The sequence below is a fragment of the Haemaphysalis longicornis genome, unplaced genomic scaffold, assembly GCF_048455015.1.
Source record: "Haemaphysalis longicornis isolate Haplotype H1 unplaced genomic scaffold, Haemaphysalis longicornis Haplotype H1 scaffold_2, whole genome shotgun sequence".
NCBI classification, from domain to species: domain Eukaryota; kingdom Metazoa; phylum Arthropoda; class Arachnida; order Ixodida; family Ixodidae; genus Haemaphysalis; species Haemaphysalis longicornis.
The window spans coordinates 197,772,706-197,844,794 of NW_027526295.1; the positions used below are offsets into that span (position 1 = coordinate 197,772,706).

Consider the following 72,089-nt stretch of genomic DNA (forward strand, 5'->3'; position numbering starts at 1 on the left):
GACAGGGCCAGCTTGAGGAGGTGATTCCCCTGTACCGTTTGCGCTTTTTGTTTAGTACAGTACATCTTATAATAGGCGAATAGTTACGGCGCAATCTGTTGCTTTCCTCCGTAGGTTTGGTACTGAGGAACAGTACGGTGAGCGCGAGCACCTGCTACAGAAGAATTCGGATCTCATGAAAAGCGCCGGCTACGTGCCGAGGACCCTGCCGAGGATAGCAAACGGCACTGCGTTGCGCCGGCACCATATCTACTGCTGCCGTCAGGAGTAATTGAAACAAGTATTTGTGAATATCACAAAATATTTGCCTTACTGGCTTTATGTCAGCCATTACCGGTTTACAGGAAGCTTCATCTATTAGGGAAAATTCCTTTAAATGCACACCATAGCCAGGCAGTTTTCGGAAGAAATTCCTGTAAATTTACGGCTCCTTTACCTGGAATGTGGCGATTTGCGGTATGGAGCATTTCAAGCTAGACACCGTGTTTACTCAGGCGGGAAGTTATAACAAGTATTACATTCCTCTGTAACATCCCTGCAATTCTGCGTATTCTTTTCATGCTGAACCCTGTTGTTTTCTTTCATACAAGCTGTGGTGTCTGACGAGTGATTCTGCTTGCAGGATGTGATTTAAAAGTTATCGAATTTTAAATACGCTGCATTTTGTACGCACCAAATAAATTCCTTCACATTGGAACTAGCTCAAAACAAAGCCTGTGCAACAAGTGGGGTATAGGAAATGATTTTGCACTGCTTAATTTCTTCTTCTGAGATTCTTTTATAGTACTTGCCACAATGTTATCCATATACCGTGTTCTTGTGTGTGCAGTTGAACCATCGCCGTCATAATTGCTGTTGTCCATGTACGACAGCGAGGTAACGCAGTCATCAGCAACTGAAGTGAATGAGCGTGTGAGAGAGCCCGACTGAAGATGGCAGCTTCACAAGCAGGCCTATTCAAGACGTGCCAGCCACTGCGTCACGCATGTACAAGGTAAACTGAAAGCGAAATATGGATACGGAGCAAATACACCTAAGAAGCAGGCACAATCTGGCGCTTATGTTTATGAATAAGGTAGTATTCGTGTTTATTATGCTTGCCCACAAAAATGTTCCAGGCTGCAACATAAAGAGAAGCACCACAGAACATATTCTAATAGAAAACCAAAGAGAAAACAATTATGAAATATAACCCTTGTGGGCGATCATTAACTGCGATGTATGATTTCTGCCCTCGTAGCACTGGGACCACCACAAGCAGAGCCTGCTGAAGAACGTGATGCAGACGGCAGGCACTAGGACCCCCAGTTTACGTGCGGAGAAGACAGAGCCCTGGTCAAGTCGCTGCTCCAACAGGTATTATGAATCAGTCCTGCACGATTTCTCAGTGTAATTAGGGGCTCTACATTCGCCATCTTTTTTTCTTCTTCTCGTTTTTTGTCCCTAACCGTTGCTCCTATTATTCTTCTTTGCATTGCCCCTTGCACGCTTTCTGTGTACAATTTTTTTCAGGGACATATGTAGCTTTATTTTTATTTACCTTGCCTTTATTTTCGTTATTCGCTTGCCTTGTGCGCCCCACCCCAACTAACTGTGGCAGATTTCTTTTTCGTGGCTGGGATCAGCACTGACAACCAGTCCCAGGTAGTTATATCCGGGTGCTTGTTCTAGCATTCGGTTATCTGCGCCGAAGAGGGTGCTTCCAGCATGTTTATTTGACATCTCTTTAGATTTACTCGCATGTATCTTTAACCATATGGCTATACGGTAATGAAGCATACTATTCAGGCTTTTTCCAGTCTCAGTAAACAAAACTATGTCATCCACAACAAGACTGTGTCTACAGCATTCATTAAAGACGAAATATATAAGGCATTTCTGTGCGGTGTGACAAAATGCTGATGTTGGAGTAAATTAGTTTCAAGTATTCCCTAAGTCCATTCAAAATAAACATTATTTATTTGTGTTTCTCACAGGAATCAGAGCCTTCCAGGCAATGGATCTGCAGTTGCTTACTCCTGGGGAAGAAAACGAGTTTATTCTGCCCCAGAAGGAGCTGGAACTACAGAAGGGGAAGCTCGAACATGATGAAAAGCGCCTGGCTTTACAGGGGCAAAAACTGGCACTGGAGGAAGCGAGGCTGAAGCTTCACGCACAGCAGAACAAGAAAAATGCACAAATGATGAGTAGTATAAAATCTATGCTGGAGGAGCAAGGGAAACAAATTTCCAGCCTTCTGAAATAAAGTGCTTCTCCAGGCTTGCAAAACAAAACTTACGAGTGCTCAAAAGACGCGGACGAAGTGTACAAGATTTAACGTGTTTAGCAGTGCGCTTTTTTTCAGTGATGAACCAGCCGCCATGGTGACGTGTTTTGACTTCACTGCGCTGAGGGCATTGCCTCAGTTTTGTGGTCGCAAATAATTCTTCAGCTGTGGGGGCTCAACTTCAAAATACTGCGACACCTGAGATCCATACATGCTCGTGTGGCAGTTGGGTAATATAGCCGCAACTTTGTACATGCGGGCAACCTTCTGTCGACGCAGCTTCTGATTTTTGCGGATGTCAAGGAAGGCAAACAAACCCGCAATCTTGCCGAAACCCCATTCCACAGCCTGCCTAACAGTGCTCATCCTCTTATTGAATGTATACTGTGAGGGGATTATGTTAGTCGTCCCGTATGGTTTCAGGAGGAGAGGTCGCAACGGTTAGGCAGGATCTCCGTACAGGCAGAAATTGTGCCCCTGAACAAGCTTTTTAAGCTTCTCGTAGGTCCTGCTCTTCCGGAGGATGCCTGAAAATAAAGGAACACATAACAATTTGATACATGTTATCACTCCTTTTGGCTGTCACAAAATTCTTTTACCTTGTTGCTAGTTTGTCAATAAATATGTATATACAATATGCATAATATTTGTAATAACCATAAATGGGCAATATAGTATACTAATTCAAGCTCTCTTTGTAATACAAATCCCCGTTCATCATAGTAAATGTTTTTTTCTGTAGAAGTTTCATCCCATTAGGTGTGCAGTTTAACATTATTAGACAATAATTGCTCCCTCAAGCAGCAGACAAATCTTGTTCCTTTTCTCGCATGCCCGTGACGGCACTAACCGTGTTGTACTGCCGAGGGAGTGGTTCTGCATAATTAAACACAACATGAACACACTTGAATCATGTCGACTACCGAAGCACGGGCCGTTCAGTTGGCAGATCATTCCATGAGGGCACGTGATGAACTGATACTTCAAGACATGGAACCGTTTGTGCCCAGAAAAAAAAACAGTTTCTGGTCTTCGGAGGGAAGGCAAATAGCCCTAGCAGTCCCGTCGATGAAGCCCCAGCAGTTGTGGAGCGGGGCCCCTTTGTAATGCACCGCCTGCAACTAAAAATTATACAGATGGGCATTAGCACACACTGGAATGTAAATTTATCAATTTACAATACTGTTAGTCTCTACTGACCCTTTAGCAGACGGGCAAAATGTGCAGATACAAAGAACGCTCGTACATCATCTAGCAATAAGAAAAATAAATGAGTGACAGCAATTTTGCGGTTTGCAGGAAATCAATTCAAACTACTTCATTTAACTACATTAAAATAAACCGATAATGTAATTCAATTATGAATTTTGTAAAAATAATTGAATTAAACTAACGAGAATTTAAATAATGTTATTTACGCGATTTACGCTATATTAAATTACGCGATTTAAAATTCATAGCACTCATACTAGTATATGCTAATTTTCGTGATACATTATTTTATTTATTTATTTATTTATTTATTTATTTATTTATTTATTTATTTATTTATTTATTTATTTATTTATTTATTTATTACAATACTCTCAGGGCCTCGAGGGCGTTGCAGAGAGGAGTGGGTCATACAAGCTTTTTTTAAAAAGAGTTTGATATGGCTGTCTTGAATAATAAGGTTCAGTGATGCTGGCGATTGAATCGGGGAGGTGGTTCCATTCCCTCGCAGTTTTCGGTACAAATGAATTGAAGCACAAGTTTGTATGGCAGGATGGCACTTCAACCTTAAATTCGTGGTCAATGCGTGAGGTAACATATGAAGGAACTGCAAAAAGGTCGCACTTGATGTCAGGGTTAGTACAATAAATTTCATGAAAAAGGCAGAGCCAGGCTATTTTTCTTCTTACTGGAAGGTCCGGAAGATGTAAATGCATTTTAACTGAAGATACACTGGACGTTCGATGGTAGTTGCATACAATAAATCGGGCAGGACGGTTCTGTATGTATTTGTGCGATCATAATGTTCGGTGGCAACGACCCACCTTTCCTCCTAATCCAAAATACATTTCTGCAGACAAAATCAGCCATCCCACACGAGAATCGCTGAGAAATTATTCATGCATATATACTTTCGCACACTGTGTATTCCTCAAGTATTTCAAGTACTCTAATAAATTACCTCTAATAAAACCTCTAATAAATTACCAGCAAAGGTTAAGCCTGCATTGTCTAAATATTTGTCGGCTTATAGCTGTAACTGCGTTTTTGTGAATATATCGATCTTGTACTTAAAGCTGAAACTCGATGCACGGATCTGAAGCGTAAATCATAAATTATAAGTGGTGGAATTATAGTTATGATTGTATTATATAAACATACACAGTAATTGCTTAGTTTGTATATTTATTGCTACAAATTCATTCTTCTATGTTCCGTTGATTCACGCGAAGAGAAAATGCAGAACACACAATTGAAACGCAATGAAATAATCTATGTAGTCACTATACGTAGTTAACATAGTGCTACCAACATAATATGAAACTACGGACCCACCCTTTGAGCCATAAGTGTGGGAAGATGCCTTCATCCAGCTGTAGACATAAATAGGCTGATAATAATAACGATAACAATAATACTGGTAATACTTATATTATTCACAATATTAATAATAATAATATAAAAATAACAACAACGAAGGTAATCAAAAGCTAATAAAAATTGCAGATAGGCTCACACTGTTCCAGTATTCATTGTATATGTTGCCTCATATACATTTTTCTGCATACCGTGCATTTACTTGTGCTAAAATGCAAAACACACGATCGAAACACATTAAATGAATAACGCACGTAAAAAAAACGTGTGTAGTTAATATAGACACTGGATTAATTGACAGATGCACTGCCACGCATTTCATGCGTAATTAAATGGTCAAAGAAGACAACCTGAATGTAATAAATAAATTGTGCATGTGTATGCTCTCTTAAATTATAAAGCTACTGCTGCAACCGCATCCTGCTATCTCGTGCAAGCGTAGAAAAGCAAAACGAGCAGCATGCAGATCGTACCTTTCGTCCACCGGTATCCAAAAGAATTTTATGCGGCCTGGCGTGAAGATATTTGACACCACTCAGTACAGCACGATCTGTGATGACGGCGCGAATCCATTCATGCGTCTGGTTCGATGAAACGAATTTTACGGTGGTAAAAACGGCCCTCGGAACACCTTGGATCGTAGCATACCTGTGGGCGCGACAAGAAACGCCCCTTTTCAGCGGTGCGAAGTAGAAAGGCGCGGTTCCCGTTTACCACTCCCGGTGCGCTCGTATTTTCGCAATCTCGAACTGCACCTTTTAAGTTCACTTGCATATTAAAAACTCCGTAATTAATAAGTAACCTGGCAATAAATACAAAATGCAACAACAACGTTCATTTATGCTCGTATGTAGTACAGCCCCCAAACGTTAGGATCGCGGCAGTCACGGGACAGAAAAACGGCGGAGTTTCATCCCCCTGATTTGGCCTCCAGGCGGTATATTCGCAGTTCGTTTATTCGATCCCACACCGTGGGACGTCGATTGATCTCTTGAACTCGGGTGACACCCCCCGCAAAGATCGTCGCTCCAAATCGGCGCTTACGCTTGCGCTCGAAGCCCTTGTTTCTTCTTCGCGTGTGTGGTCCAGCTTCTATAGAGCCTTAAATTTATTCAGATAGAAACAAACAACCTGCGAGGGATTGCGTCTTGTCTTAGCCTGTTTTAAGCCTTCCACAAGAACTGGGATGGCGAAGGATAGGGGCGGGGAGGTAACGTGGGAAGGAAAGCCAATCGAGGCGAGGACACCTGAGCGCTCCGGTTCTCTTTCTTTATCTTTGGCCAAAGCATGCGCACGCATACCGACCAGCGGGAGCACTGGCGAAAAATTGCGCCACAGTGGCGTGTGTAGGGGGGACGTGGCAAAGGAGCCTGACCTTTCCCCAAATTTTCTAGCTGGGGAAGTGGTTGAGGCAGCGAGGTTTGATGAGGCCTTTAACACAGCCTATATTGCTGCCAAATAAGCAAAACTGATTATTGATGATGATGGTTGGATGTTTATGGCGCAAGGCCGACCAGGGCAAAGAGCCCCAAAACGGTGGTTGGGTATGAAGGATGTAAACGTAACCTCTAAAATCGTTCAACAAAAACAAAAGTGATCATGATGTTTGGTGCTTAATGGCGCAAGGCCAACAAGGGCAAAGAGCGATAGAGAAGAAGTTACTAAATTTTTGACGGGACTGTAAATACTAAAATATGTGAGCAAAAGAAAAAGTGACGCAAAACAAAAGACAATGGAGGTGGCTGGTGCATAGGGCCAGGATGATAACACGTGATATGACAAGAGCTGCAGAAACTTTACCTCAGCTAAAAACTTGAGAACGCGTTGACTAAAAAACATTGGTTCGTCAGCTAAAAAGTGTGATGGGTGCAGTGGAATGTGTCGCGTGTATAATTCAGGGAAATGTTTTGTGCTGTGTTGTGTCAAGTGCTTTGAATGTGATTAGTATGTGGGCTACGGATAGGTGCCTTCCACACCTGCTACACACGGGTCGCGAAGATCCAGTGAGCAGGTGGGAGTGCGTTACATGTGTGTGGCATATCCGCAGCGTACCCAGGGCGACTTCAGTGTATCTGTTGTGCGAGTCAGTTGTGTAGCGTCCCAATTGTGCTTTCAGTTTGTTGTCTGTTTGTTGACTCCAATGTAGTTGTCCTGTGTTACGAAGATGTCGTCTGATGCGTGTCTCAAGGTCCGTGAAAGGTACTGTTGTTATGTCAACTGTGGTCATGAGAGCAGCAGCACCAGCCATTTGATCAGCGGTCTCAATGCCAGGTATCCCACAGTGACCTGGTACCCAGCATATAGTTATTTCTAAATTTGAAGCATATGCAGTCATTATGACCTTTAAAAGAACGTTGATCACATGGTTTTTAGACAAAATTCCAGATGACAGTGCTTGCACAACAGTTTGAGAATCTGTGTACACGATGGACTTGGGAATTTTATGTTTGATGATGTGATTTAAATGAGTAAGATATCACACTCTTCTGCCGTGTAAATACTGCTATGAAAATTTATTGTTTTATTAACGCTAAAATTTCGTCCATGCGCTGCACAAGATACAGTAGAAGTAGTTTTCGACGCGTCGCTGAAAAACTCTGCGCACTTGTACTTGAACAGGAAGTGCTTCACAATGGCACTCCTGGGTACCCTATTTTTTTCTAGATGCGTGAATGAAAGGTCGCATGATATAGGACGAAGATGCCATCGTGGAATAAAATTCTGGATGAGTGTCTTGTGCGTGTCTGAAAGGGGGCATTGAGTGTAGAAGCCTCCTCCCTCACTCTCCGTGACATATATTGTCAGAAAAATGGGAGTTTCGCAAAACGTTTTTGCCAGAAGGAGCGTATGACACTCAATCACACAAGTTGGTGGTGGTATGACTAATAGTATTAGTAGTAGTAGCCACTCAAATATATTTAACATTGTGTCCAGGGTAAGAGAGTGGCGGAGGCCCAAAGGGACCCATGACGTCCAGGGCTCTGGCCATGAAGGTTTCTTAGATCGACAGGCCAGAGCTCCCCAGAGCCTGCTCCCAGTTAGAAAAGGAGGGTAAATTGGGGAACAGGTTCGGCGTGCCCTCACATAGGGAGTGGAAGAGTGTGTCCAGTGCTCCACATGAGGGGCAGTGAGGGTAGGCAAGCTGTTTTAGAGAACTCTTGGGTCATGCAGAAGCAAAAAGCAAACCTAGAAACGGACGCCTTGAGGTCAAGCTGAAATTATTGTCGGGTCGCGCGCGAGAGAAAAACTTTTGCTACCTATTGCAAGGGTAAGGCTTGGGCGAGTTGGTACATGATTACAAATAGGGGAACAGGGTAACACAGACAAAAACAGAACTCGTGGTTTTCACTTTCTTCGTGTGTTTTTGTCTGCGTTGCGCTGTTCCCCTATTTGCTACCTATTTGAATTTTAAGATATTCAGAAAAGTCCGGCACTTTGAGCAGTTAAACTTTGCTGCGAATGGATTGACGCAGCAAACTCTTCTCGCGTGGTATTGCACGTTTCTATTACTAGCCTACCTGTAAAAAATGAGAGATCCGAAGAAACACGCACAAAAAGATTCGAGACGACATCTACACTTATGTTTTAATATGGGAGGCACGATAGGTTTACTTCGTGCTCTGTATTCCCCGTGCTCTTCAAGCGCTGAAGGTCAGCTGAGAGAGAAAGAATGGCCTCCCTTACATGACTGCGACAAAGCAGAATAAGCCCAATTGCTGCCTCTTTCGAACTCGGTCACCTGGGAAGGGGCGTCGGGTTGGCAGGCACATCGGACTTCACTTTTTAAATCAAAACTTTCTATGCCTCATTGATGGCAATCGATGGCGCTCGAAAGCGCACTGCAGGAAAGCCAACGTTACACAACGGGTTTCACTAAACGATTATGATGATAACCCAAGACATATCAAGCGCTTCAAGAAAACAAACAAGCTGATAGTGATTGGATCCTGCTTCCCTCACGTTATGAAACCGACGACTATCCAATTCCCACATCCTCCTTCAGCGGCCACTCAAAACAGTGACTCATCAGCGCGACCCCCGACTGTGGGAGAACAAACCTCACAGCATAGGTGCGGCGCTGAAGTCACGTATTCCTTTTAGGGCGGAGCCCTCTGGCAGCCGTTACATTGGCTTCGCTGCGTAGGCGTCTTCGCAACCGAGCGACCGAACACAGCAGCGACGGCTGAAAGAAAACGGAGAGAAGCGCCTGGCGAGGGGTGAGGAGGAGGGCGGAACGCTCGGTTAATGGCTCTCTCAGTATATCCCCCTCACTCTGGTTTGATACGGCGCCACACAAGGAGCGCCCTCCGCGCCCTCCTCCTTCCGAAACGCTGTTTCGTTCGCTGCTAATTCAAACCACGTGACATTTGCGTGGGAGGTTCTAACCCGATTTGCATTATCATGCTCTTTGCTTCCCTTGCGTGGCTCATAACAACCTAGGGACCTTTACGCCGGTGGTGCAAACATGATTTGCAACAACACGCTAGCCGGCGGCAGCGACGCGCTGCGGGATAACAGCAGAGTAGCGCGCCGTCCTGCGTTCGTGCATCACGCGACCACTTCGTGAGACGCAGCAGATATGCGCCGTGACCGAGACGACTGCAGCTCGCGCTGCTTTTTAGGAAAGAATTTTTTTGGTGCGAATGCACTTTATAAGCGACCCTGAATTCCGCTGACCGCCGTCCGTCCACATAGCAACAGCTGCGGGTGCGCGCGCTCCTCGTCTTCCTTGGCAACGGGGGGAGATGGGCGCGCGCTGCCTGGCCGCTGACATGGCACATACCCACGTGGGGGATTGGCCAGGAATCGGGCGTGAGAAGGGCTAATGCACCCGCTTAAAGGAGTACTGACACGAAATTTCAAAGCTGAGATCCGCTCTAGCAATCAAGTACAACGACAACACAAATAGGTGTCTGTGAATAAATGCATCTTTCTTTCTTTGTAGTTGTGTGTGTGTGTGTGTGTGATCTCTCTTTCGCGAACATTACCGAACCGCGCAAATTCAACTCCTGCATTCGCACTTTCACATTCTTCCCCTCGGGGAAATGCGGGGAAATTTTTTGGCAAAGCCTGAATTATTCGATAGTGTGGCATTACCGCCGCATACACAGCAGGAAAAGTAGGATATAGAGTCAGGCGGAGGTTCAGAACGCTTTCTTCTACAGCGGAGGTGTGGCAGGCTAACTACCCCGGGTTTTTTTTTGCGCGCGTAGGGCGGGAAAAGCCGCTTGTTTTCTCAGATCCCAACCGCTGTTTTCTGCAAGTGCCTTGGGTGAGCGCAGGTGTTCTCCTCTCAGGGTGTATGTACACCCTTACCTTTGGCCACCGGTTCGGCTCCGGAGCTTCATATTTTGACATAAGACGGCGTATCTAGCCTCTGAAAAAGTGTCTTCTCAGCAATGCATTTGTGAGTAGTAGTGCAGCTGCTTTAAGAAAATCCCTGCACGGGGCACCTTGATAAATCTTGGTGACGGTGTTGGCGACACCGCGGACCCCGAGCCCCCATACTCACGCTGTAACCGACCGTGGTAATGAGTTTTAAGGTGAAGGGTAGAAACCTCAAACGGTGGGTGTCAGAGCCCAGGTCAAGCTCCGGCGGATGAGCTCCCTGTCTGTTTACCAGGCAGGGAGCTCCGGGACCTCTTCAGCTATCAGGGAAAGGCTGACGAAAAAAGTACGCCCGTCCCCTGCTTTTATACTATGCTTTATGGTATTGTCTAACCCCCCCACCCCCCAAACGTGATCGGCCCCCTAAAAGGGGCCGCACCGAAGTATCGTTTCCCCCATTGCCATCTTTGACATTTCCTGAACCAGATCATTACTCTCGATTTCTTGTCATGGAGTCCCTCAATCCAACCCACCCTCTTGCATCTCAGTCAGTCTTCTTGATCGCCAAGAATCTTGAAGCCATAATAGGAAAATCGTATAAGTGCAAAAAACAAAGGTCTGGTGAACTCCCAATCGAAATAAATGACAAGCAGCACTCCACAACGCTTCTAGCTCAGACTAGACTGGCTGATCTAGCCATCAGGGTCACACTCCATCGGAGCCTCAACAGCTCGCAGGGTGTGATATCTGAGACGAAACGTATGCGGATCTCCTTGCCGGCTTGAAGGATCAGGGCATCACTGCTGTGAGACGCATCACTATCCGCAGAGACGACAAGGAGATTCCGACCAAACACATTATCTTGACTTTTGACCGCGCAGTTCTTCCACAACACATAAATGCAGGTTTTATCCGTTGTTCCATCCGTCCGTACGTCCCGAACCCGCGGCGCTGTTTTAAGTGCCAGCGGTTCGGGCACGGTACAAACTCTTGCCGTGGCCGAACGACTTGTGCAAAATGCGCGGAGCATGATCATCCGAGCGACAACTGTCCATCCGACACCCTCTCTTGTGTGAATGCGGAGGGCTGCATGCGGCCTACTCCCGCAAATGCGAAAAATTTCAAATGGAAAAAAAATATATTCAACATCAAGGTAACTGAGAACATCACCTTCGCAGAGGCGCGGAATAGGTTCGCCTCTTTACCCCTGGGGAGATACGCCGACGCAGCTCGCCGGGGGGCGGAGCGGCGTCTGGTTTCCACAGGAACCCAATTCAGCGAGTCTGACCTGGTCCCTCCCCCACACCCCGCTGGGTTGCCTCCGGCAGCTCAACCCGCCACCACGCCGCTTGCTGAGGCAGCAGCGGTTGTGGTGCTGACCGCTTCCGTCCAGACCGGTGTCGCTCCCGCCTCTGCCTCCCCGTCCTCCAGTGCGTTGGAGGGTGCCGAGGGGATGGACACCGGGGCCCCGCATCGGCTCCCACCGTCACCGCACCACCCGTGCCACTTATGGCGCCCCCGACACCCGCTGCAGTGGCGGCTCAAACGAAGGGCTCCCGAAGGGGTGCCAAGTCTGGGGGGCCAGGTTCGACGGGCACCCCTAGGACATCTGACGATAAGAAGGACGTCGCGCCGTTGTTGCCTGCAACGCACCGCAAGGAGCGGCCTCCGACGGCCAAGCCAACAGAAAGGCCCAAAAAGCCAAATCCTAGAGTAGCAGCCCCGAAAGACACATGAACACACATACACAAAGGCTTCAGTAGCTTTTGAAACTCCATAATGGGAAGAGAAAATATTATTCAATGGAACTGTAGAGGCCTCCTAAAAATTCTTGATAATGTCTATGAGATATTGCATTCGAACCAGCCAAGTGTGATGCGTCTTCAGGAGAAACATTTGAATTCCAATCACACAAATTTCTTAAATAGGTACATGGTATTCAGAAAGGTCAGGGTTGGCTTCATACACTCTTCTGGCGGTGTGGCCATTGTCGCCCGGAAATCCTTAGCATGCCATCCTGTCACTTTGAACAGTGTCATTGAAGCTGTAGCCATCCGCACAATAATATTTAATAGGTTGATACGAGTGTGCTCTATTTACATCCCTCCCGATCTCGCACTGTCGAGCTCTGACTTCGAGGCGCTGGTTGACCAGCTGCCCGAACCATGAATCATCACAGGCGACCTTAATGCACACAATGCTCTTTGGGGTTCTCGCCCGGATGCCCGAGGCCGCCTGATAGAGAAGTTTCTTACATCATATGAAGCATGCCTTTTCAAGATGAAACAGCCCACATACCATAACTTAGGATACAATACAGACTCACATCTTGACATGGCTATTGGTTCTGCAATTCTCTTTCCATGTCTTGAGTGGGGCGTGGGCACTGACCCGCATGGTAGTGACCACTTCCCCACTTCACTAAGATATTAGGTAGAGGTCCATGCAGTCGATCTTCCCATATCAGGTTTAATGAATAAAAAGCAAACTGGAGTACATTCACAGAAACATCTAAACTACACCACACATTCATAAAACACCTACACGTAGAGGAAGCCTCCCAACTCATCACAGCGCACATCCTCGACGCCGCCGAAAAGTCCATTCCCCACGCCTGCGGTGCTCCGCGCCACCAAAGGAGGCCGTGGTGGAATGAGGACTGCAGGCGGGCGCGAGAGGCCCAGAACAAGGCGTGGGGCGTCCTTCGCCGGTACCCCACGTCGGATAATCTCATATTAAATGCATAGCATTTTAGTAACTCACAATGTCACGCGGCGTTGGCGTGCCTTGTCGTAGTCCGCAGGCGCGCCTTGTCGTAGTCCGCAGCCAGGCCACTACACTATAAAAGAAAAAAACAGTTTCCGGCGCCCGGTTTCGAACCCATGACGCCGCGGGCGGAACGCAAGTTGCCCGGCGCACTACCGACTGAGCCACGAAACCGACACAGATTTCGATGCACCGAACGCGCCTTATAGCCTTCACTCATTTCTGGTTTGTTTCGAAAGCGCCACAAGTTGTCCCGCGCCTCCGAAAGATGGCGACACGGGTCCCGCGATCAAGAGATACGACTTGCCGGCGCACCCCCTCGGAAATGCTGTGCATTTGATCGTGCCCCTCGCGAGGGGGATGTCTTTTTTTATATGTTAGCACGGTACAAGCCGACAGGGAGTCAGAAATAATAGCAACATTTAAATATTGTGGAGGTAACCTCTTTAAAGCCATTACTATTGCAGAAAGCTCACCTTGGAATATAGGAGTAAAATCAGGTAAGAGATAAGAAAATGACCAATTAGGTTGTGGGCTGGAAATTTCCACTCCCGTCCTTTTTTTTCATTAAACCCGGCAAACACACGCACGCACTCTACTTTCCTCAGCCTTTCTCTTTCTTCTCGATATTCTAACCTTTGAACCTTGATTACCTGCTGCTCTTTTTTTAAACGGGCCAAGGCTTTTGGGACGCGAGTGCATCGTGAGGCGAAAAGGGACAGTTGGCGCACCTTCTTCACTTCCATCAATTCATACACAGGCACACACAAAGTCTGGACACGAATACGAAAACTAAACGGACAACAAACACACAGCCTGCCCCTGGTGAGTACAACAGGGGACACACTGCAAGACCAGGCTAACGCACTCGCACGACACTTCCAACACGTGTCCAGCTCAGCACACTACACCAACACTTTCATAAAACATCCTGTGAGAAGAAGTCCTCGCGAGATAGTAATAAGTCGAACTCATCTTATAACACCCCCTTCTCACTTCATGAGCTGAAGATCGCACTCAGTACTTGTAAACCTTGAGCTCCAGGCGCAGACAACATTACATACACCACGAGAGAACACTTATACTCAGAGACACTTGAAACCTTCCGTCCCCTCTGCAACAAAATATTTCTTTCGGGGCGCCTTCCAGGGTCTTGGAGGGAGGCCATCGTTGTGGCCTTTCTGAAAAAGGGGAAGGACCCTTCCTCTCCCTCAAGTTATTGTCCCATTGCCCTCACAAGCTGCCTCTGCAAGCTGCTTGAGAAGATGATCAATAGGAGACTCATGTACTTTTTAGAGTACAATGGTCTTCTCGACAGCTGCTAGGCTGGCTTCAGGGCTGGGAGATCCACCAACAATCAACTCGTTGCGTTGGCATCGTATGTAAAAATGCCTTCATTCATAAGCAGTTTTGCATAACCGTCTTCTTTGACATGGAAAAGGCCTGACACGGCCTGGCGGTATGGCATCTTGAGTGACCTAAAGTCGTTTGGTGTCCCCGGCAACATTCTGAACACCCTCGCTAGCTACATGTCGGAAAGAACCTTTCGAGTGAGGGTTAGCGGTGCACTTTCCAATGTATATGTGCAGGAAAATGGCGTTCCTCAAGGCGGTGTCTTGAGCTCCACACTATTCATTGTTAAGATGAACTCACTCCAGAAGGCATTGCCACCAACCATTTCCTGTTCTGTATATGTAGATGACGTTGAAATATTTTTTACGTCTTGTAACTTCTCAATTTATGAACGCCAAATCCAGCTTCGAGTGAACAAACTTGCTGGCTGGGCGGACACAAATGGTTTTAAACTGAACCCCGTGAAAAGCACTTGTGTTGTGTTCTCCCGGAAGCGCGGTATTCATGCGGACCCTGATATCTCTATTAATGGTGTAGTAATCCCTGTCAGAGGTCAACAGAAGTTTTGGGCTTAATATTTGATACTAAACTCACATTTATCCCTCACTTGAAACACCTCAAACAGGAATGCCTAAAAACAAGGAACATTCTTAAAGTCCTGTCACACCAATCCTATGGTGCTGACAAGCAGCTCCTCTTGCGCCTTTATACTGCAGTGGTAGGATGTCGCTTGGATTATGGCGGTGTTGTTCATGGGTCCGCGACGAAGACGGCGCTAAAAATGCTTGACCCGGTTCTACATTTGGGGCTTCGTCTTACCTGTGGCGCCTTTCGCACTAGCTACGTTGAAAGCCTCAATGCAGAGTATCACAAATGGTCCCTGTATTACCAGAGGACATACACTAACTTGTTGTATGCCTCTAAAATCATGTCTATGACAAATGATTTTTTAAATTAAACCGTTCATGATGCATCCTCAGAGCAGTTCTTTGCAAATCGTCCATCTATTTCGATGCCGTTCCCTCTCAGAGTGCGAGCAGAAGCTTGTGAGCTAGCGGTGTCATTTTCACACATCCACAAGACACCCATCACTGATTTTATTGCACCATGGCAACTCCGGGCTGTTTGTTGTGACTTGTCCTTCCTGCAATTCGATAAAACCATGGTACGAAGTGTAGCCATTATGCAGCATTTCCTCTTCCTGCAGGAGAAGCATCAGTGCGAAGAATATTACTGTGACGAATCAAAGACAGCTACGGCTGAGTCTTGTGCTGCACATGGGCCGAACTTCAATGTGTGCAAAAGAATGAACTCCCACAACAGCATTTTTACTGCTGAAGCACACGGCATTTTACTTGTTTTACATCACATCGTTAAACATCAAATTTCAAAGTCCATAGTGTTTACAGATTCTCTTAGTGTTGTACGTGCACTTTTGTCGAGAAAACACTCACAAATGATGTAATCAATCTTATTTTTAAGGCCCTTATGTCGGCATACGCCTCAAGTCTTGAAATAACAATATGTTGGGTTCCTGGCCACTGTGGAATAGCCGGAAATGAAACCGCAGATCAAATGGCCACTGCTGCTACACTCTTGAATACAGTGGACATAGCAACAGTGCCGTACACAGACACGAAGCCACACATTAGACACCAACTTCGCAACGCATGGCCAACACACTGGAGTGAACAGACAGATAACACATGACACGTAATAAAACTACACTTGGGACCATACACTATTGACTCGCACAACAGACACATTGAAGTTACCTTAGCTAGGTTGCTGATAGGCCATACACATGTAACACACTCACACCTGCTCACTGGCTCTCCAAAACCCATGTGTAGCACGTGTGGGGAGGGCCTATCCGTAGTCCACATCTTAATCACATGCAAGGCACTCGACACAGCAAGACAAAGACACTTCAAGGAACTATACAGACAACACATTCCGCTACACCCTTCCTTGTTTTTGGGTGACAATGCCATGGTTTCTGTGCAACGCGTTTTTAAATATTTGTCTGTTGTTAAATTTTTAAACCTCAAATCCTATCATGCGTAATCAACACTGGCCCTATACACCAGCCATCTCCATTGGTTTGATTTGATATTACTGTTATGCTGGCTTACACATTTTAGTAGCCACTGTTTTCTGTTGTATACTTGGGTTTGGCGCTCTTTGCGCCAGCTGGCCTTGCGCCAAAAAATCCAACCATCTTCATCATACTTTAAGAAAATCGGGGTAAGCTGGGTATCTGTGTGTTGGCTTTCCCACATGGTGCGTTGCACTGTGAAGCCTACTGATAAATCCAAAATAGAGCAAGCGGAGGAACAAGACTACCGCAGAAGCCAAGCGCCATCGTGATGCCCGCCGGTAGCCGAATACCACGAGGCGGATAACGCAAAACGTCAACGTGGCTGCAGTCTTGCTGTACGCTTCCCGGCGTGACGGCACCGTTGGAGAGGGAGTTTGTGGCCAGCCAATACGGCGTAGCTTGTGTGGTGTGAGATCGCTTGTGGCTTCCTGGGGACCTCAGTCGCGTTATTATGGGGACCCACAAACAGCTGCGCTGGTCATCCACATCCAGAGGGGAACGGCACTGATTTTTTTTTAGAATTTCCGACTCTTGTTGAACCCTTGTTTAGCCTAACAGTTATTGACAGGCGCATTGTTTTAAGAGTTCCTGCGCGAACCACTTTTGGTAGCCACGAAGACTCGTAAGCCACTGAAATATACATCCGTATGCAAGCGGAAGACAGAATAACAGGCAGTCAGCTTCTTTTTCCCGGGCTTTTCAGCAAGTATTTTTCCTCTGCTTTGTATACCCGGTTTTTGCTTTGTTTTCATTTCGTTTTTGTTTTTGTTTTTAGCGAGCACGAAGCTTCCATTATCGATCTTTTTTTTTCTCTACTACAATTTTCTATGTCTCTACTCTCAATACAGCTAGCTTTCTGAAGTGTGCGTGCGTTTTCTTTTCTTTTTTTGAAGTGGGCCGACTGCAGGTTGAGGCGGGTCCTGCATGAATCAATAAACCAAATCTAAATCGATTGGCATTTTGCATGTCTACCGATCGACCGTATACCTGCTCGCGCGCGCCCACTTGGTGCGTCTTCAAAGGAACACGGTTTGGAGCGTCCGCTGCGTTCTCGTTTTTGGAAGAGGGCGCATGCACATATATATTGTTTTCCCCTCATTCAGTCATGCTTCTACAGTGCGTGCCCCACTCCGCGGGTTAACCAAGCACGGACTAGAAAAGATGAGTGCATGCTTGCTCTTAATAAGTGCGGTTAGAAATAGCTCACATGCTTCTTTTTGTTTGCCGTTATATATTTTGTTCACCGTTGTAATGCTGTTTTCAGCGCCGCATCACTCTCTGGAAGCACTTACACAAAATAAGGCAGCTGTGGAGAAACGGAGAAGAATAGAAGTTACGCAAGTTTTATTAATCGCAAAACGGATTGTTTCGGAAATGGACTATTCGGATGAAGAAGCGATTGCCAGCACCCTTTGCAAGAATAGTTTAGCTGTGCTTCAACAGGGAACATGCCACCAGGGGGCTACGCTGAACGGGTGAGCTCCGTATGGGCTGTGCCTTTTCACACTTTCTGTGGCGTAAATTCAACGATTATCCTGCAAATAACCACCGTATCGGGCGTCCAAAGGCCCTAGCTGCCGACGGACATCGTTTCCTTGGATTACTGGACCACCGCCTAGCTCATATCAGCCGGTTTGTTCAGCGAAGCGGGGCCACCCTGCTAACCCTACTTTCGAACCACGGTGCACCGGGGAGGAACGGCGACGGCGGCCTGAGCCCAGCCGCCTCGCCCCCACTCGGCACCCACCCGGTCTACCGGCACCTCAACCCCCGAGAGCCGGAGAAGCGCTATGGAGAGAATCGAAGTGGACGGTGAGTCCATCTCGCCTGATGAAATCACCGAGGAAGCCGGGTGGCTCACGAGCCATCGCCGACGTGGAGCTCGTGCTCTCGCGCAGCTCGGCATAACCCCGGCACACTCCCCCGGGCAAAAAGGCGCTGGCTGCACGCCAACCAGCCGAAACTCACGTGCCAAGAAAGCAGCAAGCCGGCAACCACGCCTTCCGCGTCAGCCGGCCTTGCCGAAAGAAGACATCAAAGTCGTGCTGCGCCCGCGTGAGGGGCTCGACATCACGAAAGTTAGCCAGGCCTGTTTGCGCGATGGCGTGCTCCGTGCGACCGGCCTCAGCTGCAACGAGGCGGCGGAAGATCTCCTCAGGATCAACCCCGCAAAAAACATCATCGTGGCCAGCACCCCCAGCATGGAGCGTGCAAGTAAATACACCGCTGTCAAGGAGCTCCACTTCGGAGAAAATTCCTACAAAGTCACCGCTTACGCGGCGCCTCCCGAAGACACCGTCAAGGGGATCATACACAATATACCAGAGTACGACAGTGCTGACGACATCACAAGAAGTCTTGTCTACAAGAAGAATCCAACGATTCTGCAGGCCCGGAGAATGGGCTGTACTAATTGTGCCATTATCATCTTTGAAGGCACAACGGTGCCGCATTATATATACTACCGCGGCGCCGAATATCGCTGCTTCATCCACAAGAAGCGACACGAACTGTGTGACGGGTGCGGCAGGCTCGGTCATCGCGCGGACGTCTGCCCAGCACCCGACAAAAAGATCTGCAAGATCTGCGGCACCGACTCACCGCTTGAGGAACATCAATGCGAACCCAAGTGTACTCTCTGCGGACGGGATCATCCAACCGGCGACAAGAAGTGCCGACTGCGATTCCAGACTCCCTACATTCTCAAGAAGCGCAAGTGGGAAAAGCAACAGCAACAAAATAACAACCGTCGACGACAACAAAACGGCGGGCGCAACGGAACTTCGACGTCGTCCATACTCCATAAGGACGGGCCGAGCGAAGCGACAACCGGCCAGCGTGGTAGATCGGGGTCCTTTCCACGGCTTCCGCAGCATGAACGACCTAGCAGACGGGACGTGAGTCGCGGGCCAGGCACCAGGAACAACTCGGCAAGCAGTCAACACCTGCGACACCGGAGCCCCAGTATCGCTGGCCGCCAGAATCACAGACGCAAGTCGAGATCCCTGTCTCGAAACGGAAGACAGCCGAGCGGAGGCAACCAAGCAAACAAGGTGAGCTGGGCAAACACGGTCTCTCACGGCAAAGCCTCCCAAAAGCGCAGCGCCCCTACCACAGGCGTTCCTGGTTCTGAACATTCAGATCAACAGTCCGAGATTACAAAAATTAAGCAGATGTTAGAGCTCGTCATGTCGGAAAATACAGCCCTCAAGGCGGAAATAGCTCTACTCAAGGGAACCAGTGCGGAATCAACGACATCCTATTCCCCACGCAACCTAGGCCAGGCGGGTACTAATTCAGGACAACTCAACCAGGTCATTACGCCAGCTAAGCAGTCGCCTGAAATTATTTCAGAACACAGCTCTGCAGACGCGATGGACGACTCACCAACGGGCTCTCCACAGCCGAAACGCAAGGCCAAAGAATCGACCCCCACTAGTTCTAGCCAGCCCGCACACTCGGACTCTAAAACATACGTCGATGAGGACATGCTCGGCCAATTTGGAGAAGACCTCAGTAAGGCCATAACCGAGAATCTCAGCACAAAATTCAAGGCCATGCTGGCGGAATTGGCCGAAAATATCGGTTCCCAAATTTCTCCACTTAGAGCTAGGGTTACAGCCCTAGAAAGCACCACCACGTGGATGGGCAGGGATGGAGGAACGGGCCCCATGAAATCAACAAAACCCTACTCCCGTCCAACCTCAGCGGAAAGCTCCAAAAATCCTCACGACCATGTCTAATCGCTCACAGAAGAAAACCCGAAAGCCAAGTACGCTTGTCGTATGGCAATGGAACTGTCGAGGATTTAGGAGAAAACGCGCTCACCTTGAACAATTTATTAGGACCAAGGATTCAAGCGAAATGCCTGACGTCGTTTGTCTTCAAGAGACCGGTGTTTTTGCAAAGCTTAGCAATTACAAATCTTTCGCAGACGTAGAAGAAGACGCCGCTGGTGTTAACTCGAAGCAAAAACCCATGGTAGCCACTCTCGTGAGGCGAAACATTCCGGCGATCCGTCACGATGCCGGGGTGGGTGCGTCGTCTGCGGCTCACATCCTTGTTGAATTAATTCCAGACAGCAAACACAGAACACAGACCATATTTATACTTAATATATACAGCTCTCCTCGAAACGCCCACAAATTCGGTCAACTTTTTCGTAAAACCCTCGAACTGGCCAGGGGAAACACCCTAATAGTCGTCGGAGATTTCAACGCTCAAAATACGGGTCGCCGAACGTACCTCATCTGACGTTGCGGGCAGCCCTGCCATCGAGGAGATATCTGACATTCGGGAATGGACAGAACAACTCTGCAGGGATGCCAAACAGGCTACTAAAGAAATACCGGCAGATGCAGGTCTTTATCAAGCCGATGCGAAGCTCCTTCACATGTGGGAGGCCCAGCGCAGTTTGCACCAGAGACTTCGGAAACAAAAGCTAAATCGCAACCTGAGGCGGCGCCTCGCTACTCTCAATCGCGACATTGAAGATTACACAAGTCAACTAACACGTCAAAATTGGCACAGCACGTGTGATCGAATGGAATATGAAATTGGACTCTCAAAGACCTGGAATATTCTACGCTGTCTCATCGACCCTGACAATAGTAAAACCACGCAGAAAAACAACCTCAACATACTTCTACACAACTTTAAGGGTTCCGACACCGAGCTGATCAAGACAATTAAGGATAGATACTTCGGAGACTCCGCACGTGAGGTCCTCCCTCGCTACACGGGACAGGAAAATGACCTCCTTGATCGACCCATCACTGTCAGCGAAGTACGAGGGGCCATCGTAACCCTGCGAACCCGGTCGTCGCCAGGTCCAGATGGCATCACAAATAAAATGCTCCGAAATCTGGACGATGAATCAATTGAAGCCCTCACCCGCTATATGAACGTGTGCTGGGAGCGGGGCCAAATACCCGACATGTGGAAAACGGCAAAGGTGATTATGATTCCCAAACCAGGCAAGAAACTTCAGCTCGAAAACCTCAGACCGATTTCGCTCACATCTTGTGTAGGGAAATTAATGGAGCACGTCATACTCAACAGGCTCAACAGCTACATGGAGGACAACGGTCTTTTTCCGCACACGATGATCGGCTTTCGACCAAAACTCTCTGCGCAAGACGTGATGCTTCGCCTAAAATACGACGTCATAGACGGGACGCGCTGCTCACCACTTGACACTAGAGCAATTTTGGGTCTTGACCTCACAAAGGCCTTTGACAACGTCAAACACTCGGCTATACTCACGAACCTGAGCAAACTCGGTGTCGGGACAAGAGTCTACGAGTACATCAGCAACTTTCTTTCAGACCGCACAGCTACCCTCGCTGTAGGGAGAATGGAATCCGATGCGATAAAGCTAGGGAACAGGGGGACGCCCCAAGGCTCTGTCCTGTCCCCTTTTCTCTTCAACGTCGCCATGATTGGTCTTCCTGAAATTTTAAACCGAATTTACAGCCTTCAACATAGCCTTTACGCAGACGATGTTACGCTCTGGGTCTCCGGAGGCAGCGACGGCCACATTCAGGACACGCTACAACAGGCAATCGAAGCAGTCGAAGATTACGTCGGCCCTCGCGGTCTCAGCTGCTCTCCGCAAAAATCGGAGCTTTTACTATATCGACCAACCAGTCGAGGGCGGCGCACAGATAAGACCCCTCCGGAAGTCCATCTCTTCGCTGGTGGTGGAACCCAACGCATCCCCATAGTCACAAGCATACGGGTTCTTGGCCTTCGCATACAGGCGAACGGACACAATTCCGAAACCATCCTCTCTCTCAAAAAGAAGGTCTCTCAAATCACCCGACTCATCTCCCGCATTGCAAACCGCCATCACGGCATGAAGGAACTCAATCTAGTACGATTAGTTGAAACTTTTGTTGTAAGCAGGATAACGTATGTCACTCCGTTCTTAGACCTTAAAAAGGACGAAGAACACAAAATCGACGCTCTCATTAGGCGAGCTTACAAGCAAGCTATCGGGATACCGCTTACCGCATCGACCGAACGCTTCGAGGCACTTGGGCTACACAATACGCTAAGCGAACTCATCGAAGCTCAACGCTTAGCGCAACGAGAACGACTTACGTACAGCGCGACTGGACGGCACATCCTCGACTCTACTGGCATCACTTACCCGAGTACTGCCCCAACCAAGGTCCCACTTCAACCAGCCATAAGAGAAGGCATATCCATACCACCCATTCCAAAAAACATGGATCCCGTGCACAATCTGGAACGAAGACACGCGCGGGCCAAAGCCCTCCACAAACAGTACGAAAAATCAGAGAACGTGGCTTACGTGGACGCAGCCGATTACGAAGGCCGCGACGCCATGGCATTAGTGGTAGTCGATCGGCAGGGAAATTGCATAGCTTCCGGCTCGATTCGCACGAAGGAACCGGAAGTGGGAGAAGAGGCGGCCATAGCACTGGCAATGACGGCCTCCGCAAATATCAAATATGTCATCAGTGATTCTAAATCTGCCATTATAAATTTTTCGAGAGGGCGGATCTCCCCAGAAGCGTCTGCAATTCTCACATCTGGCTTCCGTCGCGATGCGCGGACCGGCAAAATCTACCTGATATGGGCCCCTGCCCACTCCGGCCTGGCCGGGAACGAGTGCGCGCACGATGCTGCTCGAGGATTCACCGACCGAGCTGACATCGACCCTAACACCCCATTCGCCCATTCGCTCCGATGGTCGGGCAGGGATCGGCTCGTGTCCTACAGGGACATAAAAAATCACTATCGTCTGGAACGGGCCCGTTTCCCCCCCGCTCACCCGTCACTCAACAAGAGGCAATCCGTCGTATGGCGGCTACTGCAAACAAACTCATATCCAAACCCGGTTATGTATAGCTACTGCTATCCAGGGCAACATTCGGATAAATGCCATAAATGTAAAGAAAGGGCAGATCTAGCACATATGCTATGGGCCTGCCCGCAGGCGGCTATACCCGCGCGCAGAATCACTCGGGCGGAGCAATGGGAGACCGTGTTGCTCAGCCACGACCCAGCGGATCAAGTCTGGGCCGTCCAGCTGGCCGAAGACGCTGCTAGAGCCCAAGGGCTCTTGGCCGACGCCTAGGATCACCAGCCTCTCCCAATAAAGTTATTTCTCTCTCTCTCTCTCTGTGCTTCAACAATTATTTCTCCCTCTTTCTCTCCCTCCCTCTTGCTCTCTGAATTTAATTATAGTAGGTAATAAGAAAAAAAATGAGAAAGGGGGTGACGTGAAAGGGGCTTTCTCGCTTTTACAAAAGATGTCGCTGGTGCAAGCCGGAGGGGCTGGCTAATACTGTTAGATACTGATATCTCGAAAGGGTGTTGGGCTGGTGGCTTCGGTTAATTCTGGCAGGATTCAAAATCGCCCTATTTCGCAACTAAGGGCTGAAAAGTAGTAAGTGAAATTATTAGATGCGAAATCCTAGCAGCGAGGGCGTGGTGACATCGTGGTTGGCTATTGTAACAGCGGGACGGCCGGAATAATCGCAGACACTTAGGAAGCACGCTTTCACAAAGAAGCATTCGAACTTCCTATGGCTATGAAGTTGTCGGATTCTTAAAATTCGCGGTCGGTAACCTTCCCCGCGTAAGCTTCATTGCGCAAAGCAAGGCCGAAAATTATAACCGCGCTACCCTCGGCTGCGCCACGATAGGGCAATTAGCGACGTGGCGGAGGATGTTTCACCCCAGATCCTTGTCTCTCTCGCTATCTCCACCCCTCCTGTCCCTTTGGGAGGGTGAAGGTGACTGCGATGGGCCATTACACATTTTTCAGGATTGACGGATATACCTCGTTACTACCATGTACGATACTGAAATGTTAAGTCAAAGCAGTGTACGTGTTGTGCGGTGCGACTTCAAGGAGTGCATGTATAAGGTATTACCACTAAAATTGTGGGCGGCACTTGGGCCCAGAACTTGAAAGTAAAACGAACGGCGCAAGTACGTAATAACAGAGTACAAGAATCGTAGCCTGTCTTGTGCTTCCAAGCCAAGTTCGCAGAAAAGTTAGGTATCCGTAGGATACAAATTTGAGCAAGTATGCGGGGTGTGAGGCTAGTGGGACGTGAAGTCAGAAACAACATCTCAGGGCACAAGCTCGCGTGGCTGCTTCGACAGTTCATGTCAGAGATCTGGTGCAGCTCGCACTTATGGCGGCGGTGCATAGGAGCCGACGCAAATCCTAGTTGCATACTGAGCTTGCAGGCTGCTTTCCACCTCCAACTGCATTTTTCGGAAAGCATATGAGTGCGCGTAGCTCCCAACCTTTTCTCTTTTTTGTCGCAAATATTACGTGTCAAAAGCATGAACGCTGAAATGATGACACTCAGCTTCTATGGGGTCGTCGGAGACGAATGCTTTTCCATTGCAGATACGTTGGTTTTCGTCTACTCACCGAGCTCCCTTTGAACTTTTCACGACATAAAAAAACACTGACTCGCCGATTTCGACCCTGAGTTGTCCATACACATTTGTCGTTTGCAATGTACTGCGCAACATCCGCACCTATGAGGGGTTTTATGATAGGATCTCGTCCTCTATGATGCGCTCAGTGAGCTACCCACCATCAAATGAAAGGCCAAAATGGGCAACGAGAAATAAAAATGAAAAAAACTAGCTTCAGTTGGCCGAAAACGATGATTGTTATTGGGGGTATTTTCTTCCCGTGGCTTACTTTGTCCTTTGTCAATTGTTTCAGCACTTGAAACGTCGTTTATTACTTTAGGAATTGCGTTGAAGTAATAGTTTAAAACCCCTATCATATTCACCATCATCCATCATTATAATGGTCATCCCCATTGCGGCTGTCATGTTTTTCGGTGTTCGTATTGTCATAACACACAGACGCAAGCGCACACGCACACCCTAACACGCGTGTGCCGGTCTGTCTGTGTGTACGTACATGCATCTTCTGGGTGTTTCGTGTTGTGTCCGTAGAAACAAAGAAAAGTCGGAAGGACTGCGTAAAATCGGATAAGTGAAAAGATGGACAAGCGATGAAACAACTCCCAGCTTTACTGGGCATCTGCTTGCGGGATCGCCTTCGTGAGTGTAAGGCTCAAACTGAAAGCGCGCTATTTGACATTGTGATTTCTGCTAATTTACAGCTAATTTACTTCAAGGCCGCCCATAGTCCCCGATTCTTCGGCTCCTCTAACATTTTTCATAACACCGCAAGAACATTTCACGCTTACGTTCCTCGCGGCGTTCTCAAAAAAGATGGCTACCAACTCGCCCAACTACCATTTTATTTTTTTTCAAATTTGTGTCTCCTTATAAGCAAGGAACGCAATCTACCTAAACAAAAAGTTGGCCACCCATACGTGGAGGAAGCCCCAGTTAGGTTTATGTTCTCTGGCTGGCGCGAGGCCCACGAAAACAGGCAACTTTCTTCCAATTAAGTTACCTTCGGCCGGCGTCCTTCGGTGATTGTGGTCTGGCCGCAGCGACCGCTTTCTGGCTAAGGCCATCGTGGCTCTTGGTGGCAACTTGAAGAACGGCCAGAGGAAATTATTTCGAGAATTCCTGGTGAGGTTCCCTGTTTGGCGTACCCGGCGATTCATGCAGTGTATATGCCGGCGGTGTGTTTGTGCTACCCGAGTTCTCTTTTTCCGCCTTTCCCCAGCTGACCACGGTGCTTCCCCCTTCTCTCTCTCTCTCCCTCTCTCTCTCTCCCTACCGCGCCGGGCGACAGACCCGGGTCATTTTTATTGTCCGTGCCGGCCGGGCGAACCCCGTTTATTCGAGAGCAAGCCTAGCCCCTGGCACCAGTTTTTCTCATCACGTATCTGCCATCTCCTGTCCTACTTTAGTTGCGTATTTTTCTTCCATACCTTATCTTGCCTGTAGAAAATAAGTGCGGGGAATTCGTCAGCGCTTACCTGAGGTGAAACGGTAAAGAAAGCGGCTTCTTTGTCTGGAGGGTGTTGGTCGTGCCAGATACCGTCTTTTGCGCTGTTTTTCTATACATCCCCGAAACATCGATATCTTGCAAGGAGGATTCCTGCGGGGCGTACACCTTTTGTACGCGAAGACCGCAGAGGGAGCTTCGCTTTGAGACTTTTTATTCGCTCCTCGCATTCCATGGCCGCTCCCGCAGAGCGATGTGTGCCGGACGCCTTATGCGCCGCAAGGGGATGATTTTTCTTTACAAGTGACGCCTCGTCCACCTCAATCGAGGCCTCCTTTTATCTTCCCCAGTCGCCTACCTTTAGGACGTCTTCTCCTACTTTGGTTTTCTTCTGTCTCTGTTAGATGCAACGCATCTCTTTAACTCACCTTGTCGCGCGTCGTTGTCGGGGCGTAGTCCGCATCCCTCCCCCATTCTCCTCGCCGCGGCAGCTGCGTGCTCCGCCGCTCTCACCGCAGCGCCATCTGTGCGTCAGCGCGCTCAGCGCGCAGCTTGCGCTCGGCTGCGCTAGCTCCCGTCAGCGTGCCAGCTGTACGTTAGCGCGCAGCTTGCGCTCGGTTAAAAATTTACACCATCTTCCCGCGAGGGGAACCATGGGGTAGATGCAACGCATCGGGGCTGAACATGCTGCGTAAAGAGGATACACAACAACAGCAATCCACACGCTGACATCGCTAACATAATGGCAACGCAACGGCAACCCCCGATGCGTTGCATCTACCCCATGGTTCCCCTCGCGGGAAGATGGTGTAAATTTTTGTTCTTGTGTCTGCACACTGGCGAAGGCAGCCTCGTACGGAGGGGCGCCTCGCTTGTTCGGTTGCTCTGTCGCATTTGTGGGTTTTCTTCTGCATCCTGTTTGGCCATCGTGTATACAGCCGCGTTAACTCCGATCCGGGAAGCTCTTCCCTGTGCCTTGCAGTTTATTTGGGACAATCGTATATGCGAGCGGTGTGCTCCAAATTTACAGTGGCCTACTTCTATTTGGGGCGCACCTAGCACTGATACGTTTTTTTCAGGCGGATACGTACAGATGTGGTGCGGTGATGATGGAGAAATCCGGGAGAAGACGGACGCCGTGCGTTTTAGAGTGTGCAAGGTCCACTCATGTGAGATGGCATGGGACTGTTCGGTGCCCCAAAAGATTGAATTCGTGAGGGGGCAATGAAGGAGGTGGAGCAGGATGGAGGATGAGGGGGAAGAGAGTGAGAAGAAGGAGGAGAAGAAGAAGGAGAAACGCGAGGCCGAGAGGTTAGCCTGGAGCAGATCTCAGTTAGCAACCCGGCACAGGAGGAGTGGTGTTCAGTGTATAAAATGCAGTCCAGATGAAAAGAAGGAGGGAGGGGCGAACTCTAGTCCCTTTTTCGGCACAGGTACCGTGGAGGTACACTTTTGCTGGCACGCCGGGCTTTTCAATGGGGAGCCTGGCTACCCCTGAGACTCGTCTCCATGCTCCAGGCATTAGAAAGAAAGTCAACTTGTCACCACTGGCCCTGTAACAGCTTGCCTTGCTGTTACTGCACGAGCATCACAGTGACCGGAAACACATATCTACAGATGGTTCTGTAACGTCCTCAAATTCACTAACAAGCATAAATCGAATATATGAGGATATTCCCTTACTTTGCACGTTTCTAACAGTCAGGAGAGGTCAACCAAAGCGAGAGCAAAATCAGATATGTTTCTTATGGCCCACATCCCAACTCGGCGTCATTATGCTAAGGAATGAAAACAGCGTGACGGGTGGGACGAAAGAAAGAAGAGGCAAACACTTGTGCTGACTAACAACCATGTGTTTTTATCGCATCAGGGCACCGGCTTTATACAAGCCAGGCAACCTACTAAACATGAGAGAAGAAAAGAGAAGGCGGCTTAATGTTAAAGTAACGTTCATAGGCTGCAGCGTAAAGCCGGGGACCTGAAGTTATAAAAAATTATCGTTGTTACTCCGCGCAAGTGTTTATCCTTTCTCTTTTGAGTGCCGTCTATCGCGCTGTTTCCATCCATTTGATCATGTACCAACCAGCCCAGGTTTTAACACCATTGAGGTCAATATTCGTTGTTCGTGAGGTTTGTGAAACTTGCGCAAGGTTTCACAACAGAACTTCATTGGGCCTATTTGTAGCCAAACTGTACATCTGCCATGCAACAGAAGTGAATTTTCAGTCAGATCCGAAATCTGCGTTCTGAATTCCTTGCTGAATCCTCTAGATCCTTTGGTTGGCGAAGGCCACCGGGCGCGTCTTCGAACGTAAACTCCAGTGAAGTAGACGTCACGTGATGCGCCATGCACCAATGAAACTTCCGCGGAAATTGCGCTCGTGCACATCCGTTGGGTCCTCGGACGGAGGTATGGTTAGCAGACTCTCCGAAGAAGGTCGTTAGTGAGACGTTAAGGCCGCACGGCCGAGGGATGCACGATGCGGGGCACTGCGATAGAAGCAACTGGCGAAGATGCAGTGCGGAGCAACTATAGGGCAGGACGCACACAGCGTAAAATCCCAGAGGTAAGACTTTAAAAACGGTCACTTTCAAAGGCTCATGTGCTGACAGTGAGTCATCACAGTGTAGGATACGGCGCCCTCGACTAAGTTTCGGAAACATAAGAAGGGGGGGGGGGGGGGGGCTGTGTGGTTAGGAAGCGCGTTATAGCCGTGTTAGGGAGAGAGTAAGGGAAAGAAATTATCTGGTGCCTGGAGACTTTAACATATTGGCCCGAGTCATCTGTAACGTGCATGGTCTTGACGTCGGGTTCAAGAACCACAGATTATCGTTTTTATTGTTGTAATTTATTTGCGTTCCAGGATTGTCTACCGGGAGGATACTTACCAAAGTTGCCGTTTTAGAAATGTAGAAAGCAGTAACCGCGCCATCCCATCTTCTTTCGTTTGTCATGTCTGTGCCGAGCGTAGCCCTATTTATATTTCGCAATGTGGATTTTTCCAACCCTCCTACAAGCGCTTCTCATCAATGCGGATCGAGTTAATAGGAGCGGCGCTGAAATATAGCTAAACACCGTGATATCTCTAGTTGCTCTTGCCGTTTGTCAATGTGGCGAGTATTCCCCATCACAATTGCTGCTGCAATGTGTGCGTCAGTTGTATTTTATCGTGACGGCTAATCTGATGCGTGGGCGAAAATCCGTGACAACGTAGCCACGACCGTTGTGGCCACGACATGTGAGGACTACGCGATTCGCATCCACTCGAGCGCAGCTGTCAGTCGACAGAGGCGATAAGCCGCCCGGCAAACACGCGTCCGCTTGCTCTTTCGTTATCTGCGGTTTATTCACCAATGACAAGGCTGACAGCGAGACATCCTTGTCGTGCGGTTCTCTGCCTCTTCGATCACTGCCCATGGGTCATCACGCAGGGAATCGGGTCTGCCCGGGTCGCCGGTGGTGGCGGGGATTTCCACAGCAAAAAGGGGCTGATGGCGCACCTAGAAGCATTCGGTTATATTTGTTGACCTCTTTTCCCGAGCAGGAATTGCGAAGAATAAAGAGTGCTCTCCTTCAGCCGCCATCGCGTGCATTTGCATAGTTGAGCCAAGACGTTGTGTCGCTTGTGCTAAGCGCTCACTTGGGGCCCATTTCTTTTGCATCTAGGTCTCGTCCGCAATCGCACCTTCCTGTAGCGAATCGATCTCGCGACTCACCGACCATCAGTGGAGACGCCTGAGCCCCTCTCTACCGTGAGCAAATGACCTACATTGAGACATATACAGCCGCGGCCTTCGAAGGTCCTGGGAGTGTATAGCTCCGGCGTTGCTCGGCCGGGAAACTCCTCTATATGGAATGGGTGGACGGCGTGCCTTTCGGCGTCCACGCAGCGAATCGCAATCACGAACTTCATTGAGAGTCGTCGAGCGTTCACCAGGGGGAGATGAAGGGATGGGAGATATCGGTCCGAGAAACTGGCGTAGCAGTCGCGCTGCATCGATTTAGGCTCTCTCGGTTCCGCAGCTGCGCTGTTGGAGGCATGCATCCCAGTCGTCGTTGAGTTTCCCTTTCTCTTCACATTGGCTCTCCTCCTCGTGGCGGCAGGGACGGCGCAGCTAAATGCCAATTCGAGGCCCAAGGCTGTGTCTGATCAATCAGGTCGTGGTACGACAAGCCTCTTGGTCCTGGCGAAGAAAATTGCTCCCATAAATAGATCGAGTGCCGGTAGAAAGAGTAACAGGGAGTACATATAAATGCTCGTATCGACGGAAACGCTAACGAGCGTGCTAGTGGTGGTCCTGTTAAGCGGCAGAAATGACCTTTCCAGACCTATGTGTTTAACACAGAGGCGATACTTGGTGCCATTCTTTTTACTGCATCCTAAATTAGATTTAGTTTAACACAAATGTAAGGCCTCGTCCACAAGTTTCTAGGGAGTGTTTTCCGTAGCACCTACCGCGCACCACAAGAGAAGCCGAGAATTTAACGTACGTATCTTCCCTCTCACAGTTAAAGGCAGCTGAGGTCCTCGTTTCTTTCCTGGCTGTGAATGAATACTCTACCCAGTAAATGTTATAAAGGAACATTTAAAATTCCCAGGTACACTAAACGTGCACTCTTAACTATGTGGGATTTCATTCTCTTTCCCTTTGATTGCAGCAAAATGTGTAATGTACAAAAATATGAAAACACACACGTAGACAACTACAAAACCGTCAGGCGGCCCGTAAAACCGAAGCTGTTGGTTTCTATTGCATGCCTATTTGACACGTTTAAATAATTTAATAGGCTGAAGTGTCAGTGAGGTAGCTACCTATACGTCACCAAAGTACAACTTCCGGAGTCGTGGTACCATCGCTGTTTCCCAAATTTTGAATACGATAGTCTTTCTTGGGCCACATGAACGCAGAAATTTCAGTCTGTCGGTCGGTCGCCAGTCTCTCACTCGACTGAGCCGCCTGGCGAAGCGTCATAAGCAATCTTGATCAGAAAGGATTATATAGGCAGGGCCTGAAAGTGAACATTTCGACAGACTTCTGTCTGGTTGGGAAGTTACTGAACTGATATTTAATTAGGCTCCAACCAATACAAAGGCAAAAAGGCAAAAAACCCGACGTTTCGAAGACGGCTCGGCTTCTTCTTCAGGGGTGACAGTGGCCACGCTGCAGCTCCGTCTTATAGTCTCACATTTGCTGGCCTCGCACAAAGCCCCTCGCTGCGGCACGTAATCCGTGTGTGTACACCGAGGGGAGAGTGCCAAGCGAGCGATTAACATTCCCAGGTGTGCGTTGAATATGCCACGATTCGAGGAAAAGCCGCTTCCTCCAGTTCGTTTCCCTTTCGAGGATGGCCGTTCCGGAGAAGTCAATTTTGTGGTCGGACACTTCACAGTGTTCGGCGACTGCGCTGCGAACTCTATTATGTTTCCGGACGTCGTTCTTGTGTTGCCTAATCCTCTCCGGCAGGTTTTTGGTTTCACCGATGTACGAGGCGTTTCACCCCGCGCACGGAATGCGGTAGACGACCCCGGGTGCCTTCTCTATTGTCGTCCGGTCTTTGGGGCGGGGGATTCCGATCAGGCAGGGCTGCTCCGATCAACTGAAATTGTTGAGATTGCTCATATTTGTCCGCATAATGTACATTTTCAGCGCCACGGAAACCTCAGGAATACTTCACGCAAAGTGTAAGTACACAACCGGTGATACCAGTGCTCGTTTAATAAAGAACGCACATTGCATTGATTTAACGATAGCCACAGAAAAAAAATCCAACCGCCGTTTCTTAAGAGTATGGTGGTTGAAACTCGAAGCTTTCTCCAGGCAACACGAGTCTACGTCAAAGTCCAAAATACAAACTTTTTCGGCTGTGCCGGAATGGCGAAATCGTATAGACGTCGACTTCATAACGTGATGGACGCAGTGGCTCAGTGGCTGAGGCGTTGTGCTGCTGAGCCCAAGGACGCGAGTTCGATTCCCGGACGAGGCGGGTGCTTTTCTGATGGAGTGAAAAAACTCCAATGTTCGATATTTATGCTCATGTTAAAGGTCCCCTTACTGTCAAATTTATTCCAGAGCCCTCCACTATAATCAAATCAAATTCCCTAATGGCTGTGTCTAGAGTTCCGTCCGACGGTAGTATAAGGATCCCACTATATCGACGTCCACCCGCGTTTCGTGAAAAAAAACGCCTCGTCTGGCAATGTATCGCTCCACATACCGTAAGGCAAGGTACCCTGACCTAAACTAACATAACGGCACACAACGAACACACAGGAATAATTTAAATCACCAAAAAGTAACCTCATGAAAATTATTGCTTCATTTCAAAGTAGAAAAAAGGCAACAGTTGGTCTCCAACCACCGTCCTTGGCAGCAAGAAACTAAGACGGAACCACTACACCAGAACGACCGGTGCTATACTAGTCCTAAATGTTCGAAGGTCGTCGGACGGCTCTCTAGCCTAGCGTGCAGCGCTGAGCTAGACTGTCGTCGGACGGTATTCTAGACACAGCCCTCGCTAATACACACACACTTAAAACACTAGCAACACAGTTTTATGAAACACGGGAGTAAAAACAAAAGCAAATGCGCAAGTGCCATACATAGAGAGTTCAGCATATAAGCAGCAGTAGTGTACGACACTTTCCATCAACAGCATTTTTTTTAAGAACCTGTCTGGTGACACACCCGATTAACAGTGCCATCACACAAGCAATTTCGTCACTCATAAGAAGGTTTTTCTTGCAAACATTTACCCTTTTCGGCGAAGCATCACTTACGAACTAGCCCTCCTTCGTTTTCGCACTGATTTTACAATTTAAATACTACAGGAGCTGTTCCAGGTCAATGGGAGAGGCCATCATCCTGCAGTGTACCTGAGTGGCATGATGTTGTTGTTGTTGATGATGACGATTATGATTTACAACGTGCCATTATCGCCTTGTTCGAGTAAAGGACTTTAGTTGCTTCGTCAAGACGTCACGGTTAGCAAAAGAGTTAGGCATTAAGTGTAGTCAATCCAAAATTGCAATAATGTGTCGATGCGAGCTAGTTGGTACTTCATCATGGGAACAGGTTAAGCGCCGGGCACAACTGGAGGAAGGAAAACAGACAGGAAAGGGGCGCTTATAAAGGCACGTAAAACACCATGTGACACTAGTTGCACCACGTGTGGAACGATTACAGCTGCCGCACTCGCCTAACTAATCATCCAGATAATCCACCTCACTCGAAAGAAGGTCAACTGAAGGCTTGCTGACACATCAGTCCCCCATCTTTTTTATGACGTAGGCCTCGAACACTTCCCGTTCTTCTTTTTTGCGATATGAATGCAGCACTCGGGTCCTCTCAAACGCTGGTTCGCAGCCCCTTGGCTTGCAGTCAGTCTTACAGTGAAGAGCCAGATTGCTTCCTGTTCCCGTCTTCAGCGTCGCCGCATGTTCACGCAACCGGTCGTTGAGGCAGCGCCCAGTCTGTCCTACGTATACACGGCCGCACTTCAAGGGGATCTGATACACTACGTTTTTTGAACACTCCACAAACGCAGTGGCATGCTTCTTGCTACAGACATGAGGCCTGGGTCCGCATCGGTTAACTATGCGGCACATAGTTCCGAGTTTGTTGGGAGCGCTGAAGACCACGCGCAGACCGGCACGCTCTGCATTTTTCTTTAGGCGATGTGATATCCCATGTATGTATGGGATGACGGCACTCTTCTGCCTTTGCTTCTGTCCGATGTTCGACCGGCTGGCTCCTTCGTGCTGCTCATTTAAAAGCTTTCCCGCCAAGCCGCAAAGCATCGATGCAGGGAAGCCCGCCTAGAACAGTCTCCCGACCTGCGAGACCAAACTCTCTTGTATCTGGTGCTGGCAGGACCTTACAAGAGCGTTCCTCAAGGCAGTGACCGCTATGCCCCGCTTGACCAACTTGGAGTGACCAGAGGTGAACGGAAGCAAGGATTTCTTGGAGCGGGGGGAGTACGCCCAGCAAACATGGTACTTCAAGAACGTCAGCTCCAGGTCGAGGAACCTCAGGCGACGCTCAAGTGGCAGCTCCATGGTCAGTGTGAGGCAGTCAGTTGTTAGACTTCAGACTTCAGTTGTTAGAAGCGCCCCTTTCCTGTCTGTTTTCCTTCCTCCAGTTGTGCCTGGCGCTTAACCTGTTCCCAAAATTGCAGTTGTGCCATCTGTATCTTACGGAGTTTTATCAAGTGTTCAATACCACTTTGGAAATGCAACTTCCATTCCGTATATTTATCTAATAGCTTTATATGCGTATGGGCCCGGAAATAGGGTGCAAGTATACGTTATCCGAAACGTCGTCCTCTAAGCTGAGGCGCGTACGACGGCTATCATATAAGCTGCTAGAAATGCCTTAACTACTTTTGGTATATTACATCGTTTGTTCTTCCTCTCACAAGCGATTTGAGACTGAGTGGTGAGTAGGAGACAAGAAATTTAAAACGATGAAACTTGGAATTCTCGGGTGGCGAAAACTAGGTCACTCAGGAAAACGTGATCGGACTTGGAAAGGCTGGTGAAAACACTGCGACTTCTAGAGTTGTTTTATTTCCAGGTGGTTTTGTAAAGCCAAGTCGTGACCGCCATTCGAAAACATTGATGAAAATTGTTCGCAAACATTGGCGAAAATTGTACTAGGATCATAATGCCAACAAAAAAATCTTCGACTTCAGCTCACGTATATAGTTCAAGCAACGAGCGTTCATTTATTTCTGCAGCGGAAAATGCACGGTGTGGGAAAAGGGAGTCAAAACCTTTGCCTTGTTTGGATGTTTCAAAAGATATGTTCCAAGATACACCACATAATTAGGAATGTCATGTCAATTTAGCCATCCTAGAAGAAGAACCGAAATCGAAGGCTAATTACTGGCATATTCTACAGCTATTCCAGGCATGAAGGCGGAACACCTTATATTGCGAACTTCTGTCATTTCTGGCGGCTAATAGGTTAAACGCGCAGCATTAATATATGGTGACTTAAGCAGAAATTAGTGACGCGGGTATTCAACCAAGGCCCAGCCGGTCTAAAAGCACAGTAATTAGGGGAACGCTACGCGCTGCAACGCTGCGTCACCGTCATTTTGGCGCCCCTTCATTAAAAACGCCGGTGACATTGAAGACATTACTCGCACTTGAAAGAGAGTGAGAGAGAGGGAGAGGGAGAGGGCGAGAGATGGTAGAGAAGTTTAATGAACCTACAGTGGTCATCCCCGTTAATGGCCGGGCTTTCTTAAACATGATAGGCTTTCCTGGTTTACCCAAACGCGACCCCGGGAGAAATTACGCTTGAACAGGAGGTATATACAGGCAGGACAGTTCACGGTTTAAATATTACTGACATTGCTCTTACACGCCCACATTATTCAGCGCGAAGGAAACCTCAGGCATATGTGAAGCCAAATATGAGTAGATAACTGACAGTGCTAGCGTTCCTTTAATTAAGAATGGACGTTGGACTCGTTTATACATTAGCAAATAAAAAAACTGTGGCCCGAAAACAGGGTGGCAGGTAGGCGCGAAAAAAAATACAGAAAAAAGATTTTGGCAGTTGCTTTTACAAGAAGAAGAAAAAAGAAAGATAACAGAAATACGCCCACTGCCACGCAGATGGCGCGCACTGCGCGAACGTGGTAAAATTAAATCGAGTTGTGGGATGGGTGAGAGTGGGAGGGTTAGAGTGGAGAGGGTGAAAAGGGAGACGGGAGAGGGTAGAGGCAGTTACCCGGCAGGGCGGCAGAATACTATCGTTTTTCGACAACATTTGCAGCGAAGCAGGCAGCTACGTGGTCTATTTTTAAATACGATAGTGTTTCTTGGGCTACTTAAACCCAGAAATTTTGGTCTGTATGTCTGTCTGTGACTCGATGCAGCCCCCTGGCCAAAATGAAACGAAGTCTGCGCGATAGTCTTATACACCTGCCCTTCAGGAGAGGAATTAACCAACCTTCTGGGCGGGTGAGGAGCATCGCTAGGCGGATGTGACGTCACGTTTGCTCGCAGCGTTCCCGCGCGGTATGTTTACATTTTTCCGAGTGCTGCCTACACGGCGTACGTGCCGTAGCCATTCAAGTAGTCGCGTTCGACTTATGCGGTCGACGCAAGAATTCATAAACTGGCGATGGTTGTCGCCCTGTCAGTCGTCGTTCAACAGCTCTAGCGTCTTCTGGCACTACAGCTTTGCAGTTATCTGTGGGCGTTCAACTGTCCACCATCGGCCGACCAGGTGAGTGTTTTTTGGCGGGTTTGCAATCAGTTCGCATATCTCCTACTGCAAAGCTTGCTTTCTGCTCGCGGCAGTTATATTAGCGACGTTTACGAAATTCTTAACGGCGCGTTCTCCCCGTCTTGCATTATTGTCGCTGTTATGCTGCTCGTTCGCGTCTGTCGGCGATCGCGAGCTGTTGACGGTTTGTTGCACGGCGCGGAAACTCGCTCGCATTGCAAACCCGTCTCGCCCATGTATCTTTAATGTGGCGTCATTAACATCACTTGTTTTCCTCGACGCTTTTTCTAGACAACGTGCCTTGTGCTAACCGATCTTAATATTGTAACGAAAATGAACTTGCTGTACGATCTGTTGGTGAAGTTAGGAGCGTGACAGGTCCCTGTTGGCAAGGTTTTCGTGTGTGCGTGTGGTTCGTGAGGGCGTTGTAACACGCTACTTTAGCCTGTTGCACTCGTTGCTGCATCCAGCACTTTTGCTGTCAGGAGTGCCTGCCAAGGAATGCTTACGTCGTTATGTGTTTTCATCTCATCAATCGGCGTTCAATAACCGATGGAAATTCAGCGGGAACGACCCGGATAACGCAGGGCGGGCAAGAGCACTGCTTGTGTGGTCTTCGCTTTCGTTTGCCCTTTTTTTAGCCATCCTAGATTGTTTATTTACTGCTGCCTCAACGGTGCTTCATTCCTCATGTTCCATTTATTTCTCTTGCAGCATCTCCTGACTGCAGTCACGGTGCCCCTAGCCTGCCTGCAGCACTCATCCTGCCATTCTAGTGGGAACTGCCATTCTAGTGCAGGCCACTTGTCACAACCAAACGGGGTCCCGACTTTTCCTGGCTTCTATTTGATGGTATACTTTAGATCCACCAGTGCGTTCTCACTCCGTGTACATTTCAAGCGAGGGTTTACAGTAACACGGTAGTTGATAGCCATGAAGACAGCAGTGTGTGTACTAGAAATCAAGTTTAGTTATTTATGCCGATGTCAAAAAACCAACCTGGTCTATGCATCCATTCCAGCCTGACATTTTCAAATACAAGTCTTTCAGTAGCTAGTGAAACAATGAAGAGGTAGGGATAGCTCATGCACTGCTTAATTACTACCTTCATTTTTTTACTGTTGAAAATTTATGGATGATGCTATATGTACCACCTAGTGAAGTCCCACCAGAAATTGTTATATGCACTACCGACGTAGCACAATCTATGAGGTGGGCTGGCGTGACCTTCGTGCAAACAGCACCGTACGTGGTTTCCGTCACGACAAAGTTTGCACTGTAGTCTTGGGCGTGTAATGGGTTATGGCTGACCGCAGGGCCGTTTACAGTGCTTTCCAGCTTCCAGTGGAGGCAGGAACATAAATTACGTCGTCGGCCAGGGCACAGTACATGGTGTTAGTCAACATCATAGATATACCGTGCCTCGGATGGCCGCGTCATATATATATATATTTTTAAATTTTACTTTTGAGTTTTGTGTAAGCAAGGATGTATCTAGTGCCCCTATGCTGTCTATCCTTGGTTTTTGTAAACACTAAGTAATATCGCACGGTAGCTTTATTCATCGTAATGAGATTTCTCAGGTGCCAGATTGCTCAGATCTCACATGGTTTCCTATGGCTGCAGGGATGTACAATGTCTTGGGTTCTATTCTTGGCTGCCGGGGCTGCATTGAATTTATAAAGCCAAAAAAAATAACCTTCTGTACTCAATGTCTTGGTTTACGCTAAAGATCCTTGAGTGAGAGGTCTACCACACTGCCCTGTGCCTCATAGTGCGAAGTGACCTCAATTTACTCGATTATGATGCAATTACTTAATGCCTTCTCATGTAAACTCTTGAGTGCAAACGGGAGAAGATGCACCTACCTCGCCTTGAGCTATTAGACTAAGTTGCCTTTTTCGCACGACATCTAAGCTGTGTGAGAAAGCCATACAGGGCTAAGAATGTTGTAAGAAATGCCTCTTACGTGAGGCAGCTCATACATAATGTTTAAAAAAAGCGTGTCGCATTATTTTGCCGTAAGCTCTTTAAACGTTTTACACCCCTCCTACCGCCCTGCTTTTATTGTTAATAAAGGCACTTTGCATATGTAGACACAGGAAAATGAAGCAGAAAGACAAAGATATTTTTTTCAGCTGCACAGTGTCGCAGGCTATGCACCTGACGCAATGCTGTTTGTTCATCACGGTTTGCACTGTGCTTTGAAACAGTTTGTTACCAAGGTCCAAAGATTCACTTGGCTATTTCATGTCAGGAATGATACAAAGGGATCATCTGTGGAAGCAATGCCCATCTTATTCTTGTCCTTTTGTAATTTATGAGAGCTGCTGCAGCCAAGCATTCTATGGTATATTTATGAACTAGAAAATACATGGAAAAGGCAGTCTCTAAGCTGGAGGGAAACTATCGAGTAGCATATGCATTTAGTTTAAATAGTGTGGCGTGTTGCCCAACTGCTGGGCAACCGCATTAAGTTTATGCCGTGCTTGTGATTTGCTCAAGTATGTGAACTAGTCTTAGGCATTTACGTGTTGATAAAAGAATTCCGTGCTATCTTCATTCATTCACTGCAACTCGTTTGTGCTCATGGGGAGCATTCGGAATATGACCCTTAGCATGATAAAAATCAGAATACGCTTTACTCAGTTGGACTCAAGATATACCTGATCAGGACACGTCTACTCCTGAATGCTTAGATACCTGATCACATAAAAATTGGCCAACTTAACAAGCTGCAGGAAAAGAAGCAGCCCCATTCCTTCACCATAAAATAAAAAGAAGACAAGAAGAAACTATTTCACATTTGCAAAAGGTCCAGGCGAGGCTGTTGTTTCTTACGCTTTCAAGAATACATTAATACTGTTGTTGTTTTACAATATAAAGTGAATTTTCCTTACACTACTTAATCGACTTCAGTTGTTTTCCTTTCTGGGTGACCTATGAGACCAAAGGTGCAATGTAATTAACAGTATGGTCATGTTGGTTGTAAACATGATAGAAAAGGAGCACAAAAATATGCATGGCAAAACTCAGGACTTTTGTTGTGTTGTTTTTCATTTATAGTTAATTTTGTTTTGTCCTATGGCACAATGCAATTCTCAAAACCAGCTTTCCTCAGAAACCTATTGAGCACAATTTTTCATACTAGGCAACATTACATGCAATGGCTGCACAGCACTTTCTGCCTGAATATAAATGTGGCTAAAAAATGTCTTAGTTATTTTGAAGCAGGCAGTTTTCATTGCCAGTCAGACAAAATGGGGCCAGATGCCATCTGTGCAAAACCGCATGTGACCGCACCATGGGAGGAGGAGGACAAAGATTTTATTGAGCCTTTAAAGGCCCCTTAGGGGACGTGGTGACCGGCGTACCGGTGTCCGCAGCAGCCCTCGCCGTCACCACCCGCTGGGTAGACAGGTCGAAGCTGCCCAGTGCCTCAGCCCAGTGCCCACCGTCTGCTAAGAGAGGATAGGGGTTGTGGGGACAGTTCCAAAGAAGATGGTCCAGTGTTTCCACTGCTCCACAGGCCGTGCAGTTGGTGGAGGGGTAGACGGAAGGATAAATACGGTGCAGGTGGTAGCGACATGGGAGGGTATGGGTTTGCACCAGTCGCCATAGCCGTTCTTCCCTGTTGGATAAATCCGGGTGTGCGGGGGGGAGCTGGCGGCGTGAGAGGCGGTAATGTGCCGTAATGTCTTGGAAGGTCAAGAGACTGTCCCAAGCTGATAGGGCTCCGTGAAAGGGTTCGAGGCTAGGGCCTGCTTGGACGGTATGCTCTCGAGCGGCCCTATGTGCTGCCTCATTTCCCCTCACGCCCATGTGGTCTGGAGTCCAGATCAGCTTTATTTGTATGGTAGGAGGATTTTTGAGGAGAATTTTGAGCGCCAGGGGCGAGATCATGCCTCTGGCGTAATTTCGAATGGCCGTTTTCGAATCCGAGATGATAGTGATAGGGGGCGGCCTATGTGTAAGGGCTAGCGCGATAGGTGACCGGTAAAAAGTGCAAAGGCTCATGGGTACGTTGTCTGCTCCAGCCACTTTCGGTTCGAGATCTCGCCTGGCCTCCCGTACGCCGGCGGCTTTCACGCGCGTGTGTGCGTGTTGTTTATTTGTCACAGAGTGCTAACCTTTCAGAGAAGCCCCTAGTAGAATTCATTGTTGTTACACATTGAATGTGCGATGCATGAGCGGTTTTTTTTTTCAGTGGAAACAGATAAACAACAAGCACAAGCGCGCGTGAAAGCCGTCGGCATATGGGAGGCCAGGAGAGCTCTCGAACCGGAAGTAACAGAACTCCGCGGGAGCTGACAATGCACCCATGAGCATTTGCACTTTTTACCGATCATCTATTGCCGCCTCTTCCGCCTCAGTGGTCAGTTGGTGCGGTCTGTTAGGGATTTAAGAGGAGGAGTGTTGGGATGGTTGATTACTACTGCGACAGCGTATGCATCCTGCCATCGATAGCAAGCTGCGTCCACGTAAACCGTAGTGGGGTGGACGGGGTATTTCTCTGTAAGTGCTTGTGCTCGTAGTTCCCTAGGCTGCTTGTTGAAAACAGGGTGATATTGCGCGGTAAAGGGTGGATAGTGAGGGAGCCATGAATGTCGGCTGGTACCGGGAGCCTGTCATCACAGAGGATAGGGGCTTTAAGGTTAAGAGTAACAAGGAGAGTGTGACCGGTGGGGGTGGATGAGAGCCTATTTAGCTGACCGATAAGGTGGGCTTCAATGAGTTCCTCCGCAGTATTGTAAATGCCGAGTTTCTCGAGTCTGGCAGTGGTAGTGCTCTGAGGGATTTGTAGCGCCGTTTTTTAGGTCTTTCGAATGAGGCAGTTGACTTTAGAGAGTTCGGTACGCGAGGGCAAGAGATACGGGAGGGAGTAAGTGAGAAGGCAGAGCCCAAATGCCTGTATCAGCCGGATACGCTCCGTTTCTTTGAGCCCCTTGTTGCGGGCAGCAATCCTGCGGATGAGGGCGATCGTCTGATTCACCTGAGAATTCAGCTGTGCTAGGTACTTAATGTTTGCGAAATTGCGCTGTATGCAGAGCCCAAGTATTTTCAGGACTTCCACTTGGCGAACATCCCTACCATCAATGCGGACCTCAATGGTGGGTGTCTGGGCCGGGTTGCCGGTTGATTTGGCGGGGTGGATTAAAAGCTCAGATTTTTCAGGTGAGCATCCAAGCCCAACTTGCGCGGCGGCGGTAACTAAGTCAGCTCCCTGTTAGAGAACCTCCTCGATTTGAAAGTCGCTGCCTCTGGTGGTCCACAGCGTAATATTATCGGTGTATATGCTGTGGAGTAAGCAAGGGATCGCGGCGAGCTTACTGGGAAGGTGGATTAGGGCAATGTTAAATAGGAGTGGGGATAATACTGCACCTTGAGGCGTGCCAATGGTTGGGAAATGGATAGTGTCGGATTGTAGGTCACCGAGCTGAATAACGTGAAATTGACGTGAACCTTTTTCCTCCTTACCTAAAACAGATTTCCTTTTTTGTTGTTTGATCCTGTTTACAGCAAGCCCTTTTTTGTAGAGAAAAGGAACTGCCACCTGAAGAAAACCACCTCTGCTTCAAAAATGCACTGATCAAGATTAGTATCATACTACAATGAGAACATATAAATGTTAAAATGTAAAAAATTAGCCATATACACAAATAACTAATGAAGTGTGCCGCTGCACAAATTTGTTTTCAATACATAAACAAAGGAGTGCTTCAAAGAGAAAGGACAAGAAAAAGGGCAGGGGTGTTTTCTGGTCTGCTTCACTACAACCTAAAATGATGCTTTGGCTCTCGGTAAGATTAAGTACACTATTTATATGGTACTAGAAAGTGTCCAAGCAGCATTTCTGACTCGCCCCGTCTTTCTATGAGCATTACTGACAGTTTCTCTCTTGTTGATCGAAGAAAGGAGTGAAATGCGCTGAAAGCATCAAATCTGCATTCGCACCGTTCAGTTGCATGGTCTGGCTCATTAACAAGGAACCACACGACAAACAGACGTGCTCACACGTCAGCTCAGAGTTGCGTATCGAGAAATTCTGGGTGAGCTAGAGAAGCTTGCCAGGTCTTGCACTTAAACATCAGTAAAGCATGCATTATGCGACAAACCAACGACGACAGAAATAGCTACCTTCATACTGGGCAAGTGTTCGAACCACTGTGGCGTGTTAACGCCGCGATCAGAAAGTTGCCACGCCAGTTTGACAGCCCTGGCGCGAATCGTGTGTGTCAGTCCGGCCCACAATTGAAGACTTCCGCGTTATTACTGTGATTTGTGGCAGCCAGATTGGTGGGATCGACCCATGGATGATCGGTCAGAAGCAGTGACAAGCAGCCATTTTGACCCTCCGAACGCTTGAAAGTACGTGTAAACATAAAAAAGTGTTGCTGACTGCAGCTAGATAATGCTATATCGGTGGTGGGTATAGCACTTCATAGGTTGTATTCACTGGTGTGGCCTACAAGTGGGCGACCCTGTGTGTGCGCCGCCATGTATGTGCCGCAGCGTCTGATACGTCGGACTCCATGAGATTGCGGTAATGGACCTTTTTCTATTAGCAATCTGCACATGCGCGGGCTGGTAATCCGCCATTCTGGACACTCGTCTCGGGCAAAACAAACAAAAGGGTGCCCCCTCCACTTGTTGCTGGGGTAGCAGCTATGCTTTCTAGTGATGCACGTTTTTATTCCTTCTTTTTCGACAGCATGTGGTGAGTTGTGCGTGCACACAAAGGATTTCAAAGGAAAGGGGTGAAGACTTGAGGTTGACCACGGTACGAGCACATGGCTACCAGCAAGGGGGTGAGCGGTGCAAGCATGGCACAACTCGGGAGATGGCATCACGTGCACTGGCTTCATTTAATATAAATATAGAATATAACTATAAATTGGCGTGTCACTGTTGGCGTATCAGCTGAATCACTGTTCCAGAGGAGGCTGGAACAACTGCGCTATTGGCTCCGCTTGTTCCCAGGCTTGGGTTGCGACATCAGTGTCCTGACCATAGGCGTGCGCAGGGTTCTCGATTAGGGGGGGGGGGGCGAAGTCTTACCTGAGCGCCCCCCCCCCCCCCCCCCGGGAACTCCCGACCTCCTCCCACTGAAGCCTTAGCGGTCGAAACGCAGTGGAAAGACGAGGAATTGTTATAAAATTTTTATTTCAATGAAATGGAATTGCAACACCTACAAAATATTTCTGGGCAGAAGTTTTTACTTTCATGTGTACCATCGGCAAAGGGGGCAGGTCCCAGGGCGGATGCGGCATCAATTTCACAACACGCTGCTGAAAAAACTTCCATTCTCCCTAAAGCACAGAAACATATGACACATCTGTCTTTTGTAAACTGCAACGTGGTACCCGTGCGTACCGCTCGAACGCTAGCTTTTGAAGTTCGTAAGAATTTAAGAAGGTAATATTGTATGTTCTTTTTAAATTCTTTTTACGCGGCTATTTTGCTCAGTACTAGGCACATTATTTGCGAGGAAAAGTAGCTGCAAATATGAAAATTAAGTGAGAACGTGTTTCTCACAGCGACCTGCTTTTGGTCCCCGCCTTTCCGGGGCTGAATGTAAACAGCTTTTGGAGGGTAACATGAGGGTTCTTCGGCTGCCATGGTCGTGAAAGCACACGCGTGGTCGACTCATAACCCTACGTGACAGGTTCAATTGAGTTAAGGCATGGGGCAAATTTGGCGCCCCCCTCCAGAATATTAGGGGGGGCGGCCGCCCCCCCTGCCCCCCCTGTGCGCACGCCTATGGTCCTGACAGCACCACACCTAGCTTGCTCATCCCAGAGCTTGCAGTCTCCTCCTGATGCATTTTTCTTGCTCTTTGCTCCGCCTCCTTTCCATCTTGAGGTTCGTGCCTAAAATACTCTCATCATGTCTTTGCAGCACCTGCTGACTGGGCTCTAGCCTGTGCCTGCTGGTGAAGAGAAGTTTGCTGTGAGACGAGGGTCTTGACGAGCACGTAACTCCTGCTGTTAAAGTGAAGCTTTCAGGACCTCACTGATTGCATTCAATGTGGCTACATAATGCACTGCAGGAAAGCTAACTTTACACAGTGATTTTCACAAAGCGATGAGGATGATAAGCAAAAGCACATGCACCTCAAGAAAAAACGCTTTCCATGGTCATAATGGAACCAGTGTCCCTTGCATTATGAAACCATTGTCTGTCAGACTGCGCCCTTCTGATACGGTCGAAGCAGTTTAGATTTTGGACTTTGACTCAAGCCGCAAGAGAGAGAGCGAGAATAAACTTTAATTAAATGCGCAAAATGCTTCAGAGAGGTGTCCTCATTCCAGGATGCCTTGAGCTCAAGCCGCGTTGACAGTCCTTTTGATCAGGCGCAGCTGACCTTCGAGGCCGGAGCTGGCCAGAAAGCTTCGAGTTAGAAAGGAACATCAGTTTCTGATCAAAAACTTTATTTTTACAGTTATGATGATAAGAATCGGGGGATGCATGTGGTTTTTCATTGAAACTGTAGATATGAAATTTGTTTCTGTGTAATACGACTCTATTCACATTTATTTGGATTTTTATGTTTGATTTTACGACAGCCTTTATAAAAGAACTGCTGGGGGGGCGCAGCTGAATAAAGTACCAGTTAACTGTGCGCAAGTCAAGGAGTGCAATAATACTAGCATTATCATTCTATCTGGTCTGTAGCAGAAGTTACAGCCATGTGAAGTTTGGGCCTAGAAAATGGGAACCAGGAAAACTGGTGTTGCCGTCCAGGCCCAAACTTCAAACAGCTGTCACTTCTGCTACAGACCATATATAATGATAATGTTAGTCTTATGGCAGTCAGTCCTTGATTTGTGCACAGTTCACCGGTACCTTGTTCAGCTGCATCCCTCAAGCAGTTTTTTTACAAAGGCTGTCAAAAAATCAAACATAAAAGCCAAATAAAGTTTAATGTAGTTGTTTTACACAGAAACAAACTTCATATCTACAATTTCAATGAAAAACCACATGCATCACCCAATTTTTATCGTCCTAACTGTAAAAATCATGTTTTTTTTTTTTAAGACCAGGTGCCCACTTAGAAAAAACGAATTTGAGTTTTTTGGTAGACAGCCCGGTAAAAGACCTCCCAAAAGCAAAGATTGTGGTGTGTTTCCACCATACTACTCTAAGGTGCTGGTGGCAACTGCCCTGGATGAACTGCTTTTAAACTTTATTTCAGGAAATGAGTGAAGATCAATCCCCTTTTACGGTGGGGTGCTACATGAATGGTTCATTTTTAGCCACTAGATTCAAATGTCATGTCTTCATCCTCTCTCTAAGGGGTTTTGGCACCTCCCCTTAAGGGTGATTGACCTTGACTTGTGACAGCCACGCAGCACTTATTTCATTTGTAACGTCATGGCAATTCGCAGTCCCACTTCCAGTTTGTTTCCTCCTACTGTGTACTGTGGAGTACAGACTACTGGGTGGTAGTAGTGTCGCCAGCAAGCAGTCCTGTAGCTCCCACGTTGCTGTTCATCTATACCATCCAGCCACACGCCTGGTTGATAAGAAAGTACAGTGGCTACTAAGACTCCCAACCCTTAATTTTGTCCATTTGCCGTATTCTTCGTCTCTGTTCAGCTGCGTGGGAAGGTTCAGCCGCAGCTGCTGTGCTCTTCTATTGCTCAGTCTCCTATCCAGAGAGTTCCTCTCCACAGTTATGTGCAAATCTGTGGTTGTCAGTTTCATCATTGCTCTCTGTTACTTGTTCTGTCATGTGTTCATTAGTTGCTGTAATTAATTGCAAGGAAAAAAAACGTGCACGCTTTTGTCTTACGACAATAATGGCTTTTTTTTTAACGTTTCTTGAACTGTTAAAAAAAAACACCCGGGGCCTCTTGCTAGTGCATCAGACCCCCTTAGAAGTAGCGATTAGTTAAAGTTCACGACGGGTATGAGTGGGAAATAGCAAGGGAAAAATAGTGGGTCGGTATATGAAATGCAGGAGTGTGTCCCACACTGCCTCCGCTAAATTAGGTGGGTAGGAGGGACGCAAGAGATCATTTAAGGAATTTGGTTGTAAGTTAGTGGGAAGGGTGTCTAGGAGAAATTGTCTTTCAGTTTAACTCAGTTTTCTCGCGAGGGATTTCTTGCTAGATTGTCATCTGAGCTTGGACGTTGCCTGTTTCAGCTATCACTTACTTGCATGCTGTTTGGACTTTTGATTGCAGTGGCTTTGAAACTTCGCCGCTTGATTTTGCTCGACGAAAGCTTCGCGTTCAAACTGTCGTCGTCATTAGAATGTGAGGTGCACCATTTTTGTCTAATTTTGCATCTCGATGCACCGCTATCCAGATTCAAACTAATGGTGTCACGGAATAGATGTTGGTTTCACACCGCGAGGGTCCTGATTTGTTTCTGACTGCAGGAAGCGTTTTTTTTTCTGCACTTCTTTACCCACGATCATTATCATTGTCAGAGAAAGTTGGCTTTTCTGTAATGCCTTTTTGGCATGGCATATTCCACTGGTGAGACATAGAAAGTTTTGCTTTAAAATCAGGGTCTTCAAGCACTTTTGGTCCAGTGAGTAGCAATCTGCACGTATTTGTAACCATACAATACTGAGTTAGCACCCTTCGATCCTTCCTGTCTTGTGCCAGCAGTCTCGTCATCCAACACATGAAAGTGCCCTCGACTTTTGCCCGCAATTTTCACTTATGCCTGACCCAATAACTTTTGTTGATTTCCAGTGTTGCGCATGTCACATTTTCATTCAGGGTCACCTTGGGGCAGATAAGCGCCTGCTTGTATTTTTATCAAGTGGTTTTAGCCACGGCGCATACTTCGCACTCTTGTGTGAGCAGCATTATGGTGCCTTGTTGCTTGTCCAGCAAGTGATGTGATGCCATGTCAATAAACATTCTTCAGTGTTTGTGATGACTTTGGTGTTTTCTTGGCTTCACTTTCATATAGTGAGAGTTGCTATCCATCAAGAAGCATACACTTACATATGCTAGGTATTCTTTTTTTTTTCTTAGGAAGACATTTACAAAGTTTCGTTGGCAACACAGCATAACATCAAAACAAATAAAACCAACTAAAATGGCAAATGTGGCATATTTTTAAAATTAATAAACTGGAAAAACAACACAGCACGAGAGAGAGAGCACGAAAAGTGACAGCACTGCCTGTTGGTACCATTCTGTTGTTTTCATGCTAAATATTTTCAAATAAATAAATATGCAAGGAATGCAGTTGAAGTAGGGTAACTTTTTATTTGAGCTTGTCTCTTGGACATACAAGTACATTTCTTGAATCGATTGCTGGATGCAATTTTCGATATTAGGCAAGCACTGGATTCTCGAATGGACACAACAGACATTTGTTCAATTCTTATTTGCAATTGCATTGTGCAGTTTAACCCGTACAAAACATTTCACCAAAGTCCAAAGCATTGGTTTAGGTAGAACCAAAAAAATGCCTGTGTGCCAAGATTTCGAAGCATGTCAAAGATTTATAGGTGGCCTGACTTAACCTATAGCCCTACACTGCAGTTACCCTTCATAGCTGGCCCAAGTTATGCTGAGCTTTTCCTCGTGAAACCTAAAAAGTTGAATTTTGATGTTTACAGCTACGCTGTGCAATGTATAAGCCTAGCATAATTTACTCTTCAGTATTTTTACTCTATCCAGGTTTTATGTTAATTACACCACAATAAAAGTTTGCAGCCAGTGTTCAATTGACGAGCGTCAACCAATTCAGGTTGAAAGCACAAAATGCTCTAACAGAAATCGCAGTCTTCACATGTGATCAAATACGTAGTTCTTTAACACTAAACAAGGGTACTGCAGAATGCTAGGAGCGTAAAATATACTCGAGGTGCAGTTGGCCAGTGTGTAATTTAAGCAGCATTGTTTTAAGACAAACGGGAATTGGTGAAACAGCCATGAGCTTCTGACAGCAGCTATCATCGTGACTGGCCAATTCACCTGAGTGGGGATGTTACGGCTATGTGCTGGCCTAATGAATTGCCAAGAAATTTAAAACTCATTGTATGTCGGGTTGCTTGTACCTGTGGACTTTTTTTCAGTTTAAGGTCATAATGCGCTCCCTGGGTCCACCTTTAGTCAGCTAGACCCACTGAGCTATAGTGGTGTCAAGGATGTGGTGCTGGACTAGCACTAGGGATGTCCTGGGTTTGATTCCCATGTGGTTTGAACTCTTCCCAAAGTTTTGAACTCAATCCACTCTTTGCACTGCCGGCCGGTTTAGGAGCTGTTGTGCTAGTACAGACAGCGGATAGTGGCTTCTTAGTCAATGGGCCACTTATTGCTTTCGCGTTGATAAGGTAGAGTTTTCAAGATTGTGTGTAACGGTCGGTTACACTTGCCACATTTAGGGTGCTTAAATCCGACCATGTGCAAATTGCAGGCCTGTGATAAATGGGTACAGGTGATTATCTAGATGCATAAAACTGCGCCTACTGTCAAGGCATGCCGTGAATTTGTTGGTGGAATGGACATTTACAAACATGTATTCGCATGATTTCCACTGCAGCATAAAAAATTGAGGTAAAAAAGGTGCATTGTAATAAAAGGTGCATTGTAATTTTGCAGCTCCAAAATAGTACACTACATAAGACCAGCACTGCTTCCCCTTGTGGTGCTTTGGACGGCTCACAGCAAAGTCCACTAAGCATCAGAATCAGCTAGTGCTTGATGTAGTTGCTACATCTATTCCCTTTGAAACGCAAGCTGCTGGACACCAGATTTCCCTACACTAATAACATTAGAATTGGGTTAGAAAAGTGAAATGAACTGGAAAGCTGTGGGTGAAAAGTATGATCAACGTGACAATTCCAACAGGGACAAGACCACCCTGTTTTGGGAGCTTTACCCCAAAAGACCAAGGCACTTGGCAACGAAAGGAGCCCCAGCTGAAAACAGAGCAAGGCCTCATGGCTTGTGGAGGGTGCTTCTCGTGGTAGAATATAACTGCCTGTCATCATGCGATTTCGACTGCCCAGGAGTCTTCACCACCACTGTGGTGACATTGAAGGAAGGTGACAGGAAAGTGTCCGCAAAGTCGCACATCAAGGCTACTATTCCTGTTGACACTGGACAGATAAGAGCCAAAATTACAACTAAACTAGTTTTCTGCACAAGAAAGAGGTCACTTTCTTGTTTTGCCAAAGCTAAGAACATGCCCTTAAATAATCCATGCATGACATATGTTCATCACAGATGGGTTTGGGTGTACCAAATTATTTGTTATACGGAACCTTTTTTCCCCGCACTGAGCAGTGCGAACTCGCAGGAAGCAGTTTTATTTCGTGTAAGGCATTTCTAAGAGCAACGCAATCACTTTGTTGTCTGTCTACTTTACTCATACTATCAATTCGTAAATTTATACCAGCAAATAGAAAACAAACAGAAAGAAGAACACAATTTAGCGCACGAGATATCCCCAGCTGTCCATTGCTTTGACACTCGCTGAAAGATTTGTAATGTTCAAGCTGGCATAGATCTGTAGATCGTTTGGTTTTGTTTTCACTGGCATTTCCAGTACACACGCTGCTGTCTTCATGGCTATCCACAGCTGTGTTAGTGTAAACACTCGCTTTAAATGTATGCAGAGAGAACGCAGCAGTGTATCTGAAGTATACCATCAATTATAAGCCAGGCAAGGGCGGGAACCCGTTAGGTCGTGACAAGTGGCCTGCGAACATCAGTTCCCACTAGAATGGCAGGATGAGTGCTGCACGCAGGCTAGGGGCACCGTGACTGCAGTCAGGAGATGCTGCAAGAGAAAAATGAAACGTGAAGAATCAAACAACGTTCACGCAACAGTAAATAATCTACGACGACTGAAAAGAAGGGCAAACGACAGAGAAGACCACACAAGCACTGCCCCTGCCCTGCGTTGTTATCGGGGTCGTTCCGCCTGCATTTGCATCAGTTATAGAACGCTGAGTGGTTCACTATTAAATATGAAAACACATAACGAAGCAACCATCCCTTGGCAGGCACTCCTGGCAAGCAAGAGTACTAGATGCAGGAAAGAGGTGCAAGAGGCCAAAGCAGCGTGTTACAACGCCCTCACGAACCACACGCGCCCACGAAAACCTTGCCAACAGCGTTCTGTCACGCTCAGTTCGCACAGCAAGTTCATTTTCGTTACAACATTAAGATAGGTTAGCCCAAGGATAACAAGCGATGTTAATGACGCCACATTGAAGAAGAGACAAAGAAGCGCCACGGGCGAGACGGGTTCCCGCGCCGTGCAACAAACCGCCAACAGCTTGCGATCGCCGACAGACGCGAACAGAGCAGCATAAACAGCAACAATAATGCAAGACGGTGAGAACGCGCCGTTAACAATTTCGTAAACGTCGCTAATATAACTGCTGCAAGCAGAAAGCACGCTTTGCAGTAGGAGATATGCGAACTGATTGCAAACCCGCCAAAAAACACTCACCTGGTCGGCCGATGGTAACTGGTAACCGGCCGATGGTAACAGATAACTGCAAAGCTGTTGTGCCAGAAGACGCTGGAGCTGTTGAACGACGACTGACAGGGCGACAGCCATCGCCAGTTTATGAATTCTTGCGTTGACCGCGTAAGTCGAACGCGACTACTTGAATCGCTACGGCACGTACGCCGTGTAGGCAGCACTCGGAAAAATGTAAACATACCGCGCGGGAACGCTGCGAGCAAACGTGACGTCACATCCGCCTAGCGATGCTCCTCACCCGCCCAAGAGGTTGGTTAATTCCTCTCCTGAAGGGCAGGTGTCTTATACTTTTCAATTGTATTTTTATGTCCGGACTCTGTTGGCAGCATTCTCTTGTTTTTCTTGTCCTTCTTTCTTTTTGCTTTTTTCTAACGTTTCGTGTTTGTCTTCTTCCTGCTGTAACCCTAATGTCTGATATTCACCATTCATCAACGTAGTCACCCCCATCTGGCGTAGCAAGCCTTGTCCCTAGCAGGGCTGACTCAGATTAAGGAGCATTCTCTCTCTCTCTCTCTCTCTCTCTCTCTCTCTCTCTCTCTCTCTCACACACACACACACACACACACACACACACACACACACACACACACACACACACACACACACACACACACACACACACACAGCGAAATCTAAACGTCTAAGTCCGGTTTATACGTTCATACTTGACAAGATTGTTCAACAAGAACAAGATATTACGCAAATAAAAGACCGAAAATTAATACACAAGGAATATGTACAGGTTTTCTTTATAAAAAAATTCATAAATGCCTGATTTTTGCGTAATGAAATACTATATTTACTGCAGAATAAAATTCACACTGTCATCCGCTGCCGCCCGCGCTGCTATAGCTTCTGGCGGCATTTTAAGAATTAAAGCGGCAACAATTACGCAAGGTTCCACTAGACAGCTTCCACGTTCTGCTTGGGACGCACGTGCACTAGGGCAACGCGGTTCTATAAATGTTGAAGTAGGGTGCCTCGATTCACGCGCGTCTCCGCCGTACGGAAGCGCTGGCATAAAGGCACCCGGCCTGGAGCACTAAAACGCGGTAAATTCAAATTGACTTGAGCAAACCTTTAGTGTGTTTACCTTGGGAGGAGCGCAACGTAAGAGGGACAACATGAGAGGTGAGCGGGAAAGCGAAGAGAGGCATTTACTTGGCAAATGTCGCAAAGACAATCGTCTTTTGTCGACATTTGTGAAGAAAGGAGCAGATACGCGGCCAATTTTTTTCGCTTGTGTTCCTTTGACAGACGGAAGTTGTGTTCTCAGTGTTCCAAAATAGCCTTTTTTCAGCAAAAGAAGAACCGGAGCTTCATATCTAGTACACTGCGCCATCAATAGACTATTTCTGACGACGCACTTTGCTGATTCCCAAAAACCAAAAGAACCATAATCAGCAGTTGAAGTCACTGGCGCCCGTTCTTTCCACAAGACTCGTCGTGCTCAATGTTCTACATCTGTTCTCTATGGCGCGCTAATGGAGAAACTTTGTGGAACGTCGCGTGCAGCTTCCAAGGAGCACTGGAGGCTTGCACTGCAATCACATACTCATCACCTCCCTCCCCGCCCCTACGATTACCCATTTCTTTATTCTGCTAGTCGATGTTAATGATCATGCGCTTCAAACCGTCCAAGCTACTGAGTGGTGCCTAGGAATCACACCTGCTAGCACCAGGTTGCTTCCTCTCCTCGAGGGCGTACATGATGGCTCCATCTGCGCAAAGCGGCGGCATAAGGCAACCAAGTATTCGTGGTATACTTAATTTTCTAGCCGGCGGGATCGACCTGCTCCTCTCGTTACTACATCTTAGAATTTCTTGCCGCGTCTTCCTTTCGCGTTTGGCGGCCGCACTTCGGAATCGGGCCATAGTAGGACCTGATCTGTCTCGGGATGGGGACCACCCATCGGCAGGCGCTGCAGCTGGAGTAGGAAACAGTTTGTGACCGAAAACAACTTCGTAGAAACTTGACTTGATGGTTGGCACTCTTTTATTAATAGCTAGTTAGTTTAGTCTAAGATTTCCTGCTACCGCCCTGGTTCTCGTCGAAGTACGGTCTGATGGGCTTCAAACAAAGAAAAACACAAAAAATACAACCGATCCTCTCGAGGGTTTCTCAGGGAATATGAAGCACATATTTACTTTTCCACGCGAAGATACTCAGCGTAAGGAATGGCTGATTTTGTTCGAAATAGAAAGAGTATTATCAGTGAAGTTGTATGAGTTTGTATCAGAAGGCCTGAAATTGCCGCGAGGCATACTTGTACCAAGCCAATGACAACGATTGAGCAAGTACAATACAGGACACCCGGGGCAACCGGAGCTAAGTGACCGAAGCCCCTCAGTGGTGAAGCGTGGTAGCTGTTTGTGGCGATGGCGTAGGTTACATGATTTGGATGCCAGCTGCATGGCGCAGGTGAACGGCGCTCGGCTTTTTTTTCCAGCGGAGCTGTTATATTCTAGTGTCTAGGAGGTCGATGCCTGTGCTGTCCGAGTGCGCACATTTAGAAACCTCATAGCAGGGATGCAGCAAAAGAGCTCTATTGCGTTGTCAGCACTCACCTAGTACAACCACTGCGCCCCCTTGCCACACACCTATTGTGCGTCGTCGTGCGCGTGACTCACAGCTGCTGCACGCCGCCTCTCGACTCACCTCCAGCGCATCGTCAGGACGCACCTCACAGCTCCACCGCACTCTTTTCGCTTACCGCAGGCGTGTCATCCGCCGATGGGGCTACGGCCATCAGCACTGAAGTACACTCCAGTGTATTCTGCTGAAATGTCAAAACAAATTTCACCTATGTATTTCACGTTTACCGCAGCGACGGCTCAGAGGTACAGCACTAGCCTCTAGGGGGGGGATGCGGGGTTCATATCCGCGTACCGCCGGGCACCCACCGGTTTCTTTAATGGGTACAGGCGTCCCTGATCGAGTGCTGACCCATGAAAGGGGAATTCACGTCTGAAAAGGTGCCTTTATTCTTGCCTTGCGAGGGGCCCTTACCCTTGTCCATCTGGCGGGGCCCCCGGCCATCATGCCGCGTTGCGCTATTGCCGAAGGTGAGTCTGGCGGCATGTCCTGCCAGAGGCGGTTGCGAGTTGAGCGTCCATTGTGGCTGTGGATGGCCACAATTGCATTCGTGTGCCTTGGCGGCGCATGGCACCTACCGATAAAATAGGTACCACGACTCCCCGGCCTGGCGCTCGGCCCTTGTGGTGGAAGTTGAGCTGGCTTGCACGGGAAATCGCCGCTATGGAAAGGGGCGGCTGCAAAAACGCGGAAACTTTTTTTCACATTATTCAAGAAAAAGGTTAGAGTGGAACAGGACCTAGTACAAGTTCAGAACGCTAACGCACACTAAAACGCAGTAGCAACGTTTAATGCAGAGACGAAAGATACTAGTCATAGTACCTGAGGCACCTGTTACAGGAAAAAAGTTATAACACTGTAAAACAATTCTTCATGCCAGTAATACATACCACAGCTTCAGACAATCCCAAATCTAGTCCTATAGCACGTTAAATCTATGTAATGCCTAAGAAATCAAATCAGAGGAAACCAATCAGGACAAACCGGGCGAAATAATATAATAAAATATTATCTGACCCTTAGTTGTAGTCGCCACTGTGGATCATGTCCCGGTCTCTGAGTTCCGGTTGCCTAAAGTTAAAAAATAGCCTTAGGACGTGGGGGAAGCGAGGGAAGCCGGAACCTTTTCAGCTCCATCAATCGCGGCTAATTATGACCTCCAGACGACATCAGCGTCACAATGGCCCTGCCTTGAAACGGTTTCAATCTGCGTGGCGCCGGGCAACGATCCACAGTTTCTGAGCTGGACGCTTCAGATGGGAAGGTCCGCCCGGCCGATCATCACAATCCATCAAGTCGGTTCGCGGAAGGCGCCGCTGCTCGACACCGTCGCACTCGCCAACTGGCCGGCCTCCACTCCCGCAGAGGGAGCCGAAGGCTGAGACAGATAGACACCGCTCACACTGATGGTGTGCGTGACCGGGGCGGGAATTAACAAATGGTTGGTCTTTTTGAGCTTCTTCAGTCGAAAAACGTCGCTGAAGAACGGAGAAATGGCTACTGGGGCGAGGGATTCAAGGGCAAAAGAGATGCCTTTAGGAAGCCAGAAGAGCATTGTCATCAAAGCAGTGGTCGACACACTGACGCTGCAACACGTTTCGCATCGTCAACATTTGGTTTCAGCAAACAAAAATGCAAGTTCTGACTGTGCGACCACCGGATAAATCTCTTAGGTTCAGCACAACGCAACGAATCCGTCCCCGTACACTCCCTTTCTTTCGGCATCGTTTGTTTTAAAGTGAACTAATCTCACCGAGCGGTTTCGCCGTCGCGGCAAATTTGTCCTTCATTTGACCGCAGCTGAGCCGTATCCTTGGCAATGCATCACGTAACTTGTCGGGCAAAGCTTCACCGACGGCCGCTTTCGTTAGCCGCTGCCGCCACCGCTGCCGCCACCGCTGCCGCCGGCTTGGCGCATGCACTCTCCGCAGCTGGTTCGCGCCTGACCACGTGACTTGCTGCGTGTATGTGAGCTTGGCCATGGATGAGATCGAGGGCTGGGCGTCTTCTGTGATCGTTGCGTATGAACTGGAGGCTTTGAGCCGTCGTCGACAAGCGTCGCCTGACTACCACGCGGATATCACCCGGCGAGCCGTTCGGCTAGGAAAACGCCGGAAGCGGGACTACAACCTACACAAAGGCAGGCTTTGAACGAATAGTATAGTAATTACAGCTAAATCAAAGGTTAAGAAAGTGAAGCCAAGACTTAACCAGGCTAAGCCAAGCTTTCGCTTTGCATATCGAGGGTTAGCTCAGCTAATCTGCAGCAATTTTAATTTGGTTGTACGAATTCCTATCATGTATATTACAGTTGGATGTCGGGCTTTCCCATCAGTGCTCCTACATTGAAATTAAAATTTGCCGTGGTTAAACGAAGTTGAACCAAGTTTGTCGAGTGATAGCTCGGTTCTCGCGCCGAAAACGCAGAGTGAAAGCGCACACAATTGCACCGCAAGACACCACACAGACGCTGCTCGACGCAGTCGCACGTCTAGGCGCGAACGCAGAGTAAACTTGTTTGTCGCAGTCAGCGCCACCTAGTTCTGGTATCATAACTGGTGGCAAGCGCCCTTAGCCTTTCCTTCTATACCCCTACGAGTACCCCTTTCCTTGAAACAAAGGACCAATCAGATGCTTTCACAGCGCAACCGCACAAGGTGCTGGCTGTACCTTGGCTGATCTTGAAGGTCAGTTTTTCGCTGCTAGGAGTTTTACGGGTTTGCACAATAGTGGGGCGATGTCAAGCCAGTTTTGCAGCAAAAACGGTTATCCGGTTATTCGATTCGCCGATTATTCTAATTTACAAGCCGAATAAACGGATAACAGAAGTGATTGGCTAGCATGCCCTGTTAACCGATTATTGTACCCGGATATTCAAATTACGGATATTTGTTTCATATAACAAACCCGAGCCCGAGCCCGAGCGTACCAAAGGAGGTTTTATTGACATTGATTTCATGGCATTGCGATTTCGCCGTCGTTTTCTAAAAGCCTATTTCTTTTCCGCGGCTGCTTTGGTGGAAAACTTAGCTAACACTTGCTCTATTGCGAACGAATAGGTGAGCAATTTGAAGTCAGTGCAAGTCACGAGTCAATAAATTGTTTTTTAGTGCTAAGCTCTATCACGAAGTATTAAAACAGGCACTTTAAGACTCCAACAGCACATAACGGTGAATTTTTTTATTGCGCCATTTTGCCCCAGGGCAACACGAGAATTGAAAAAAAAATGAAATTGTTTTAACATTGCGGGGGTCGTCGCAGGATTTGGGGCTGTGTAATAAACAGCGTATTTTACAGAGTACGAATTATGTTTCTCACATAGTGTCATCGTACATATGATCGAATTTGATGATGAAATAGTGTACGTGTTAGCGCCTTCGAAAAGTATAGCACAATATTCAAATATCCGGTTACGCGGCCATTGCAATCGAATATACTGAATATCCGCTGCTAAAAATCCGGACATCCGGAGAACCAACTTTCCAAGCGGGAGTTGTGGCCCTGCGGTTTAACGGGATAACCAGTTTGACAGGCACTGGCAAGCACTAGCTTGTACCAGGAGTAATATGGCGTTCGCCCTTAAAAAGTGGAATTGAAAGAGGGCTGTCAAGAAGAAATAATTTCTCTGTTTTTATACACGCAGAACATCAGATTTCCATGCAGTTTCAACTGAGTACTTACCCTTTCCATTGAACCTAATTCTATGTACGACCCCGTTTATCTTTGGTGACTGCTTGGGGTAGATGTAAATAAGTAAAATTTATTTATTTATTTATTTATTTATTTATTTATTTATTTGTTTATTTATTTATTTATTTATTTATTTATTTATTTATTTATTTCCAGACACCCTTTAGAATGGAAGGACATCGCCGCCGTGTGAGCGGAACGCAAATCGCCATCTCCAAGTATGTATCCCCTTTTTTGTAACTTCATAACGGACATTTCGGCTCTCATCTCTGGAGCGAACAGTTATTGTCCTAGCATATCTTGGTATCCGTCACTTGATGTGTACATGTTCTGCGACATTTAAATCAAAGGGAGGATGAGGGGTGATGACTGCCAGGAAAAGGCCATAAAACGAAGAAATCCCGAGGACCCACCCTAAACGGACCCACCCTAGCGGCAAGAGAATGACCAAGCTGCTCCAGCCACATGAAAACAGATTTGGGTGTAACAACACTGGTCACCGGCTATATGACAGGTCCCAAGCATCCCAACTAATTTTCGTTCTCCAATGGTCGAATTTATTTGCTTTTTAAAGACTTTAGTCGGAAAAAAGCCCTTGGTTTATCGAGGGCACGGACAATGGACATTCTCTTCTTGCTCGTAACGACCGGTTGTGAACGAATTGTGAACGAATGGAGGAGAAGGAGGAGGTTAAACATCTTTATTGTGTAGCAATTTTGTATGGCGTCTTCAGGAGGTGGAGTGCTCAATCCAGGACCGCATGTGCTTTGCCAGCCGCTACATCCCGCTATACCAGTCGAAGCTGGCCGGACAGGCATAAGTGTAGACAGGGCGCACCTCCTGAGCTGGGGAGAGTTTTACGGTCAACGAGTGGAGTGAAGAGAAAGGATATAAGCGTTTTGCGCTTTGCGGGCTTTAGTCTGCAAATAGCATTAGGCTGAGAGGCTGGTCTCTTTGGTGAGCCGACCAAAGAGCTTATAAGAGCCTGTGCAAACAGAACTTCCGGAGACCAGCCTAGACTTCGGGCTGTTTGCCACCCTACCCCCCTTTTTTCCGTACTGCGAGAAGAATAAAAATGGCTTTGTTTAGGAAGCCGTTAAGAAATAAAAGCAGTCACTTCTAAATGCAAAACTCACAAACAATAAAAGAAAAGAAGGGAAAACAACATCGCCGCTCTACTTTGGATGTGGGCCTACTTTTTAAGCTCTACAATTGACCCAGATTTCGGAAACCTCACCTATTTTCGACGCAAAATGATCGAAGCGTCGTTTCAAGACACTCTCGACCAGTGCGCTAATTTCTCTGCGTAAAGGATCTATATCTAAATAGGAACAAATTTTACTTTACTGCTAGGCCTACTTTCAACATGTTCTTGAACGAATTGTTCACACAATCCTCATAATTAATCGTTAATTAATCGCAATGAGCCAATTTCATTAACCCATTATTTCTCCCCAATGTGAAACTGCGGAATGTTTCCAAGGACGTTCGGGAAAACCTGCAAATGTCTTCCGTTCGGATTGACTTCATTTTTCCGCCATGATTACAAAAACGGCAAACCGACCTCCATTATGGCCCCTAAGCATGTCAAATTATCATCTAGAACAGGGCTTAAATAGTTTAGACGTCCCCGCCCTTGTCTTAATTACAGCCATGTATTCAAGTTATTCACTCTGAGCAACTTCACAGTACGTACCATTCCTCTTCCCTGTAAGACCGGGCTGTTTGGCGTTTTATTGCATTCGTATAAGCGGGTCCAATTTCCCACATAATGGCTCTGTGATGGCTCTGTTTGCTCGTGGTGAGCTAAGGTTTTCGGGTTCCTGTATAAGTAGTTCCGACTCCGTGTTTTATTGTATACGGGAACATCCCCGAAGCAGCGAAAAAGTATTAGTAACAATAAAATCACTGGAGGCCCAGCCTAACCGACTTTCTGTGTCAAGCAACACAGAAATATTTCCGCAAACTTCGCGAAAGGAAATCACGCGCGGCATCAGACTGAAATATGCCGTGCTCGCCAAATCGACGGCGCATCGCCTCTGGCCGTGACAGAATTCGTTCTCGGAGCCCATCACACTGGGCGACAGCACGTTGGAATTGGTGCGCCACAGCTACACGACCAGCAGACAGCCGCTCAAGAAGGTTCCGGCGTTTTTAAGTGCGAATGCACTTCTTAAGCGACCCTGAACCTGCGTCCACCGGCGATGTCCGCGCTCGTGCGAATGCTGACATGGCACATACCCACGTGGGGGATTGGCCAGGAATCTCCTCGTCTTCCTTGGCAACGGGGGGAGATGGGCGCGCGCTGCCTGGCCGCTGACATGGCACATACCCACGTGGGGGATTGGCCAAGAATCGGGCGTGAGAAGGGCTAATGCACCTGCTTAAAGGAGTACTGACACGAAATTTCAAAGCTGAGATCCGCTCTAGCAATCAAGTACAACGACAACACAAATAGGTGTCTGTGAATAAATGCATCTTTCTTTCTTTGTAGTTGTGTGTGTGTGTGTCATCTCTCTTTCGCGAACATTACCGAACCGCGCAAATTCAACTCGTGCATTCGCACTTTCACATTCTTCCCCTCGGGGAAATGCGGGGAATTTTTCCGCCTTGTACTCTTGCTTTTCGGCGCTCTCGATTTTTTCTTTTCTGTGCATACTCCACGAAATGCGCACCCAAGGTGTTAAACAACAGCGGCCGGGTATGCTACTATACTGCATCTATACGTGGAGGTGCCGCAACACGCCAGCTGATACTGATACGGAAGCCTCTCTTGTCCTCGCCTTTAATTGCGCCCCTTTGCTTCGTTCAATTCGGTAGCTTGGTTCCTGGAATACAAAAATCGTTGTCTTGTGTTGCAAACGACCAAAGAAGCACAGGATTTCTTAAATTTTGAGGGTTATGCTGTTGTAGAAATCCAAAGACAGAATATTTCTACTCAAACGAGCGATGCTGAAGGGAGATAAATGAGAACAGGGGACTATTCGCGGCCGATTCGCTACAAGATCGCAGGCACGGATTCGTTTTTGGAGTTCGGTTGGAATACGCTCATTTGTCCTTATGTTCTGTTAGACACCTTCCTTTTCTTTAAAACCCTTCGTTTTATGCCCCGAACACATCTTCTCCACTTCGCCACACCAAACGACGTCATCCTTTTGCACATGGCGCACTTCTGCTCCGAGGCTCCTTGGCCGGAAGCGCCCTAGCACGGGGCGGCCTCTCTCGCATCCACCGTGGTCCCACGTAATTCGCGCCAGCAGCGCCAAATCCTCCCCTAGTAGTACGTGGCCTCTGAGAAACGTTGCATTAATCGCCATGACAACGAGTGGCGAGGGGGGAAAGGGTGTTTGCTGACGTCGCGGACGCTGCTGACGTCATTTATCCCGCGGCAGCCAGGCCGTGCCGCCGCGCGCCGGCCCCTGAAACCGACGCTCGTCCAACTTTCGCGTCTGCCGCCAGTCGCTGCCTCATGGGCCGCTCGGCAATGGCACCAGGCGCGAAAGTTGGACGAGCGGCGCCGATGACTCGAAATGGCCGCCGCCCGTCGTTTGTTATGTGTGCAGTAACGTGTTTAATAATTGAAAGAAGAAAACATGTAGGTAATAGTAGGTTTTCTGGTGTCGAATTGTTGTCTTTGTGGCGATAATAATTGGAGTGTTACACAAACATTATTTTTGCTATGCATTTATTCAAAATTCATATGAGGACGTCTTTGATTCGAAGTCATGAAAACACATGTACTACACCCATATATTGCACATACATTTTATGTACACAGTATTGGACTAAGCAAAAATATGACATATGCAAATTTAGGCATACAATATTGTACAATAAGGAAAAAACGTGCTACATACACAATTACAATAACACGGTTAGGCGGGCTAGTTGGTATTCTGAATTCATGGCTGTAACTTTTGCGCAACTTTACACGGTGACAGGTACAGGTCTTCGAGTCCCTTTTTGTATCGGTCTCCGTCTAAAGTTGCGCAAAAGTTACAGCCATGAATACACATTTAGGTACACAATACTTGATTACGAAAGAAGAACTTCGAAAGTTCTAGTCCCTACACAGATTTTTTTTTCGCGCACACCTCGGCGGGAGAAGAAATGAACTTGAAAGTTCCAGTCAATGTATACTTATTTCTTGGGCTCACCTCGAGACAGCAATGTTCTTTAGACATTAAAAAAATTCGTTTCAGTTCAGAGACACAATAATTGGGAATCTATATGTTAAAAGAAAGCACGCACACGTATGCTTCAAGCCCTGCCTTTCGGGCGAGTTAACGCAAACTCTGAAAGAAAGCGTTGACCCGCCCATTAACCTGCATACACTTCCGAGAAATCATGTTCACACCAACAAAATGCAGCCATAAAAAACTGTTGCAACACAATGACCGCACTGTAGACACTCTTTGCTGGATTATATCTACGTACAAAAACAATGCCCAACCATGTGCACGTCGTAGAACACAGAACACAAATCGAACGCACCCGTCTTTTCTTTTAATGGCGCGTGAATTAACAGTCTGCTTACCGGGGGTGGGAGGGAAAGCGGGGGGGGGGGGGGGAAGAAGACACCGAGAAAAAAAGAAGCTTTCCTGTATTTTAAGCCGCAGATATCGGCCAGGTTGTTACAAGCTACCCTCCAACTCGTGTCTGGGCAGCGCCTCTTATCTCATCCTGTCCGATACGGCATGACCATTCTAACTTCAGAACTATGGAACACCAAACCCATTCGCGATAAGATGACAAGGCGCGGGCGCGCAGTTTAGATTGAACAGCAAAGCCGGCAATGCTACTTGGTTTTATTTATTTTTTAATGAGCGAAACGCTTGCAATGGCGGCTGCAGACAACGCATGTATTTCGGTTTGGCCTTCCACTGCTTCATGTGAAAATCGACTTGCATTGAACACCGCGGAGTTACGTCAGATTTTTCGAAGCTCTGAAGCAACGCTTGGCAGTAGTTTCGCCGCAAATATACGTTTTGGAGCAAGACGGGGGAGGAAAAAATGCTTATGGCGCCGCACCTCCACGCCATCAATCGATGTGGTAGTATGTACGCCATGAAAGGCAAGAAGCGCGCACAGTTGAGCTTGCCTTCTTTGTGAGCAGGTGCGTCGTGATGACATTGGATGGATTGAGGAGAGTCACCGGAGGAAACGTCCAATGAAGTCGCAAACCGTCCTCGACTTGGGGCCCAAACCTAGACTCATACCTGCTGCACGAAACAACAAAAAATACCTTGATAAGTATACTGAATCGACGTTCCAGCAGTTACTAAGGCAATCATCAAAAAACGGCAATGCCACCACAAATTGTTCTTGCGAGCAAGTGTGTGCGTGCCAAAGACGCGTTTACTTCTACTAAAACTTTGCGTACCTGCACAGCTGGGATATATTTGCACATTAGTTTCCACTCCAAGACGAGTGACATGTCTCATTAACTTCACGTTACATGCACGAATTATTTTGAAAACACAAGAGTGCAATCAGTCGGCCTTTAAGGAATTCACTATAACTTGTACAAAGCTAATTTGCTTACCTGTCGTCTTTAGAGAAGGCGAGAAACTTGGTCGAACTGTACCGCCCTATGTTGCTGCACCACAGAGCTGCGCAAGAGTGGTAACACTCCTTCCTCCGCTGCCCCATATTTAGAATACATTCAAATGTATTTTATAATGCAGCGAAACTTTCCGCCCGTGGAAGCGTTTAGGCAACCCGCGCAATCCTTCGCACGCCGGCTCGCTCACGCACGTACCGAACTGGCCCGCCGTGCGCGCCGAGAGAAAGAAAAAAAATATTGGCGCCGGTGAGCTGTTGCGCATGCGTAAGGAGGCGCGGAAGCGTTGACGGTGTGGAAAGAAAGAAACACTGAGGGAAAGGGAAGGGCCACGCCGCAGCACCGTGCCGCTAGGATCGCCACCATTTCGGAAACCGAAACTAGCCAAAGTCGCCGACCAGTGGCCCTAGCGCTCGGCGGCTGACGTCATTCTACCACTGCGCAGGTGGGCCGCGCAGCATTGGCGGCATCGCCTTGCTTTGCCCGTCACGTCGAATGGATTCATATGGGTTTGATCCTCATAGTGCGTACGAAGTTAAAGGTACGAGAGCCTAGTGTTTGCTGTGTCTTATTTTGTTCCTTTCATTCCCCTTGAACCTGTGTGGCGACTACAACAGATGGTGATGGTTGGATGTTTATGGTGCATGGCCAACTAGGGAAAACAGCGCCAAAACAGTGATTAGGTATGATGGATGTAAACATAAACTCTAAAATCGTTCAACAAAAACAAAAGTAAAATCAGTAAAAGACAATGAGGATGGCTGGTGTAAAAAGCGAGGTTGTGATGGTGCGTGGAATGAAATAAAGTTTAAAAAACTGCGCGTGTTAGGTAATGAGTTATAAAAACTCGATGTCGCTAAGACACGTAAAGGTGCGTTGTAGAGGAATCATGGGATCACCCGCTAAAAACAATCCTGGGTGTAGTGGGACGTGTTGTCTGTAGAGATCAGCGAAGTGTTTTGTGTCGGGTTGTGTGCAGTGCTTTGCATTGAAGTAGCGCATGGATCACGGATAGGCCGTCTCCACACTTGCTACGCAGGGTTCTTGGTGGTCCCGGGAGCAGGTAGGAGTGTTGCATGCGTGTGGCCAATGCGTAATCGAGCCAGGGTATCTTCATTGTGTCGGTTGTCTGTGTCAGTGGTGTATCTCCCAAGAGTGGCTCTATAACGTGTACTTTGTTGTCTGTCTGTTCATTCCAGTTTGCTTGCCATGTTTTGCGAAGGTGTTGTATGATGCGTGACTTAAGGTCAGTGTAAGTTATTGTTGTTATATCAACTGCAGTTGTAAGTGCAGCAGTAGCGGCCATTTGATCTGCTGTCTCGTTTCCGGCGATCCCCGAGTGAAATGGCACCCAGCACACGGTCACTTCAAGACTTAAAGCATATGCTGACATAATTATTTTATAAGCTACATGAATAACACGATTTTTACAAAACTGCTCATATGCCAATGCACATACAACGCTCAACGAATCTGTGAAGATGATGGACTTGGGTATTTTATGATGGGCTACGTTCTTTAAAACCAGGAAAATGCCATAGGCTTCAGCCGTAAAATTGCTGCTTTTCGAGTTCAGGGTATTATATACCCTAAAATCAGGTCCGTGGGCCGCCCACGACATGGTAAGGGCTGTTTTTGACGCGTCGCTAAAAAATTCTGCTTACTTGTATTTCTTTTGAAGAAACAAGAAGTGCGACAGAATTGCAATTCTGGGCTCTCGTTTTTTATAAAGTGCTACAAAAGACACGTAGCACGACACGGGGCAAAGCTGTCATGGTGGTAAAAAGTCAGAAAGGGTTGATTTGTACGTGTCTGAAAAGCTGACAGATAATTCTGACGCTTCCTGTCTCACTCTAGGTGAGAACGGAACAGAGATAGGTGGACGATTTAGAAGAAGTTGGGGTATGGATGTATCACAAATAAAAGGTTTGAAAGAATGGTGGGTTATTTACGAAATTTTAAAAGCACAAAGAAGATCCATTTACGTTGACTGGTGATCTAGGCACCGTTTATCGCACTTGACGTATAGGCTTTGTACGGGGTTAGTGCGAAAGCACCCAACGTGAGGCGAAGCCCCAAGTGCAGCACCGGGCCTAGCATTTCAAGCGCTGTTTTTGATGCCGACCTATAAATCACACTCCCATAGTCCAAGCGGGACCCCACCAAGCTTGTGAAGATACGTAAGAGGAGTTGCTTGTCCGCACCATAATATTGGTGTGAAATGACGTTAAGAATGTTTATTGCTTTGATGCATTTATGTTTTAGTTCTTTGATGGGAGGAATGAATGTGGGTTTTTCATCTAAGACTACACCTATGAACTTGTGTTCCTTTTCTACAGGAATCGAGTCGCCATGGAGCTTAATGTCAGGGTCTGCTTGCATCCCGCGTCTCTTTGAAAATACAATGCAGGGATTTTTACAAGGATTAAGTTTAAACTCATTTACGTCTGCCCAGCGAGCAATCTTGTTAACCCCAAGCTGGACCTGACTATTACATATAGACATGTTACATGATTTAAAAGATATTTGAACGTCATCTACATACATCAAGCAGGAGATGGTTGGCGGCAATGCTTTTTGGTGAGAGTTCATCTTACTGTAAACAAGGTGCAGCTCAATTCGTCACCTTGAGGCACGCCATTCTCCTGCACGTGAACGTTTGAAAGTGCCGAAGCTACTCTGACACGAAATGCATTGTGTAATCCAGTATATGTATTTGTACCTTGTTCCGTTTGCCACTGGCTACCGTTTGCTGAGTTTTACGGTATGTCTAACCATTGGTCCCGACACAAGCCAGCCAGGCTATGGGACCAAAAATGTTTTTCGAAGTTTTTTGTATCGAATGTTCAAAGTGGCAATAAAAATGTTCGTTCAGACAGGTAACTGGAAAGAGTGTTCAGTATGTTACCTGTTGCACCATACGATTTTAGGTCTGCAAAAATGTCATAACGCCATGCCGTATTATAACCTTTCTCGATAACAAAAAATACGGTCATGCAGTACTGTTTGTGTATAAAGGCATCTTTAATGTATGATTCCACTGCAACTAGTTGATCATTTGTGGATCTCCCTGCCCGGAAGCCTGCCTGGCAGCTCTCGAGAAGACCATTGTACTCATGAAAGTAAACGAGCCTACGGTTTATCATCTTCTCGAGAAGCTTACACAGGCAGCTTCTCAGGGAAATGGATCTATCGCTGACGGGAGAGGTACGGTCTTTCCCTTTTTTCAAAAAATCCCCGACTATGGCCTCCCTTCAAGACCTTGGAAGGTGTCCTGCAAGCCAAATCTGGTTGTATAGGTGTAGGAGTATCTCAAGAGTGTCTGCGTGTAGGTGTTGTATCATAGTGTATGTAATGTTGTCTGGCCCTTGAGCTGAAGGTTTACGAGCCACCTTCAGCTCATGAAGTGTGAATTCGCAGTTGTAAGCAGCTTTTGACTTATTATTGTCATGTAAGGGCTTCTTTTCTGCCGATGTTTTGTACTACATGAAAGTGTTAGTGTAGTGTGCTGAGCTCGACACGTGTTGGAAGTGTTGTGAGAATGTGTTAGCTTGGTCTACGAGTGTGTCCCCTGCAGTACTTACGAGGGGCAGGCTGTGTGTCTGTTGTCCTTTTAGTTTTCGTATTCATGTTTAAACTTTGTGTGTTTCGGTGTATGAGATGATGGAAGTGAGGAAGGCGTGCCAACCCTCCCTTTTCGCCTCACTACACACCCGCTTCGGGAAAGCCTTTGCACGTTAAAGAGAAATGAGATTATCCGATGTGGGGTACCGACAGAGGATACCCCACGCCTTGTTCTGGGCGTCTCGTGCCCGCCTACAGTTATTCCACCACGGCCTCCTTTGGTTGCGCGGGGCACCGGAGGCGTGGGGAATGGACTTTTCGTCGGCATCGAGGATGTGCGCCATGATGAGTTGGGCTGCTTCCTCCACGTGTAGGTGTTTATTGAATGTGAGGTGTGGTTTAGATGTTTCTGTAAAGGTACTCAAGTTTCCTTTTGATTCATTAAACCTGTTGTGGGAAGATGAACGGCTTGGGCCTTTACGTATATACGGTAGTCAAGTGGGGAAGTGGTCACTACCATATGGGTCCGTGCCCACACCCCACTCAAGATATGGAAAGAGAACTGCAGAACCAATAGCCAAGTCAAGATGCGATTATGTATTGTGTCGTAAGTTATGGTATGTAGGCTGTTTTCTGTTGAAAGAGGGTGTCAGAAACTTCTCGATCAGGCGACCTCGGGCATCCGTTCGGGAGGAGCCCCGAAGAGAGTTGTGTCCATTAAGGTCGCCTGTGAGGATGTATGGTTAGGGTTAGCCAGTGCAAACCCAGGAGAGATGTAGATGGAGCATACCGATATCAACCTATTAAATATTATCGTACGGATTGCTACAGCTTCAAGGACAGGGTTTAAAAAGAGAGGGTGGCATGCTAGTGATGTCTGGGCGACTATAGCCACACCGCCTGAAGAGTGTGTGCAGCCAACCCTGTCCTTTCTGAATACCGTGTACCTATTTGAGAAATTTGATTGTTTGGAATTGAGGTGAGTTTCTTGGAGACACATGATACTTCGCTGATTGGCGTGCAGTATCTCATACACGTCGTCAAGATTTTTAAGGAGGCCTCTATAGTTCCATGGGAAGATGTTTTCTGTTACAATTATTTACATTTAAGAATGACTGGAGTGTGTGTGTTTATGTGTTGCCTTTCGGGACTTGTACTCTCGGAAGGGGCTTTTTGGGCCTTTCTGTTGGCTTGGACGTCGGAGGCTGCTCCTTGCGCTGCGTTGCAGGTAGGAACGGCCCGACATCCATCTCCTCGTCAGATGCCAGAGGGGTGCCCGACGGGCCGGGCCCCCTGGACGTGGCCCCCCTTCGGGGGACCTTCGTTTGAGCCGCCACCGCCGAGGGCGTCGGGGGTGCCTGAAGTGGCATGGGCGGTGCGGTGGCGGTGGAAGCCGATGCAGGGCCCCCGTTGTCCATCCCCTCGGCACCCTCTAACATACTGGAGGACGGGGAGGCAGAGGCGGGAGCGGCATCGGTTGGCACCACATGGGGACGATTGGCACCACAACGCTGCTGCCTCAGCAAGCGGTGTGGTGACGGGTCGGGCTACCTGAGGCAACCCAGTGGGGGGTGGGGACGGGCCCAGGTCAGACTCACTGAACTGGGTCACCAGACGCCCCTCCGCCCCCCGGCGAGCTGCGTGGGTGTACCTCCCCAGGGGGGAAGAGGCAAACCTCTTCCGCGCCTCTGGGAAGCTGATGTTTTCGGTGACCTTCACATTTATGATCTTCTGCTGCTTAAACTTCTCGCATATTCGAGAGTAGGTGGCGTGGGGTACCTGGCAGTTGGCCCAGGTGAGGGATGTGATGGCCAATTGCCAGATGGGTGATCATGCTGGGCGCACTTTGCACAGGTCAGACGGTCACGGCAGGAGTTGGTTCCGTGCCCGAACCGTTGGCACTTGAAGCAGAGGTGCGGGTTTCGAACGTACGGCCGGACATTACGATGCACAAAACCTGCATTTACGCACTCTGGGAGTGTAGACCTGTCGAAAGTAAGGATAATGTGCTTGGTCGAGACTACTTTGTTATCCCTTCTCATAGTTATGCGCTTCACAGCTGTCACGCCCGAATTCTCAGGCCCTCCCGCAGGTCAGCATGTCTCATTCATGAGGTCTAGTTCGAAATGACACCTTGAGAACTGTTCTGGCTCTGGTGAGATGTCACCCTTGTTTCAAGATTGGCTATGCGAGTTTGAGCAAGGAGGATCGTGGCTTGCTGTTGGTTGTGTACTTCAACCAGGATTTCTTCAGTTGTTTGTTTTTTGGCCTTATATGAGTCACCAATGATGACCTCCAGAAATTTTGATATCAGGAACACGGACTGTGATGCAAGAGGCTTTTCTTGTTCAGTGGATTCCAACACCAAAAAACGGAGGTAGTTATCGGGTTTTGGAAAACTGAAGGCTGGGAGTGGTGGAAATAAACCTTCGGGGCGGCCCCTTTTCAGGGGCCGATCTTTTTTTTTTTTTTTGGGGTGGGGGGGGGGGGTTACGATTTACCATATGGCATGTAAAAGAAGCGGAGGACGCGGGTATCTTCTTCGTCAGCCTTACCCTGATAGCTGAAGAGGTCCCGGATCTCCCTGCCTGCCCATCCGCCAGAGCTTGACCTGGGCTCCTACGGCCACCGTTTGTGTTTTCTGCCCTTCGCCTTAAAACTCCTAGCCAGGATATATTATAGCTTGAGTATGGGGGCTCGCGCTCCTCGGTGTCGCCAATACCGTCACGAAGATTACTCAAGGTGCTTGGCGGGGGGCGACTACAACAAATGCACGCCGAATTTGACTAGCTATCTATATAAGGATTTAAAATGCTAAATTGAGTTGCCAGAAGAGACAGATCTCAGCATGTGGACGTGGCGTTCACAATGATATTTGAGCGAGCTATATATAGAAATAGTTTAGAAAGTCGATATTTGCCAAACGATGCAAGAACAAATAAATGTTCAGAAGAACTAGCTGGAACAGGAGCCTTTGCCATACTACCAGTAATAGAACTTTGAAAAGCTTTCGCTGGTTTAAGAGCAGCAGTTTTTCGGCGAACTGGAAATAGGGCGCCAAAGTAATTATTCCTCGAGGAACGTACCTTACCGAAATTCCCAAGGGCGTTGTTTCCCCCGCCTTCTATCGCGCACACACTTCGACGCTGTCTCCTTGCTGACCAGTTTTAAGCATATGAAGAAAGAGGAAATTAGTTTTCGCGGCCTTATTCTGCTACACGCGGGAAGTGCCGAGTCGTTCCAGCCTCGGTTTACTTAGCACCTACTCGTCCGCTCTTACCGCCCTCCTCCCTGATGTCCGTGGCATTGTTATTGCTAGTGGCAGGGAGGGCTCTGCACTTTGATTAATGCCATCGATTTAGGAAACTCCAAATTGATTTCTCCGAGGGCGCCAAGAAATGACACCGCCATTTCTCACGGCTTGTTTAGCCTCGCTCGAAGCGGCTCCTTCATTTCCCCCTCCCACCCGCTTCGTCCTCTCCCCAACAAATACGATGCCTGACGATCCGACATAGGAGGGTCGATACGAAGCGGGAAACAGGGAAAAGCGAGAACTCTATACGTGAGAAAAGAAAAAGGAAGCGCGGAGATCAGAACGGGGTGGAATGAGGCTGTACGAGATTAAGAGGCTTGTAAGAAAAAAAAGGGAAAAGGAAAAAAACTCGAAAGGAATGCGAGCACAATGGTGGAGTGACTACGGTGTCGACACAAAATCCCGGGAGTGTTCGACACGTACTCATCTCGGCAGCGGCGCTTCCGGCATTTGTCGCCCAGCAGACGACAAATTTGAGGAAGCTGGCGCTCACTTCTTTCCCCTTTATTGACTTCCTCCCCCTTGTGTCTCGCTACATTGTCTTTCCTTGCGACTGTCTCAGAGCGGCCTTGCTCTTTGACGCCACGGTCGTCCTCGTCGTCATCTCGGAGAATTGAGTACGCCACACGTGTTTGCTTTTCGCGTCTGAGCATGCCGAGAATTCCTTTCCGCGCTTGTCCCCGCGTGCTTTTTGTATTGGCTCCTTTCGGTAATATTTCACCCTGATGCGTCTCCTTTCGCTCCGTGACTCACATTCCTGTCTATCTTCACCTCTCTTCATCTAGTTATCCAGCCTTTATGCCACCGTAACTAAGGAAATTCACTCCCCGCACCGCTTATTACGGGGCCACCCATGAGTGGGCGACGCCTTTGCTGCACGTTTGAGCAGTACACTACGGTATAGTTGGCGTCTTCTCATCTCCCGGCCGCGCCACATTTTGCTGTCGTTCGGCCGGAGCCCGTGCCACTTTCCGATCGAGCCTTCTTGTTTTTCCTCATCCGCATCCTCTTGCGGACAAATGAACGTGAGACGCCAAAGCGCATTGAAAGGAAAACTAAAGGCGCCAAGGTATTTCCTTCCCGAAGTAATTCTCCCGCATGCCTCCCATAGCTTGGTAGCCTAGAGCCGTCAGTGACAACGCCACGCCGCCGCTTTCGGCGTTCTTTCCGAGCACGGGGGGACAACAAGGAATCCGAGTATCCCAGTGTCCTTCCGCTCTCCGTTTGTCGTCAAGCCTGTTTTCGCGTTGTCTGAGGTCGTCCAGTCACCAGTTTCTTTGCGTTAACGCAATGAATCTGCCACACTCCTCGACAGGTTCGCTGAGAGTTCGAGTTTTTGTAAGTGCTTTCCGCCTCATGAGTGGTTGGTTCTTCGTAAACATCGAGGCTCACACCCCGGCACGCTTTAGTTTCCGTTACCGTCGTTGATGCTTTCGCATCGAGCTTTACATGTCGTGATCATCCCAAAGTCATGGCCTATACACATACATACATACATACATACATACATACATACATACATACATACATACATACATACATACATACATACATACATACATACATACATACATACATGCATACATACATACATACATACATACATACATACATACATACATACATACATACATACTTACATACATACATACATACATACGTACGTACATACATACATCATACATACATACATAGATGACTGGTGCAGAAATATCCAGATAGCCCAAAACGTAGATGAAGCGCGATTTCTACTTTATGCAGCTGCCATGAATGATATATGTTTGGCCTGATTGTATTTTAGAATGACTTTCTTAAAAAGTCACTGAGAGGATCCTGGCTGTGCCCAATGCGAAGAAATCTCCTCAAAATCTCCAACCCGTGCTCCGTTGACTTTTGGGGGCACCTGTACATAACGTACATTAATAGATACACCTGTGTCAAAAATTTCTCGGGCCACTTAAGCGGGTTTACGAGCTTTGAAGGCGAAAGCCTGGCGCAGTATTGTGGGTAGTAATCTTTATATAGGCCTTTCCCTGTCTACACATCAGCCACGTCTTTTTACCTTCAATCCATCGTTATCCACTTCAAGCGACCTTCGTCCCTAGTTAATTCCCCTTTTTCCATCTTAATCAGGCTTAACCGTCTCAAGTTGTCTTATTCCACCTTAATGCCAACCTTGCTATAATCGTTACTACTAATCAATAATTAGCTGATTGTAATTAATATTATTCACCATAGAATCTTTACTCATTAACGTATTCCATCTTAATCTCAAAACCGCCCCGACTTACTAACCATTACTATACATCACTGTTCAATCATAAGCTACTTTTGTAATAATTAATAAACTCATATACACGGCTTGGATA

The 72,089-nt window shown here is 47.6% G+C and overlaps 1 protein-coding gene, 2 long non-coding RNA genes and 1 pseudogene across 4 annotated transcripts; 2 read left to right on the forward strand and 2 right to left on the reverse strand.

Annotated features, from left to right (window-relative positions):
- Positions 1-2,062: 2,062 nt before the first annotated feature.
- LOC144168468 (uncharacterized) lies at positions 2,063-4,825 on the reverse strand (annotated as a pseudogene).
- Positions 4,826-18,164: 13,339 nt separating this feature from the next.
- LOC144168470 (uncharacterized) lies at positions 18,165-34,215 on the forward strand. The gene is made up of 2 exons (XM_077697447.1): positions 18,165-19,456; positions 34,153-34,215. Exons 1-2 carry the CDS (start codon positions 18,194-18,196, stop codon positions 34,213-34,215), a joined length of 1,326 nt encoding a protein of 441 aa, XP_077553573.1. The 5' UTR covers positions 18,165-18,193.
- A 2,006-nt stretch (positions 34,216-36,221) lies between these two features.
- LOC144169753 (uncharacterized) lies at positions 36,222-46,723 on the forward strand. 2 transcript variants are annotated; one of them, XR_013322514.1, is made up of 3 exons: positions 36,259-36,522; positions 37,237-37,374; positions 44,422-46,723. It is a non-coding gene; the product is annotated as an uncharacterized LOC144169753 (long non-coding RNA). The 2 variants fall into 2 exon arrangements; XR_013322513.1 differs by lacking the exon at positions 44,422-46,723 and having other exon boundaries at positions 36,222-36,522; positions 37,237-43,400.
- Positions 46,724-47,731: 1,008 nt separating this feature from the next.
- Positions 47,732-51,252, reverse strand: LOC144169754 (uncharacterized). Its single transcript, XR_013322515.1, has 2 exons — positions 50,959-51,252; positions 47,732-50,280 (listed from the first exon to the last, which is right to left on the reverse strand). It is a non-coding gene; the product is annotated as an uncharacterized LOC144169754 (long non-coding RNA).
- Between the last annotated feature and the right edge of the window lie 20,837 nt (positions 51,253-72,089).

Coding starts and splice junctions, on each gene's coding strand:
- LOC144168470 (XM_077697447.1), top strand. CDS start 18,194: ATGGAGAGAATCGAAGTGGACGGTGAGTCCATCTCGCCTGATGAAATC. Junction 19,457..34,152: donor GAGGCAACCAAGCAAACAAG/GTGAGCTGGGCA, acceptor TGGTGCTGGCAG/GACCTTACAAGAGCGTTCCT.